The 72,089-nt window shown below is 30.9% G+C and overlaps 6 protein-coding genes across 6 annotated transcripts; 4 read left to right on the top strand and 2 right to left on the bottom strand.

Moving 5' to 3' along the window:
- Positions 1-3,069: 3,069 nt before the first annotated feature.
- Positions 3,070-4,064, top strand: LOC118053735 (uncharacterized). Its single transcript, XM_035065081.2, has 2 exons — positions 3,070-3,570; positions 3,747-4,064. Exons 1-2 carry the CDS (start codon positions 3,400-3,402, stop codon positions 3,816-3,818), a joined length of 243 nt encoding a protein of 80 aa, XP_034920972.1. The 5' UTR covers positions 3,070-3,399; the 3' UTR covers positions 3,819-4,064.
- Positions 4,065-14,136: 10,072 nt separating this feature from the next.
- Positions 14,137-15,859, bottom strand: LOC118053736 (uncharacterized). Its single transcript, XM_035065082.2, has one exon. The coding sequence runs from the start codon at positions 15,273-15,275 to the stop codon at positions 14,337-14,339; it is 939 nt and encodes a 312-aa protein (XP_034920973.1). The 5' UTR covers positions 15,276-15,859; the 3' UTR covers positions 14,137-14,336.
- A 14,428-nt stretch (positions 15,860-30,287) lies between these two features.
- Positions 30,288-31,531, top strand: LOC118053791 (WUSCHEL-related homeobox 2). Its single transcript, XM_035065169.1, has 2 exons — positions 30,288-30,603; positions 31,113-31,531. The coding sequence occupies exons 1-2, from the start codon at positions 30,288-30,290 to the stop codon at positions 31,529-31,531; spliced, it is 735 nt and encodes a 244-aa protein (XP_034921060.1).
- A 7,433-nt stretch (positions 31,532-38,964) lies between these two features.
- On the top strand, positions 38,965-45,094 carry LOC118053737 (inner membrane protein PPF-1, chloroplastic). The gene is made up of 10 exons (XM_035065083.2): positions 38,965-39,444; positions 39,552-39,626; positions 39,732-39,792; positions 40,037-40,110; positions 40,218-40,322; positions 42,443-42,550; positions 42,643-42,746; positions 43,361-43,510; positions 43,591-43,711; positions 44,808-45,094. The coding sequence occupies exons 1-10, from the start codon at positions 39,010-39,012 to the stop codon at positions 44,913-44,915; spliced, it is 1,341 nt and encodes a 446-aa protein (XP_034920974.1). The 5' UTR covers positions 38,965-39,009; the 3' UTR covers positions 44,916-45,094.
- Positions 45,095-52,236: 7,142 nt separating this feature from the next.
- Positions 52,237-55,550, bottom strand: LOC118053740 (uncharacterized). Its single transcript, XM_035065085.1, has 2 exons — positions 52,769-55,550; positions 52,237-52,610 (listed from the first exon to the last, which is right to left on the bottom strand). Exons 1-2 carry the CDS (start codon positions 55,548-55,550, stop codon positions 52,237-52,239), a joined length of 3,156 nt encoding a protein of 1,051 aa, XP_034920976.1.
- A 14,707-nt stretch (positions 55,551-70,257) lies between these two features.
- Positions 70,258-71,236, top strand: LOC118053741 (osmotin-like protein). Its single transcript, XM_073411246.1, is given in 2 exon segments — positions 70,258-70,617; positions 70,620-71,236. Coding segments are annotated over 2 exon segments (741 nt in total). The 5' UTR covers positions 70,258-70,295; the 3' UTR covers positions 71,039-71,236.
- Positions 71,237-72,089: the final 853 nt, after the last annotated feature.

Here is a 72,089-nt window from a genome sequence, read left to right as displayed (position 1 = left end):
TAAATGTTTTCTCGATAGAATCAATGTCTAAATACCAATGGAAAAATCCATCGGTAGTATGCAAAATTCTGATAATGATCATTATCAGTGCAACAAAATAATTGAAATATGTTATTAAGATCATTACAAAGCATCAAATTTTAAGTTAGAATTGATCATATATATAATCAATGCCTTCATAATTTAAATGTTTAGCTAGAAATACACTTTTTTTTTTTTTAAAAAAAAGAAAAATTACCATGCTAAATTACTAATTTATAGCTACATCATCAAAACTTTTGTATGTAAGTTTGTTGAGCCACATAAATTGAATAATACACATCAATCCTAACTTTAAAACTTTGTAATTTTAAATCTTGGAAAATATTTTCAAGGAAGTGTTGGGCTCATACAAGATGTTGGAGCCTATAAAAAATAAAAAATGAGTCCAGGCATATTGCATGCATAGTGAACCCAGCAGCTTATTAATTTTATCTCAAATATGGACGATTGCATTTATTTGTTTAATAGTGAAAGGTCATTAAGAAGGCATCTTAGAGGTCCTGGAATCTAATTCCTTATTTTCACTGGAAAAGAAACCTCCTAATTAATATCTGGAAATTAATTTCTAGCTGTAAAGGAAGCAAACTTGCAGCCTCAACACATTCGCTTGTCTCCTTCCCATCCAGCCCCCTCTCTCCCTCTCCCTCTCCCTCTCATTTACAGGCCATTTGGGCACTATTTACAGCAGATCAATGTGTCCTGAGACCCGTTATTGTCGACAAAAGAAGAGCACAAAAATATTATACACTTTTAGCTGATGATCCTAATGCTGTTGGTCCATAACATTAAAAGAAAGAGAACATTCCCTATTTGTTAGTGTTGTGTACATGAAATAATGGAACTTACCATGATGCAAGCACGAAATAATGGAGTATCCATTGAATATATTTTTTTATATTTGTATTTTATTCATTATTTTGTAGGTAAAAAAATTAGATATTCATGTCTTATCTGTCATTTTGAGTATTCATATAGATACATACTGTATAACTATTATTTATTATTCATAAAAAAATTAAAATAGAAAAATAAAATGATAAATGATGAACTACCTGAATCTGACATAAATTAGATGCTGCAAGGAAAAAAGACAACTACCTCAACCTTTATGCCTTTAAAGGCATGGACGAGACAATATGATTTGCGAACGCCTGTGGCATGCGTCCTCGTATTCTCGTCAACTAGACAAGCTATCACGTCCAGGCGCATCCAAAACAGAAGATAAATTAATTAAGAGAGATAATGTCGAGATTGGAATTGTAATTTTTTTTGGTTTTTAAGATATTATTTATATAGTTATTTAATAAATTGATATGACTCAGTGCTCTATGTTTTCACTTGTCTTTGATCACGTTGAATCTTTCATTATCAGTTTTTAAAAACATAAAAAATATAATATTAGTTTGTGAAGTATATCTGTTTTGTCAAATCATATTTGTTCTTAATATTATAATAATTGACTATTTAAAAAAAAATTTAAAACTCTTTTCAAATCTCATTCTATATTACATAAGGATTTCATAATTAATATTGTTCGAGAATATATGTAAGTTGTTTTTTTTTTTTTAATTTATATAGGATAATAAACTCTTTATTGATCACTCAGATACCTTCATATTATCTAATATATGTCTATATTTGTTACATTTGATCAAGACAACACATAGTTAGAATAAAAGAATAACATTCTTTATGTAAAATAATTTAATGATTTTAAATCTAAGCATCACTTTTATAACTATTACATAAACCTTTCAATCCTTTCAATAAATATAAGTGATATTTTTATATAAAAAATTTATGCGGATTAATTTAGTATACATGTCAATATTAATATAAGTTTTGAGTTGACTTAGGTTGTTTTTTTATTTTTTATTTTTTATTTTTTTTAATTTCATCATTCAATATTGAGTTAATTGAAAAATTATAATTCATAATTTCATTCAATTTGTTTTTTTATGGGATTATCTTGAGCCCATGACCCGGGTCATGGGTTTAGCAGGTTAACTTTGATTGATTCAATTTATTTTTTTGGGTGTTTTTTTAATTCCATCATTTAATATTGAGTTGGTAGAAAATTGAATTTTATAATTTGTTTTAATTACTTTTACAAGTCTATCATAGCCTTATGACCCAAGTTATGGATTTGGTAAGGTAACTCAGGTTGATTGATTATCTTCAAATTTTTTTTTCGAGTCAAAATATATTTTGTCTTCATTCAAGTTACGTTTATATATGCTAAATCGACTGAATCACATCAAGTCAATCCATACATAATTTTTTTTTTCTATCAAAAAATTATTAGTAATATGTGGAATTTTTTTGACATTAAAAAAAACTATTCTAACCTACAACAGCGCAAACCAACTAAAACTCCAATGCTTACTAATAAATTGCTAGTTGATAAATATTCACCGATGGATTATTCATTCAGTAAGAAATACTGATGGAAATTTTATAGGTAAATTGTTTTTTTTTTCAGGATTTTATTTTAGAAAATAACATTAAATTTTTTCAAATTTCATTGGTAATCAAAACCAGAAGAATTAAAATTCCATCAATATTATATCAATAATAAAATGAAACGAGTAAAAGAATAAGAAATTGAAAACAAATTGAATTATAAGAATTGAAATAACATATTTTATTTTTTAGTATTGTTATTAATGAAATTTATTTTTCTTAAATTAAATTAAATGTAAAAAATATTATTTATACAAATCCATTTATCAATACAAGTATGCAAAATTATATACAAATAATAACAAAGAAAAAAACCATATAAGAAAAAGAAAAAAAAAAGAGAAAGGAGAAAAGAGAAAAGAGAAAAGAGAAAAGAGAAAAAAAAAGATAAGAAAAGAAAGGAATCCAAGAAAACAATAATAAAAAAAGAGCAGAAAAGAATAAAAAGTAAGAAAGAAAATTAAAAAAAAAAAATAGGAAATACCTAGAAATTCTTTACTAGAAAGCTCAGGAAGCTCTAGTCACCGTTTGTTTTTGGGTGCAACCGCAAAGCATTTTTGATGCTGCACAATGCTTTGCGGTTGCACCTCATTAACAAACGGTGTTGTAACACTTTGAAAAAACACTCATTTTCGCACAAGCCAAACACACCCTAGGTTTGCACATATAGCAAGTATTTTCTTCTACTCTCACAAGATCTGCCGCACTCAGCCCTCTTCGCCGAACCTCTTTCCCTCTTCATCACAATTCTGACAATCAAACACCACCAGTAGATTCGAAAAAGCGGCCGCAGCGGCCTATATCCGGCAAAACATCACGGCATCGCGCCTCCAGCAGCCAGATTCACTCGCAGTCGCACTCCTCCATTGATTGTTTGAAGCAGAGTACAGAATAATGGGTCGAAAAATTGGTGGATTATTTTTTAACCCAAAGAAACGTAGAATTGCCGCGAAACCTTGCATGCAGGAGATGATATCATTTCTGAGTTGCTTGTCACAAAACCAGATGAATGATGAAAGATGTCTTCACAGCAAGGAACTTTTGAAAACCTGTTTGGATGATGAGGTAAGTGAAGATGCAATATTTGTATATTATTATTGTATAATAGGCTTATAGTTAATTTTTCTGCAGAATGTTTTCTATGCTTTTAATGAGAAATCATTTTCTTCTTTATAGTTTGGTTTTTCTATTTTCAAAAGATTGAATTTAAAATCTTATGGATTTTGACCACCACTGTGCAGACTGCGAAAAGCAAAAAGAAAGGGGGGAGCATGAATTACCACTTACAGAGGCTTAACAAGAAAATGAAGTAAGTTTTTAGATTGACATATCAAACTTGAGATTCTTCCCTTGAGACGATTAGCATTTGAAGAAAATTGTTTCGGTATTGAGCAAGACAATTGTTTTATGTATTATGCTTTGTGGCTGGGGATTTTTCAATAAATTTTCTATCAATAGGGAAGCAGAGAGTCAAGATGACATTTACTGTGCAATGTAAAACTTTTGATGTATTGCTTGCCCACAGAAATCAGAGTTTGAAATGTTTTCTGATACTTCAATTTGAACCCTTGATGATATAGTTATGGTAACGTGAATCTTTGTCAGTCGTTACAGATGATCACCATGCATTAGTAGGATTTACTGTTAATGTAGCAATAACATACAATGGCAATCTAATATCTGTTTTCACACTTGGTATGCTGAGATCTTAAATGATGGATCGCTTTCACACTTGTTAACCTGAATTTACCTTATTTTGTCACTTCCAGATTCTTCCCATAGTTTTCTTAAGGCCATTGCAGCATCATTTCAATTGAATTTTAGATGTTGTAGTTGTTACCTTTTAAGCTTGCACAATGTACTAACTTTCCTTTGTATACTCTTAGACATGAATTTCCATTTCTTATGTTTTCTCTGAGAACCTAAGCTGCTTGCTACATCAACATTCACAGAATTAGAACTCTTGATTTTAGAGAGATTAATTGGTATTATTGATAAATTTGTAGATGCCAAGTTTTGGGTTGGTCTATATCCAAGCTGGGGAGTATATTATTTACTGTATTGTGCTCTGCTTTGGAAGATAAAAAGCTGGAAAGTCGAATCACAATAGTCAGCTGTAATTCTAGGAAAGTTGGTTAAAACACACCATCAGGTTTCAATTGGAGCCTTAAAATATATTTATCGCTGCCCGAAGTTACATAATACACACAGGTTCCTTGCTATTGTAACCAGGATTGTATTCCCATCAGCTGCCAGAGATTAAGCCTTCCTAGAAAATTGTTTTTGGCTGTTTGCTGATATGATTCTCATAGAACTGTTGGATACAGCTCAGCTGTTTATCCAAATTTTTACTCTGAGAATGCTTTTCTTGAGATAGTGGTGCTTTAGTTAGAGGCAGATAATATCAGGATACCAGTTAATATTGATGCTACAGAGACATCATACGTATCCTCATCTTTAGTCTTTTGGCACTAACATCATTCTGCCGATTTAAACCAACATGCTTCCCGTATACCATGTCATTTTCACCCTTTCATTGGAGTTAGGCTCTTGTGCAATTCACATGCTAAAGGTTTTAGTTTGAATGGAAAATTTGGACGGGGCATTTTTGGTTTAGAGATTGGGCGACTTATAGAGACTCCTTCCATTATTAAAGGACATATTGAGCCATTAAATAAAAGATCAATATTTTATGATAGAGAATGAAGCCTCCTCTTTGATTATACTATCAAATCCAACAAATAGGCCTGTAAAAGAGATATGGATTAAGAGCCTGTGTGGATGTCCATTTTTAGTATATACCTCGAGGAAAGAATTTCAAATCCAAAACCATGTGAATCGATCAGCTCTTGGCCACAATATGTTTTATAGAGTTTAGAGTTTAAGTTTTATATAAAAAATAAACACACAATAGTTGAATTGATTGAATAGGAAGAATCTTGATCGACCAGTAGAGTTAAAGGTGTAGTGTAGGCAACCAGGTGATCAGGAGTCATGAGATAATTAGAAGGATTAATTTTATTAAAAGCAGGAGTCCTTGACAAAATAACTTAACAAAATAGCTCATCAGAGCAACAAAGCAACACATTAGCTCAGTATTCAATTGGAAGTTAGCAGAGGTAAAAAGGATTAGCTTAGGATTCGCATTGAAGTTAGTAAAATAGCTTAAGATTAGAGTTATGTTTATAAACAATTTCTTTAATTCCTTTAGTTTATCTTTCTAGGACTAGTATATTGTTGTTTGCATATTTATTTGCTTTATTTACAAGTTTTCTTTAATAATTCCCTGCTATTCCCTTTTATTTCTTTTAGTATTTTAAACTCCTGTTTTTTCTTTCAAGGTTTGCAAAAAAATATTTTTTTCTTAAAATTAATTTGTTTTTATATTTTCACATCATTTTAATATTAAAAATAAATTTTAAAAAACAACTACTATTATATTTTCTAATACCCCTTTACTCCGGCCACAATCACCCAAATATCATTGTCAAAACCACCACCGGCGACGGCCCGGCCACATAATCTCGATTAATCACCATCAAATCCAAAACCCAGCAGCAAATCACAGCCTCTCAAGCTCTCAAGACGCTTCATTTCAAAATTTGCACGCTGCGAATTTATAGTATACAAATATTTTATTCATAAAACGCTAGGCTTGGCCCGCTAGTGTGTCCGGAAGGGTGAAATCACTTCCCTAATCTTTGGATGCTTGAAGTGATGTAGAAACTGGTCAGTGAAATTATTGGACTCGGAATGAGAGAGAGAGAGAGAGAGAGAGAGAGAGAGAGAGAGATAATGGTTAAAGCGAGGTCCACGGAGGGAAAAATCTTTTCTCACTTTTCCGCTTCTTCTCAATCAAGAGTCATTTTACTTTACCTCCGTTTCTCAAGCACATTGGAAAAGACACATCAAACCTACTCATTCTTCACTTTTTCACCATAAATGAAGTCACATTTCACATCATGGCTTGACATTGTAATGGAAAAATAATTTTAAAACTATTTTTTAATATTTAGTTATATTATAAAAAATAAACTAAAAAATAATTTATTTTTATTTTTATTTTTTTTAAGTTTATTAAAAGAATGAATGCTAAATTCAACAGATAAAAAAATTAAAAGAAAATGAAATAAAAAAAATCTAATTTTATAAATTATTTGAAATAAAATAAATTATAATTAAAAAAATAAAAACTAAATCTGACATATAAAAAAGCTTAAAGATGATGAAAAAAAATCAATTTCATAAATTAATCAAATAAAATAAATAATAATAATAAAATAGATATAAAATTTGATACATGAAAAAATTAATAACAAAAAAACAATCATAAAATTGATTATTAAATTTGATATCATCAATAAATAACAAGATGTTTTTGAGCTTTTTGCAACTTTTAAAAGATATTTTCATTTAAAGTAAACAAAATCAAAAAAAATTTAAGTGGAAAAATATTTTTTTATCAATTTTTTTAATAATAACATTGTTATTAGAAGGAATGAATTTTGCCTATTATTTTAGCAAAGATTTGCTTGATTGCTTTTATATATCATTTAAAATCGTTTGTTTGCTAGAAAATATATTTTTTTTTAGAAAGTGAATTACTTTTCAATATTTAGTAATGTAATGGAAAATAAGTTGGGAAATATTTCCAGTGTTTGGTTATGTCATAAAAAATGAGCAGGAAAATAAATTATTAATTTTTTTTTCAAGTTTATTAAAATAATGAGGAACAAATCTTACAAATTAAAAAGTTGAAAGAGAATGAAATTGAAAAAAAAAATATAATTTAATAAATTATCTCAAATAAAATAAATAATAATCAAAATAATAGAGATCAAAATAATAATAACTAATATTTTATAAATTATTTCAAATAAAATAAATAACAATAAAAAAGAATGAGAATCAAATTTGATAGATAAAAAATTTCAATTTAAAAATGATAATGAAAAAACAAATAACAATTATAAAAATAAGGACTAAAGTTAATATAAAAATTAAATTTTAAGGGATGAAATTGAAAAACAAATATTCAAAACAATATATATATATATATATATATATATATATAAAATGATATTTTTAAATTTTTTATAATTTTTTGAAAAATATTTTTCCGCTTAAAATAAAAAGAAAACACTTTTTTGAAAATCAAGTTAAATATTTCTTTGACTATAAAATATTTTCTGTTGATCGAAAAGTTGCGTGACTTCATAATATATCACATAGCTTATACACACAATACAGTAAAAAAAGAAAAAAGAAAATAAACATCAACAACACATCAAAATAGCCACACCATAAACGAAGGGCTCAAGGGGGAAAAAACAAGCTAGATCATTGAAATCGTGGAAGGAACATTCCAGCAAAAAGGTAATGGAACGAAAAACCTAATAACAAATAAAATCAAGCAACAAATAAAAAAAGATGGTTGCCAATAAGTGAAAAGGAAGCATGCGTATTCCATCAAACATAAACTGAAAGCACATAGAGAGGACAAAGGAAAACCAACACAAAATCTACGTAGGAAAAACACTAAGCCTAAAAGGACATTGTCCTTTATTCTAAGAACAATTCAGCTATTTAAAGTTAGGTTTGCTTGCTTACAAAGTCCATAAAAACCAAAAAAAAAGCTAAAAAAGGAGAAGAAAAGGAATAGAAAAGGCAAGAGCGAAGAACACAATCGACAAAAAAGCCACAAACCAATTCCTGAGGATTCGAATTATGTGGCCATTTCTAAGTTTAAAGTCAGTTTATGTAGCTTAAAATTATCTTCTACAGGCACATGTGGTTCTAGATAATTGTTCTACTCATTTAGAGAAAGATTGATCCTCCCATCGACTTCAAAAGTAGGAAAAACTAACTAAAATTAATCGGCATTACAAATCAATGTTAAATACTTCTCCTCCATCATTTATTGAACTGACAAATCATCTTGCCTGCGAGTATCCTAACACTGATCTATAATAACCAAAAGGACAGGGCCAGCCCAACCTCCCGGCGCGCCAATCCCAGCCACGAACACAAATTAGAGAGCCAAACCATGGTAGCTCATGTCCGAGAAGAACAAACAACACAGAGAGCCAAACCATGGTAGCTCATGTCCCAGAAGAACAACACAGAGAGCTAAACGACACCAGCTTGAATAACACAGAGAGCTAAACCACACCAGCTCCTATCCCAGAGAAACCTGAACAACCATTGCTTTGAAAGCAAAAACAAAAATGGAAGAGCAAAAGACAGCTCCACGAATTCACAATGATTACTCTCATAGTGTACGGTAAATTAAAATGCCAGACCTTTTAGTTTTTTTTTTTTTGAATGATCATCCTAATTCCAAGTCACTTTGTTCAAAATTTTAAGAGACATTATCTACGATTGCTCTCGAATTGCAGTATAAAAATCTCAAGTTAGCAAGGTTTTGTGCTGCTCCTTGTGGCATTTATTGCTTTGCAGTAAATTAGCCTAGGTTCTTGGCTAAACTCATACAGTCACCTTTGTGTTTTCCTCAGTCCATTGGTCCAGTCCTTGTATATCTGATTTAATCAAATTGAACGCCATGTTGTTGTATTTTTTCTTTATTGCAGTCAATTGAGTCCACCATTTAATTCCATCCAATTAGTCTGTGGAGGGAGCTAAGGTAACATTTTCGGCACAAATACAGGCTACATAATTAAGAACAAAAGGTTAAAAATAGTTAAAATTAAAAAAAGAAAGAGATAATTTCTTGTTGAGATATTATACATATACTAAAATAAAACGTGTTTTCCTATAGAAATGGAAAAATTATAGATTTTGTCAATTGTTTATTGTAGCAGTGGCAAAATTATAGTTTTTTTTTTAAAAAAACAAGTTTTCCTTATTTTTTTTCTTTTTTATACTTAATATTTTTTTTTTTTTTATACTTCACCTATTTATCACTATTTTTTCTTATCTTTATTTTTTTTGTAATATATTTTTATTTTTTCCTTTTTTTCTTTACACTTTTTTTTGAAAAAAAATATTGTTTTTTTATTTTTTACACTTTGAATATTTATAACTCAACAGTTGGCTTCTTTATACTATATTTTTTTTTCTATTTTTATCTTTATTATTTTGTAATTTATTTTTATTTTTTTCTTTACACTTTTTTTTTTGAAAAATTATTATACAAAGACTAAGAAAATGATATTTCACTCTAGCAATTACAGCATTGTTCCATTCTTCTACTACGTTAAAATTAGTTTAAGATCTTACATATTTTTATTAATGTATATGATTTTTATTATATTTTATTATATATACATATTGACTTTTTGATTAACCGTTACATTTGTTACTCGATGTCAAAAAACATATTAATTTTTTTAAGTTAAAAAATAATCATTCAACTTGCAACGAGACAAGTTGAATAAACATGTTAACACTTTGTTTTTTATATATTTGTTGTCACATATGATTCTCGACCTATTTAATTATAAGCATGCATAGGCCTATTGGTTTATAATTAGATTTTAAAAAAAATACATTTGAAAAACTTGTATATTTATTTTTTTTTTTATCAAAAACGTTATCCATACTATGACTAAGCACCAGTCAAATAATTAGTAAAATTCAAAAGGAAACTGATGGTGATTCTATATGTGGGTCGATATCAAGTTTTTCACCCCAGTCCATTTAAATAGTTATTGGATATAAGTTACTTTTTGGAATAAAAAGAAGTAACATTTTTTCTTGATTCTATTAAAAATAAACTCCCCATTTATTTATTTATTTATTATTATTATTATACTATATTTTAAAAGTGAAGAAAAATATTGTGTATTTATTGTGGATATAAACTCATTTTATTGTGTTTTGTATTATGAATATAATACTATAGCTAGCGCTATGAAGACATTGTCTTTGCTGTTTTTAGTAAAAAAAAATGTTGTTTGAGGATATTGTATTTTTTATTTTCTATGTCAAAAGCTGTTGCATCTCGCTTGATAGCTAAACCCAAAATTGCTTTCAAAAGATGCTGAGACTAGCTTGGTAGCTAGAGAACATGATAGAAAACAAGGATCTGTCACAAATAAATCAATAATTTAGACCAGAATATATTAATACACAGGTTCACAATCAAGCCAAGAAAATAAAAATTAATTCATACTAATATGTTGCATGTACATGTAATAAAATTATACTAGAATGTTATTGGGTCCTATTGCGTAGCAGGACCCAATAGCATTGGGTCTTGCCGGAAGCTATTCATGTGTTTGTTTTTGCATTTAAAAAGTAATTTTTAATTTAATTCAATTTTTTATGTTAATTTTTTTATATATAATTTTGGATTGTTTTGATGTACTGATATAAAAATAAATAAAAAAATTTTAATTTTTTTTATACAATTCCAAACAAAAAAAACATTTTTAAAAACAATCAGCATTAAAATTCTCATAGTTGAGTAACTACGGGTTTGTTAACATAAAGATCTTTACAGCGAGGAGTCATTCTCACAATTGCACAAAAAGACATGATAGAAAAAGAGGATTTGTCATAAATAAATAAATAAATAATTAAGACCAAAATATAAATAATACAATGGTGTTGGTCCTGCCGCCAGAAAACCCAATAACATTAGATCTTGTCTCCACCAAGACCCAATAGTGTTAGGTGTGGCTACTCAATCAGACCTAGCAGCTTTTAAACATCTTGGCAACCAGATTTAGACTGCGTTTACACCTGTGTTTTGGTAAATTTTGAATTTTTTTTTGCTAAAATTGAGTACGGTTTGTACTTTTTAGATCGTTTTAATGTGCTGATATCAAAAATGATTTTTAAAAAATAAAAAAACATCATTTGCATGTATTTCGGCACGAAAAGCTATTTGAAAAACAACCGCTACCACACTGCCAAACACGCTCTTAATATTATTGAGTCTGACTTTTCCACTATATTTAAGGTTATTAGGTCTGGCTTGGCCTCTTGACCTAATATATTTAATATATTAGTCTTTTTTGTGTCATTTAGGATTTTTAATTTTCATTATGTATAAAGACAATCTCAATTGTTTTTCCAAGTATACTATTATTAATAATTTGACTAATTGGAGTTTTGATTGCTTGTGAAAATATGATTAATGTTTAAAAAATAATTAATTGTTTAAAAAATTGTAATTTTTCGTAATGCTTACCGTCTAGTAGACATCTCCAAGATAAGATGCTATTCTGAAGTGACAAAAGGGTTAATATGATGTTTTGAATAGTCTATGCGTACAGCTTTACTTTTTCTTCGATGAATTTTAAGTTATTTAATTCGTTTTTTTTTTTAATTGTCATTACTTTATTTGTTTTGACCTTTTCGAGGATATCTAGGAATAGATTTTACAGGAGAGAAGAGAGTTCTACTGGTTTTGGCTTTTCCACGAATTGTTTTCCTCCTTCGGTGGTCGTTTCGGCCTAGCTATTTACAAGCTTACTTCAAATTTGCCCGGTCCCCACCCCAGGTTTCATTTTTCTTTTTCTTTTTATTTTTTAAATGAACAATTTATTTATTTTGAGAAGCGGCACCGAAAATTACCTGACAACCTCTTCTCCTATGCATACGTGACTGTACTTCTCAGACAACAGCCTTCAGAATATCTGAAAGGCCAACACTGATCAATGGTGTTGAAGTGGGCTGTCTATATGACACACGTCACAAACCTCAGATCCAAATTACTATAAACCCGTTTGAGTATCATTATCATTACTTATTAAAATATTTTTTTATTTAAAAATATATTTAAATAATTTTTTTTAAAAATATTATTTTTAATATTAGTATATCAAAATAATCTAAAAATACTAAAAATATATTAATTAAAAAAAATTAAAAAATTTTAATTTTTTTTAAAATACTTTTAGAACTTAAAAAATAAACAGACGATCAATTAACTTAGAGGGTGCTTGGCTTAGAAGTGGTGTTTTTTTTTAAAAGATATAATATATTTTAAGTACAAAGCACACCTAACAATACTTTTAAAAGCTATAAAAACATATTTTTTACTTAAAAAAAACATAAACTACCTCATATCTAAATACTCTCTTAAAAGATCAAGAGGGTTTGGTCTCACATTTTAAATAATTTTTTTAAAATAATGAATGCATTTATAAAAAAAATATTTTTTAAAAATAATTAATACTATATTTCCATTTCCAAACCGTTCTAATTTTAAAATTTCAAAATCTTTAGTCAGAGTGTTGAAAGGATTTAACGGCTTTTGTCAAGAGTCTTGAAAGTAATTAACACTTTGTGGGGGCAACTTTCGGTCGAATCGCGTGACAACAATGACATTTCTTGTTGTTTAGGTAGAAGCTCAAGAACCCTCCACCACTCCTCTCTACCTTGTCACTTTTTGTTGAAGACTTGGCCACAGGCAAATTCAAACGCCTTCTTTTAAGACGTTATCTTATGTTTCTTTTCCCCCTACCCTCCATGCCCTCATAAAGACTGGTAATTACTCGCCAAACATGTATAATTTTGTTGGCATTGAGTGTACTATCATCATCGTCGTCGTCTTTATGAAAGCATGCTGCTCATGTTTCCTTCATTAAGATTTGTAGTTGATCACCCAGCATTTATAATCATGTTTCTTTGCCACTTTCTTTAAAGCCAAGAACTAGAAGGAGGGAATCCCAGAAGGGAGAGAGACAGACAGAGATGGAAAAAAAGGGGTAAAATTCCGAATGTTTTTCTCAAAATAAATAAATAAATAAAAGGAGTTACAAAAGAGATAAAGGATACAAATCCTAGAAAGAGTGAATGGAAATTCCAGAATGGAGGAGGACTACCTCTTATTATATGACTCAAAGCTTTGTAGACATTCCTGAGAAAAACAAAAGGCGTTTTTATCCAACTTTCAACTATAGTACTTTTAAAACCTCAACTTCTAGCACAATGTCTAGCAGCAATTAGCTGGACATCATTGTGTGTGTGTGTTTTTTAATTATTATTATTATTATGGATTAACTTGTGTGTATTTCCATTAACGTGTAAAATTTGAATGAGTAAACGCATCATTATATGTTTTGTTTTCATGTGTAAGTGTGCATATTTTTACATTCCTGCTTTCATACTTGACACAGGGCAGCATTTTGTTTGAGTTTCATACATCAAAGACGCCTGAGAACTTTCATCATATTCACATTGATCTTCAGTGCACATTAATCTTTTTGTCTCACCAAATCCAAGTCATTATTGAAATATTAGTATCCATTTTTCTTTTCAGTGGACAGCTCAGTGGAGAACAAGCCCTTATCTCAGCTCTGATTTCTGGCCTAAGTGAGATTTGCCAGAAATTCAACTTATTTTAACAATTTTACCAACTAACCGAAGCCATGTGCAGAGATTGAAAGCGAGCATGAAAAGAAGCGAGAGTAGTGATTAGAGCACCATCTTGATCGAAGAATTACGGTGCCCGTTCGATGATGAGAATTGGTGGCCCAATCTACCATATGAATGATTTAGTTGACTGGAGACATGTATCATGACAGAAAACAGATTACCCCACCAGACACCCCACTTGACCTAACCAACAGATGAACAGAACAGAAGTAAGCAGAAGCTGTCCGTTGGCCTTGGAATACTCAAGGTTCCATGCCTAACCAATATATTGCAGACTGGCAGTGGCTATTTATGGACGATCCAAATGAAATATGAACACAAAATTTTGAAATATCAGTACACAAACATTCATTTTGAAAAGTAAATTGGTACCAGGTATAGAGTAGAGAACGTAGAATGCCTAAGGTAAGACTGTTGATTGACTTGTTGGCAAGTAAAAGAATAACGAAGCCTCATTTCATGTCAATTTAAAGAAAAGTAAATTAATGCATAGCGGGCATCTTGTCCAGGGGTCTGAATGTTGTAGGGGAAGAAGCCAATGGGAGTACCTGAGAAGAACTTGAATGATATTGTGGTAGATGATGTAGAATTTCACTTTCTTTGTTCTTGCCAACAATAAAGCCTAAAAAGGACCCTTCTGTCTCTTCTGTAATCATCGTTGAATTAGATACTTTAGTCTCTGATGAATCTTGAACAGAAACACAATTTTTAGATGCCCTTTTCTCGGCTTCTTCCATTAACCTTCTAAACAGTTTCGCCTCTGCATCCCTTAAGAACTTGAATCTTGGAGGTGGGGAAGATCTCAGCCGGCTAAGCTCTGCTTCCACTGATGATTCAAAGAGTGGATTGAATCCATGGTGATGATAAGAATCCAAAACATTGACAGGAGGGGATTTTAAACGTGGAGAAGCCAATGGAGAAAGGAATGGGGTGTCAATAGTCACCATAAGATCACTCAAGCTTCTTGTCCTTGACCCCTTTCTGCTCCTACCGCCTCTGGACTTCCCATCATCAGACTCCAAATCCTCCTTTGTTTCCTCTTTTATAGTGAAGAGAAATCTAGGTGGACCACAAAGGTTGTGCAGCCTCATGATCTCAGACTCCGCACTTTCTTCACCAAATGCTTTTATAGGCAAATCTTTGCTTGTGCCTAATTCTTGGTCTGGTTCTTGGAAAGGGGCTTCTGGATCTCTCACACCATCTTGAGTAATGTTACTTCTGAAAAAGGAGGGTTTTTTCCAGCAAATAAGATGAAAGAATCCCTTAGCATAGTTGCTGCTATAACCATCATCTTCTTCAACTTCTCTGTTGCTGATTCTCTTCTTCCACCATATCAAGTAGTAAAGCTCTGCAACAATTGCTAAAAGAAGGCAACTGAAGACTAGGCCTAAACCAATACCTAACTTACTGAAAGATGTCATGCTGGAATGCAAATTCACATCTCAATAACAACTAATCTTTGTTTGAATTTTGCTCAAGTTTTTCTCATCTGATAGTCAACGTAAAATATCAGAATATTTAACAAATATAAATCCTTCTGTGTTCTATCAGAAGAACTTCCATGAGGAATTCACAAAGAACCAAAAACCCATCATAGCCAAAATAAGATAAAGGAAAAATGCAAGACTACTTATGCTGGAAAACACCAAAAAAAAAAATATTTAAAAGAAAAGGGAAACTCTTGGAGACTACCCAATTAATGAAATAAAAACCCTCTCTGGTGAAATGTTACTCTCAAATCAGAAGCTAAGGTCTAAGAGCTCTCAACATGAACTAAAACAAGAATTATAGGTATCTGCTATAAAATACACGCTACAAAGGATTGCGCAGAGAGCATTTTTTTGCGAGTACAATAACTAATAGGAAACCCAAAACCAAAGATATGAGAAAGTATTACATGATTTATGGGATGGGAAAATCTTGTAAAATGCGTGTGGAATTTAGCTGGAGAGGCGATTCACATGGGTTTGCCATAAGATATGCATTAAATATCAAGCATAGACGGCAGTCAGGAAAGGAAAATAGAAAGAGGAAAGTGACTAAAAAGGTTAGAGTAAATTATTCTTTAGTACCCATCTCTTGAAACTTATTGCAAATTTGTCCTTTTTTGTCAAGAAAACCTACAATGTGCTCTTTTAAATCCTATATAACATTTAAGTTATTAGATGAAAACCAACATAGTGGGGGTTTAGAGAAAATGAAAACATTTCAGCAAGACAACGATCGATGATAATCAAGGGATTAAGTTATATATCTTCAAACATGAAGGAGTAGGTTATAATACTTTAGAAAATTAAAGACGAAAGGATAATTGACTCAAAAGGCTAAGATTCTTGGTCCACTTAAAAAATGAAGGGCGGTGATTGCAGCACCCATGGGGAGTCCACGCCTTCTAACTGGAATGGAAGACACTGCCAAAGAAAACACTCAGCACCCATGTCCTTCCTAGCTGGGTGTCACTTCATTAAGGTTTTAATCAAAGCTTGATCCAGCTTTTACACAAATCTAACTGGGCACATGCAAAGGGGAGTAACACCTCCACAGGATCTCAACTTTATCCATCGTCATATTTGAGTTTTCTGTGATTATAATGTTTGGAAACACAATTGTACCAGTGTTTTTTAAAAAATTATTTTTTTATTATTAAAAATTATTTTTTATATATGTTTTGGATTATTTTAATATTCTGATCTCAAAAATAATTTTTTTTAATGTATTTCGGCATAAAAAACGCTTTAAAAAGCAATCGTAACCACACTCCCAAACATATATAATTTCTAAAAGCCATGCATGACATGAATTGACGGAGCTTCTCCTAGAAATGAAAGGTGTTTTGAGTTTAATCATAAAGTTATGATTTGAGGGAGTCACCATCAAGTATCAAAGTCACTAGAAAACCTATAGTCCATGAGAGCTTAGGTAAGGAGATTAGTTGTGTTAGGGGAAGACGCATTACTCTCAGTGCATTCTACCTAAGATAAATTGTATTATTGATTAATTGTTTTTCTAGGTTATGTTTCAATCTGTTGGTTTTGCCCAATGTTTAAAACAGATCTTTATTTATGAGAAATTCTTTACCTTATTGAGTTAATTCCTAACCGTTTTAAAACTTAAATTTTAACATCGCTATTATTAGCTAGATACTTCTCATTCCTAACATTTATTGTTATTAATTCATTTAATTTAATATCACGAGTATACATCACGTGGCAAAATTTTTGCCTCGAATATTAATTAAACAAATTAATTTTGGTGGTATTTTTGAAATCCTGGCTAAATCTTAATGGATGATTATAAACTAGTTACGATATCTATTTTGTATTTTTAAAATATGATAAAATGCATTTTGTTTTTTTAGAAAGTATGCATGAATTTTTTTTTAGAATTTGGTAGTATACAATTAAAACATTTGGGTTAATTATTTTTTTTATATCTTTTATATGTTCTATCTTTTTCTTTTTTCTATCATTTATTTAACATAAAATGAAAAAAAAGTAATAAAAAGAAAATGCAACACACACACACACACACTTATTCTTCTTTTTTATTATATTTTACTCATACACCCTACAATTACATGTTTACAAACAATACAAACTCAAAATTTTAAAATGAAACACATAAAACATATACAAAATGGATATTTTGGAATTCATAAAATAATCTAGGGAAGTTGCTAGAATTCAGAGCAATGCTGGAAGCCTTTAAAATTGTAGGAACAGTGATAGAGCATGGGTCTCATACGCCATCATTAGTGCAAACAAAAATGGGTGGATCACGTAGGTCTCCTCTTCCTCCTTATGTTTGTACTGGTGATTTCATACACCATCATCTACATATCAAAGAAAAACACACAAGCAATAGCTTTTACTTTTGTTTCTTTTTTTAGATATGATTCTTTTTTCCTCTTGGTTTTATTCTTCTTCAGGTAGATGTGATCAAGATGAGTAATTAGTGAGGAGGAGGTTAACATAGGGAGGCTATTGTCCTGATGTTATTGTTGCTCGCCGAGAGGGAAAAAAGGGTTGTATGGTTGTTACTATAGCTTCTTATGGCAGTTGGAAATAAGAAAGGCTTGTTATGGTTTAGCTTTGTGGTGGTTATGGAGGAAAAGGTAGTAGGCTAGTTATTGAAAATGGTAGATGGTGGCTGGATTGTGTTGACGTAGGTAAGATTCAAGTGAAAGAAGATGGTAGGGATATGATTTTTAGTAGAGAAGCTCATGACAAACGTAAAACAAGTAAAGGAAGGCAAAGGGTTATTCTTGGTATTTTTGTGGAAGAGGAAGATAAGTTGATATTTTTAGTTGGTGAAGGCTATTTATGGTGGTTCAAGGCTGGGAAAATGGTGGTGAGATGGAGTTATAGTGTACCAGAGACTTTGTGAGGAGAGAGAATGTGAGCTGCCAATGGTGAGGATGGGGGCTAAAAAGTAGTATGTGTTGGTTAATGTTAGGTGGCGGCTAGGTTTAGGTATAATGGAGGCTAGGTTTTTTTTATGCGTGGGAGAATAGAGGGATGCTAGGGTATTTTTAGGTTTTATTGTTTTTTTTTTCTTTCTGATCTTGAGAGGCACGTCTCCCTTTTCTTTATTTGTGTCCAATAACCACCTATTTATAGGGAAAATAATTTATCTTTTTCTTCCTCATTGCTTGGTTCCAAAAACTCTTTGGTCCCTCATTTTCTTCCTTTGCATTTTGGTTCTTTTATCCAAATATGATTTTTTTTTTTGTATTTTAATTTTTTGAAAAAAGCAATGTCAATGCCGACTCGTTGAGAAAAAATCAACGATTTTGAAAATGGCGCATTAAAAGCTGAACGCATTGAGAACAAATTTTAATTTTTAATTCTTTTGAGAAGACATCAAAAATGCTGAAAATGACGCAAATATGCAAGGAACCTTTTTTTTTTTTTTTACTTTTTTTGTATTTTGAAAATATTAAGAAAAAACAAGGGGTTAAAATTCAGGTTATGAAAAATATAATCACTGATGGATTTCAGACAGAAAAAGCGCACCCTATAAAAAAAAGCTATCGACATCATTTTTTCAATAATACCTTCGGTGAGTATGGTATATCATCGATAAAGAATACCATTTGTAATTCCATTGGTGATTTATTTTCATATTACTGATGGAATTAACCTGTCAGTGAGTACATGCTGTTAATGACATTTGCTGTAAATTTCTTTAAACTTTTTGTGATTCTAAAAGGGATTTATTTAATTGGTGATTCCATCTTCAATAATAAGTGGCATTTCAGGTAATTTTTTGTTTACTCATTGAAACTTTCCAACAGAATTAGTCTGTTGGTAAATCTGTTAGTAATTTATTTTATTTTTTTGAGAAAACTAATAAACTATATGGAAAAAATTAAAAGGAATTAAATTAAAATAAAAAAACCAAATGTTTATTATAGATTTTAAAATTCATCATTTTAAATATAATTCATCGAAAAAAAAAGGGTTGAAGGAGAAGAAGGAGACATATCTTTGCTAGGATCAGAAGGCAATAAGGTGGACCACATGTACCACCCATTTATGATTCCAACTCCATGTACAATCACTAGAGTTCGACCATCTCAACACTAAATCGTTTTGTCTCAGTAACAAGATAAGTCATTCAAGCTTAAACTTTTTAGTTTAAAAATGCCTAGAACTCTAGAGATTGAGTGCTTAGAGCTGATTGCAAGCATCCAATAATTGAAATACAATGAATCATCCACAAATCCTTGACCATAGTGTTTCAGATACCATAAACCCAATTTTTATTGGGTCTACTGCACGATTAATCCTTTAACCACAAATCTAGATTGAGTTTCATATGGGTCAAAGGATTGTACCCGTATCTCTCATGCAACCGGTTATTATATGTTTCATGAAAAAACTAAAACAAAACAAGTCAACAAATTTAAAAAAATAATGACTTAAGAAAAGATTATTGAAATCCAACTTACCATGAACTTCTGAGCTAACTATGTACGAGTTGTTACACCCCATTCTGATGGTTAACGTTTTGCATGTGAGTTTCAATAAGAAAACTTCATCATAGCCTACAAAAGAAAACTGTTGTTAGTTAAACATTTTCATATAAAACAAAAACAATTAAAAAATAGATGTAATAAAAAAGAATCTTACCATCCATTTTGCATACGAAACAAACGGGATGGATCCGCCAGTGTGCGCAATAATTTAATCATGAAACTCCATGTTGTGGTTCTCTGCACCAAACTACAACCGCTGTAAAAAATGCTCAAACATCATGTGTTGGATGTAATTTTCCTATATCGCCTTTGAGACGTGTAGTTGTTTGAAATCACTCCAAACCATCACATCTCTCAAACTTGGAAGACCTCTTTCTTTAGCAATTTTTTTTTAACTTTTTTGCTCCTTATACCAAGAATTAAGCAACCTATATGATCAAAATGAATTATTGGTTAAGATAATGAAAAATAAAATTTTAACATTTAAATAAAAATTTTAACATTTTGAATTCAATCTTACCTAGTTGCATTGTGACTCGCCTAAACCCTTCTAGCAACAATGTTGGCAGCCTTATCCCAATACAACTTTTCCTTGCACATTAAATTTGTAAAAGAATTAGTTTATTAAAATTTAAAAAACTATCTGAATTAACATAATAAAAAAAATATGTTTAAATTTATACTAACCTTAAACTTTTCGAACCATGCATCAATCATAGGTTTTCATTTAGGATTTTTAGAAATTTGACTTCATTGAAACAATAACATTTACATCGATGATTATATCGTCGATGTAATCATACGAGCAACCTCTACATTTGTAAACTTAAAATTTCATTCGTTAATTAAAATTAATTTTTAAAAAATTATTAATTGTTTGTTTTTTAATAGTGTAGGAAAAGAAAACAAATTTATATTGAGTAGTTAAGCTTCTACTAAGCAATGTACTTCTTAGTATATACATTCTGCTCAAAATGACCCCTTCTTTATGAGGTGGCATCGCACTTGATGAATGCTCATTTATGGTTGAAACCTAGCGATTTATGATCATTAAAAGAACTGCTAGAAAAAATAACATCGCTCCTATCCGTACGATGCACTACTAACTTATCCCATGACATTTACACAAATTAAAGAATTTAAAAGGGTAGAAAAAAAATTTGGCAGCACCTTCCTTATATGAGAGACTGCCCATAATTTTATGACCTGCAAATACACATAAATAATATGTAGCCACAAACCAGTTGATTTTATTAACGACAATTCCTTGTTTCAATCGATTTACAACAATTCTTCTCAAATCTTTTTTGAATATTAAATTTGTAGTTTCCTACCATATATATAAATAAAATACTTCCTCATATATAAAATTCACATTCAAACATACACAACTCCTCACATTTTCTATATAAACCTATTTTGTACAGCACCTATAAATCTTCAGCATAATGACAATTTAAAAATAGAAATACAAAAAGCAAGTTAAGGTATATATAGATAATGAGATTTTCATTTCTCAGTACATACTTCCCATAAATCTCAAAGAAACACAAAAATCCACTAGAAATTATCTGAATTTATGACAGTTTATGTGTTATATTTTCTTAGTAACAACAAAACAACATTAATATTTTAAACAAAAACACAATTACAATTTTTTTTTATTTAAAAAGGGCTCATATTTTTTTATAACTTCCTCAATTCATTTATCAACCACGATAATTTTAATATAAAATCAACATCAACATTTTAAACAAAATCATAATGACATGTTTTTTTTAAGGCTCATATTTGTTATAACTTAATACATTTATTAAGCATCATAATTTCAATACAAAATAGTATCAACATTTTAAACAAAGTCATAATGAAATTTTTTTAAAAAGCTCATATTTGTTAAAACATCCTCAATGCATTTATCAAGCATCATAATTTCAATACAAAAATAGCATCAACATTTTAAACAAAATCATAATGACAAATAAAAAAAAGGAAAAAAAAAAAGAGAGATTTACCTGTAACTTTTCTCCTTGTTGGTGTTAAGGGTTTAGACAAACCTTGATGGAGGGTGAGGGGAAGAGAGTGAGAGTGAAAAAAAAAAAAATTAATTAACTTATATACCTAGTAATAAAAAAAAATTAGAAAAGTTAGAGATTTACTTGGTGTGGAGGATTTTTACGTGAGGTTGGAGTGAGAGAGGAATAAGAAGAAATGGGAGGGAACAAGAAGAGGTGAAAGTGACGAAGAGAGAAGAGAGGAAGAAGTAAGTGGGAGAGTAAGAACAAAGAAAATGAAACGGGTTATTTTTCTAAAGTTCGGGATTATGGTCTTTTAGTTATGGATTTTTTAAAACATGAAATTATCAACGATCAATTAAAAAATTGTTATTTTTAAAACTTTAGTTGTTCATTCTATCTATAAAAATAAATTTAAATTTAACTTGAGATTTTCCAAACCCTCCCAAAATCAACAAAAGAATTTTCAATTTGTTGATGATGTTGTCTATAAAGGTCCATGACATGAAAATGTAATTTTTATCCAAATCTCTAAAACTTTCTGATGGATTAAGATTGTTAGTAAATCTATTTGTAATGGTTAGTGGCATGCAGGTGTAATGTTTATCCAACTCTTTAGAACTTTTTGATGGATTAAATCCGTTGGTGATTATATTAGTAATTTACAACCATTGGTGATTCCATCTATATAAATAATTTTTTTTCCTTGCATTGTTGTATTTCATATCTATCCATGCTACAAATATAGTAAAATCACTACACGGTAACATATAATAATAAATTCACATCATTATAAAGGAAGAACCAGAAATATTACATTAAAGTCAACGTAGAAGACATTGATATTTTATAAATTAATTGGAATTGTATTCTTCTTCTTTTTCTTTTTCATCTTTAATTTTATCATCCTCATGTCCACCATAATCTTCTACATTGAATTGCTACTCATCAATATCATCATCTTTATCAACTTTTGCTTTTCCACTGGCTTTCAATATATCATTTAACTCCTTAACATCAACATTAACAAAAGTATTCTCAGCGACATGAAAATCTAAAATTTCTTCTAAGTCAGTGGACAGAGCAACTTGATATGGATCAATTAACTTATCAAGTTTAAAGACATCATCTTCCACAGTTACTTTATCTTTTACATCTTAAACAACTTGGATATGACTTTTGGGTCTAGTTTTCACAATAGACAACCAATCGACCCTAGAACAATTATTTCTAAAGGAAATAATGTATATGATATAAACTTGTTGGTATTGCTTAACCAAAACAAAGACATCGTCAGCGTCATAAAGATCTTTGTATTAATTTCGACCAAACCATGATAAATATCTACTCTAATTCCTTTATCGATGGTATATAGCCAATAAATTTTGAATAAAAAGATTTTATTTTGCTCACTATGAACTGCAATTCAACCACCTATTCTAAATTCTCATAATATTCAACTTTAAACTCATTATAAGTCGGTCCCTTAACACAAACTCCATTTTTATATGTATTTGTACTGACAAAATACTCGTTATAGCACTTTACTTTACTTTTAGGATCCAGACATTGTAAATTCAAACTTTCACTAGCATTCTCTTCCAATTAACAAACTTGATACATGATTACAATGATTAATACTTAAAGAGAGGTTTAACAAAATTAAGAATTATAAGACATAAGAATTTTTTGGTATATAGCATATAATTATGTGCATGCCTAAAAGAATTTTCTATCAAATATCTCCCCCTTGTTATATTTTTTGATACATGTCATCCAAGATGAGAAAATATTGACAAATTATCACTCAAAGGCATTCCTCACCATCATTATGTCTTGGAACGCAATTGATTCTTATTCTCAAATGAGGCTCAAAATAATAAAAGATAAATGTTGAGATCTCTTCAATAATATAAGCCTCACATATCAAGGCCTCAATATACATCTTGTTTTTAATTTTTTTCTTAAGGTTGAATAAGTATTTGCATGGAATTACGTAAATGTTTTAAATTTAAGCAAAAAGACAATAGAAATTCAGTTAGGATGCATATGTAATCCCTAACCTATTGAATGGATACATGCATCTATACTGGATAAGGCCTCTAATTTTTGCCTTAAACGGTAAATGTATAGGTAGATGGTCCATTGAGTCAAAGAAACATATCATCTAAAGTTTGTAGATTGTCTGGACAATATTCATTTAAAGCCTCTATATATTTTGGGTATGTAACCTGTTAAAGCATATATGTCTAAAAAAATAATTGATCTCCATAAGTGCATCTCATATCCCATTTGGTAATAAATCCTAGCAAGTAAATGGAATGAGTGTTTATATAAACAAGTGGCAGTTATAACTCTTCATTTCATATAATATGAAATCCTTTTAAATTACCAATCTAGATATATTCAAAACATGTCCATTAAAAAAATATAAACTCTTGAGCTATCGATAGACAAGTAATATGCATTCTTGTCCAATGTAAAGTTGGCTTTGGACTTTGTGATCCATGACCCATAATAAATCAACTCTATATTTTTATGGTGATAAAAAAAAAAGGTATATTAATTCTAACCTTCATGCCATCCTTTGTTTTTCCTTTCACGTCCATCACCATGTTAAAAATATTTTCAAACATGTTCTTTTCAATATAAATAAAATCTATATTATGGCATAAAAGATTAGTCTTCCAATAAGAAATCTTATGGAAAATACTTCGCTTTATCCAATTATGGGTCACATCAAAACCATGAAATTTCTGTTTACCAGAATGAAAACAAAAAACAATGTCATCATACTGTGATATCATGTCATATAATTCTTCACCCAATGATTCTGGTGGTGCTATATCCCTTTCAACTTTATTAACAAAGAAGTTGTAAACCCCCACATAAATATAAGGCCAAAGGTAATAAATTACTTTACGAGCAATGAAAACTTGGGATAAAAAGAAAATAGATAAATGAACACACACACACACACATTTAATTATGAGGAGCGTAATGGAAAGGACGACCTTCATAAATGAATTTAAAAGGTATTGTTGAAGTTAAAATGAGGATTATGAGTTTAGTTTGAAATTTATAATGACGGTGAAATTGGTAACAAGTCTCGACAAATAAAAGAATATGGAAGAAAAATTTAAAATAAATGTCTCAAGAATGAAAAAATAATTCCTGGGAATTATAGTGAAAAGAAAGAATAAAACTTAAGAAAGAATTGTACAAAAACTATTGGTGTAAATACCATAGTTTTTAAACCTGGCCCGGTGGCCGACCAAGTTCAAGGCCCGGGTTTCGGGTTTTGACTGGGTCGCCTAGGTCAATTTGTTTTTAAAAGAATCAAAATGATATTGTTTTATTAAAAAAACAAAATTCAATGGGTTGCAATCGAGGTTTTGACCGGGTCTTGCCGGGTCCACCCGCCAGTTCACCCAGAGTTTTTTTTTCCCTACTTTTTCTTAAACCCAACCTGGTTTCAGTCCCGGGTCGGGCCAAGTTTCAAAACTATGGTAAGTACTGGTTAAAAAACAGTAACGTTACCAAGAAACAATAATAAGTGTGTATAGGAAATAAATGGTAAAAATACAAAATAAATATATTTGAGATAAGAAAATGGTCTCAATAATCGAGTAAAATAATTGGTATGATTTATGCAATAAGGAAATAAGTAAATTCAGATTTTTGATGAAAAATCACAAATTAACTAGTTTTACGCTAAAATGCGTCACTTTTAGCCTAATCGTCTAATATGTTTTCTTAATTTGTCTTAAATTTTCAAAAAATTTAGAGTTTGAAAAGGACTCACAATAAGCAGAAAACAAGGTAGAAACGCAGAAAAAAAAATCATACTAGGAGCGTTAAATAAAGGGAAAATTTGTAAATAACAAAATTTCAGTTTATAAGAGGTTGTTTCCAGTAGCCATGAATGAAATAAGAGAGGAAAAAAAGATAAAGAGAAGGAGGGGAGGGTTTTCTTCCATCTTTTGCTTGAAAAACCTTACTAAAACATATGACGGAGAATATATTAAGGTGTTAGGAGTGGTTCTTGAAGGATTAAACACAACTTTGGGGTGAATTAGTGAAGCTTAAAGTTTGGGGAAAAAAGGGTTCTTAAAGGTTAAGAAGGAGGTAAGAAAATCCTAATATTTCCTTGTTTAATCCATCAATGTTCTTGTGATTAAGTTGTAAGAGTTATGTTTATCAAGACAGAATGTGATTTTATCATGAATTGACCATGTATTTATGTAGAATTATATTATAGAACTTAGGGTTTTATACCTTAAATGGATTAGAATGGTGTTCCTAAGGTTTAGAGATGTTTAAATGTATGAAAAAATAGTGAGTAGCCATTCAATTTGTTGTGTTTGAATGTATTGTGATGTTTTGAGACTTTTAATAAAGATGAAAGTGTAATTTTTCATGATAGGATATTTAGATTGTTGAAATTGAGATTGAATGTTGTTATGGTAGATGAAGAAACAATAAGTCAAGTCTTAATTTGATAAATTATATGATAATTTCTTTTAAAGCCATATTAAGGTTTTATTTAGCATTATGGAAGTTAAGGTTTTTGAGAATTGATACTTGATTTTGAAATTGTGTCATTTAATGATGTTTAAGGTCATGTGAACGAATTGAGTAATAAGTGAATTGAGTAAACTGAAAAGGAGAAATTTATTCTTTTATTTCTTTATAATTTCGGCGATGTAGGGAAAAATAAAGGAAGGAATTGCTGTTATGGAATCTTGGTTATAATGTATTAGTGTGAGCAATTGAGAATTGTTTAGATACATGTTAGATACGTTTCTCTTATTGTCCAATCATATAATTATTTTGGATGTGAATTAGCTAGTTTGCCCTGTTTGATGGGACTGATTTGAGTTGGCCAGTTTGCCTTGTGTTGATGGGACTAGTGTGAGTTAACTAGTTTTCCCTGTGTTGATGGAACATGTGTGATTTGGCTAGTTTACCTTATATGATGAGACTGATGCCTTATTCTAAGTTGAGTTGATCAATTTACCCAATGTGATGGGACTGGTACGAGATGGCCAGTTTGCCTTGTGTGATGGGACTAGTGCCCTGTTTTGGGCTGATTTGACCAGTTTGCCTTGTGTGATGGGACTGGTACAAGATGGCTAATTTGCCTTGTGTAATGGGATTAGTGCCCTATTTTAGAAGGTTGGATAAATGAATTCCTTAGTTTTTAGAAATGTGCTTAGGTTTGGGCGACGAGTGTTGAAACCCGAATTAGGGGTTTCCAACTAAGGCTGGGTCGTAAGAATTCTCCTTGTTTGTGAAGGAAGTTCATTAAGTTATTTGATAACTTAATTAAAAATGGGAATAGTAGTTTGATTAAATTGTTATTTGTTATGTTGTCACTTTATTTTCCATGCAAATTAATATTAAATTAATTTTCAAGTTTGACACCACCTGACAGGACTTAGTAGATTTGAGACATTATTTTTTGTATAAGATTAATACATGTACTCATGATAACATTAACATGTAATTTTGGAAAGGAATATAATTGTAAATTATATTCCATTCTTTTGTTATGCCTTAAGGTATTTTATTTGAATTGTTAAAGTCATGTAATGAAGGAATTTAAATATTATGATTGATTTAATTATTTGTTTTTGTAAATGAAGAAATTTATTACCATGTTGTTTTAATTTAGTTACATATATTTTATGTGAGATAGCATTACATTTCTTTTATGTCATTTTAATTATTTGGACGAGGAATGAGTTCCATATGCGGTTGTGTTTCAAAAAACAAATTACTCAAATTTTCACATGTGTTATTGTGAAAAATTCTAGGATGTTACAAAAGTCTTTATTATTCTTTCTATACTTGTGATCGACTGGCAAGAACCACCAATGATAATAAAAAAAAGAAGAGATATTTTACTACTATCTATGAGGGTGAAGGCCTTGTTATTTTCCATATAATATACACATGTTGATTTTCAATTTGTGTTCTAGCCGGAAACCATCTCATATGCAAGAAAATCATTGATAGTCCACATCAAAGTTGTCTTCATCTAAAAACTCTCTTTCCTTAAGACATCATAAATCAGAGTCCTAAATAACCACAACTGTTTTAACTAATTAATCAACGATTGAAGACAAACATTTATATTCCTACCTGGACTATTAGGAGCTAGTATGATCATAGATAAAAACATGAACTTTTGCCTTATGTACAACCTCGATGGCAAGTTGTAAACTATGAGTATTATCGGCGAACATGAATAAAGAGTAACATCGAATATGTTGAATTTGTCTATACATAACCCAAGACATATGTTATTTGATTCCATTGAAAATTGAGGATGCACCCTATTAAAATGTTTCAAAGCCTCGACATTGAAAGGGTGCATTATGACTTCATCCATCGTATCATACGAATGATGATATGTCATGTGCTTACTAGTTTATGAAAACATGAATAACCTTTGCAGTTTAGGAGTGATTAAGAAATATCTAAGTTTTCTATGTGTGACAAAAATCATTCCCCTTCCAGTTCTGAGTTTATACATAGCATGTCCATAGGTTATGCACTCGGTCAAATCTATATTTTCAAGGTAGTACAAAATGTAAAAGTTTGGACAAATGTCAAATTTTTTGTATCCTTGGCTAAGGGGTTTCATCGTGTATTTAGCATCATAAAAGTTCTTTTTCAGCCTATTCCCTTTAGGTAAAATGCTTATTGCTCATTCGATGATTTTGTCGATATCGACCTCTATCAGCCCATGATGTGACTTGATGGTGAAAACCTGTGCAATGATTGATAATTTACTATGATTTGTGCATCAATTCTACAATGATTCATTGGAGTATTTTGAAAGATCAAAATTCCAGGTTGCGTCTGCATTTGGTTCTTCATCTACGATTGAACATTCAGTTGTATCTAATTCATTCTCATCACATCCATAACCATACTCTTATAAGGATTCCTATTATCATCTACACCTTCATGCACGTTACTAGAACTAGAGGTTAACTCATCCGTTCTTTCTATCATGGTCTCATAAGAAGCATATGGTTCTCCGTGTGCAAACCAACATAAGTATTTCTCTATGAACTTTTTTTATATAAGATGCATCATAATAACATCTAGATCGAGAAACTTTTTAATTCTACACCTTTAACATGAAAATTTAATATCACCTCCACTAATATTTCATGAATTAGATAATGCTTAGTTAATACCCTCAACTCTACTACAATAATCCATCATGCGCAACCTTTTAGGTGAAAATTAATACACCAAAAAACGATCATCCATTACTTATATAGAATATTGATGACAACATGTATTAATTAATTATGTGAACTAAATAAATTAGCTAGCATTGGTTTAACTCAAACTTATTTAATTTATTTTAATAGTACCCTTAAATCATCATCATTTTTCTACAAAAAATCAAATTCCTCCGCATTTACTGAAATTGTCAACTTAATAATAAATTAACAAAATATAAAATTTACCTATTAAATAATCCATTATTTAGTTCATTACAAAACATCTAAGTCACAAAATTAAAATCAATTTCATGAAATTACAAACAAAACCTAACATGTACAAATCATATATTCATACAACAAATTTCTATAGGAAAAGTAAAAGCTATAAAACAAGTAAACACATAAACAAACTACATTTACTACATCAAAATGCTATAAAAAATAACATTTTAAAAATGAGTTAAAACAAAAAATGGATAGTTTTGCCTACTTGATATGGACAATCCTAAAAACATTAAACCAAACAGAAATGCTAACAAAGTGGCCTCCACTTCACATATATAGAGATGGACGTTTCAACTTCGACATACACTATTCCAGCAAATCCACCAGGCTCCTACTTCAATTCCCAAAGCCTAGGCCTTACCTAGCTACAACCTTACAACCCTACCGGCTGTCTTTTTGTTCTCAATGACATTAATATCCGTCCTTTCCTTCAATGGCGTCCACCTATATATAGCTATCGCTCCCAGTCAGTATCTGTCATTCCCGAGATGTGTAACCACTAGGCAACAAATCCACGACCATTAACGAAGGGAAAAGGGATTGCCTATGGGCATTATTGTCTTTCCATGGTATCCTGATTTTTGAACGAAGAAGACCAAAGCCTCTCCCAGCCGCTACTCGCCATGTTTTCAGAGTTTTTTTAGCACCAAAAACGATACGCATGTCAAACACCTCTTCTTCTTTTTTCTCGTCTTTTTGTTTGACTTGTGCCTCTATCCTTTGATAATCTCTATATAAATAGAGTACAAAACCCATGCAAATCTTAACCCAAATTGCCTCTCTCTACCTCTCCCTCGTTGACTCTCTATTTGTCTTTTAAGGCTCTTTCAGAAACCCTATATTTTCTCCTTCTTTGGATCAAGAAACTATACAAACTCTAAGTAAATTTTTAGAAAGAAAGATATGGATAGCGATGATATGGACGTGGCTGGTTCTGGTGGAGCTCCAGGGAATTCAAGATGGAACCCAACAAAGGAGCAGATTAGCATGCTTGAGAGCTTCTACAGCCAAGGTATACGGACCCCAAGTACTGAAATGATAGAGCAAATAACGAGCAGGCTCAAAGCTTATGGTCACATAGAAGGAAAGAATGTATTTTACTGGTTTCAAAATCACAAGGCAAGACAAAGACAGAAGCAGAAACAAGAGAGCATGACTTATATCAATAACTATCTTCACAAGGTTCATCAACCTGTGTTTGCACCTCCTTGCGCAAATGGTTTGTTACTTAATCTTATCCATCTCAATATCATGTCTGCCCTATAGTTTTTTATTGATCCTTAGAATTTAGGGATAGGTTCTACTGAATATTTTACGAATTAAATATGGATTTTGTTTTTTTCTAATTTGAGTTGTTTGTTTTCGTTGTTCGTGTTCTCTTGCTCGCATTAATTAATTTATCCTATTTTTAGTTTCATTCCTAGCTGTCTCTCTTCATGCAGATAAACTCGATATCAGTGTAAACAAAAGCAAACATAAAGAAAGTATTCTCCTGAGACTGTTTGTTATCCAGGAGGAGATTCAGAAATAAAATACAGATTTCCTCTTGTAACTTTTCAGATAGATTTGTTCTCTTGCTTACTGCACCTTTTATGATTGCATAAAGCTTTATTAATATCTTATATGTTTCCATGACCTTTCCCTTCCCCTATCTCTTTCATGGATGCAGAATGCATGCGCTATAAATTTCGTTGTCATTTTATTTGTAATGAAGCTTTCCTTTTCCAGTTGTCTGCAGTCCATACTTCCCACAACAGAGCGAAGTAATGGGGTTTTGTCATCAACATCCGAAAATGCTACTCCCTAGTAATTTCAAGATGAGGCCGAGGTCTGAAGCAAGAACCTGTGCTTTTAATGGATATGAACCAGCGGCACCCTATGGGTACCACAATCGTGTCACGATGAACAAGGGTAAGAGGACCCTGGTAACCATCAACCACAAGAGCAGCAGTGATCAAGCAACGTTGCCTCTCTTTCCTTTGCACCCAACAGGAACTTTAGAAGGAGCAACGACTATCTGTCCTGCTGGTTCAACTCCTGCTGAGAATTCCATCAACACTCCTAGCTCCTCTGAGATTACTACTGGCATTGAAGAACATTCTGGTGATTGCAAACCTTTCTTTGATTTCTTCTATGGAAAAGTTTGAGGGTTATCATTGAATGTGAACTAAAATTGAAGTTTATGATAGTGTTTTTGAAATGAGATTTCTTATTGGGTAAGCCGGGTTAACGATCACTCCAAACTCCATGCATGTGGGAGTAATACTAATGAGTGCTCAAGCGCACATTCAATAATATTTGTTCTTGGTATTTAATATTCTATGGGGACTTACAAATTATAATTCTTGTTTTTTTTTAATATAATAATTACTTATCCATTCTTAAGTTAAAATCTTTATACAAAGTCTGACACTAATTAAGGAAAATATTTATTGAATATACACTTGTATTTTTTCAACACACGTGATTGATTTACAAAAACATAATTAGAGCTCTTCAATATATCAATGAATTTAGCTCAATTAATATTGGTATTTTTTTTTCTTTTATTAACACCTGTATACTTGTTTTTTTTTTTTTTTCTTGGGTTCATCAAGAGACTACACAGAGGAGGGTAACTCTTTCTCATTACATAATAACCGAATAAATTGAAGTCATTCAACTTCGATTTTTTTTTATTATTAAGAAAAGATATCACATACACAATTGTCAGGCCATATGCTTGTTAAAGCTTATCGGCAATCTTGTACAAGTAAGATTTTTGTGCAGTTTTGAATTCTATATTTTTAGATCATTTTGGGGGTTTTATGGGTTGAAATTTTAGTTTTTTAAGGTTGCAAGGGTGTTTATTAAATGTTTGATTCTTTTTATTAACACAATATATTGTATAATTTCTTCAAAAAAAAAGAAGGATAAACAACACATCCGTTCATCTAATTTAAAAAAAAAATAAAAAAAATCAAGTGCAAAGGCCTGAACTTGTAGACCAACTTATCTAGGCTTATTTTTTAAGGCTTACCTAGGCTTGCGTTCATAGCCTATTTGTTTTCTCTTTCCCCGAGAATTTAGATGTAATTTTTTAGAAATTGATTAATTAAAAATATATTAGGTATATTATTTTACTAGACTCTTAAAATATTAAAGAATATATTTAGATACTATTTTATCTAATACCATTTAATTTTTACTGTGTTTTGAAAAAAATTATTACATAAATCTTTTTTTCTTCATGTTAGAGAAAATAGACAAAGAATTTTGATTTTTTATGAATATACCTGAAAATATAAATTTGGAGTTGAAATGAATTTATAAGAATTCCAAAAACTTTTAATCATAGACTTAAATTCGTCGTTAAACAAGTTGATAATTTGCACGTTGTCACAGTTTTGTTTTGTTAATAAATGTTTTTGTTAATATTTTTTTTTTCAGAACAAATTAAATAGATAAAAATGTTAATAATTATATAAATTTTTTTTTAAAATAATATTCAGGTGCATCAAAAACACATTTTAAATAGGAAAAAAATTTCCATGACTTGGTCAAAGTCACAATTGAGTTAAATAAATTGATTTTATTTTAATTAGACTATATTAAAATATGCTATGACATTAGATTTACCAATTTTTTCGTAAAAAAATAATCACAATAACCTGAAGAAAAAATATATATTTTAAATGAAATAAATAATGTAGTTCAATTTCCAGCCCATAAAATATAAAGAGATGAAAAAAATATGCTATTACATTAGATTGACCAAATTTTTTTGTAAGAACTAATCACGATAACCTAAAGAATTTTTTTTTTTTCAAAATGAGATAAATAATGTAACTCAATTTCCAACCCATTAAATATATAAGGATGAAATGAGATTAAAAAAAAAAAAAACTTAGAAAAATATATTTTGGTCAATCTGAGTTAACATGACAAATTTATAACCCTAGTAATTAGAGTTGAGACAACTAGGTTATCTTGTTAAACTCATGGCTCAAATTATGAGATTGGAATAACTCAATATTAAAAAATATCAACCTATATTAACTATTTAAGCTCGTGACCTAGATCATTAGACCCGAAACACTTTATCTAAAAAAATCATGAAGTCTAATTCTTAATCAATCAAATAATGAAAGATGAAATTAAAATAAAAAAAGCTTTAATTATGTAAAAGCATTTGAAATAAAAAAAAATAGCAATTAAAAAAATGAGGATTAAAATTATAATAGAAAATAAATTTTATATGTTATTGAATGATGAGATTGAAAAGAAAAATCTATATAGTAAAAGGATAAAACAAATATTTAAAAGAATAACGATCAAATTTGATTTACAAAATAAATTTTATATTTGATTCAAGGGTGAAATCAAAAAGAAAAATAAATTTATTTAAAGGACCAAAAAATATTAAAAGAATGAGGATCAATTTGCTAAAATAATGTACCATAAAATTAGATAGAATGATGAAATAAAAAATAAATAAAACTTTTACAAAATGACAAAGAAAAAAATTGGATGTAAAATATGAATTAGGATCAAATTGGAAAACATAATATATGAAAAATTAAGATTAAGGGATAAAATTGAAAACAAATAAAACATTTACAAACTGACCATGAAGAAAAAATCAAAATCAAAAGAAAAATGACTAAATTTAAAATACTAAGAATAAAGAGGATCAAGCTCTCATTTTAGAGTGAGAAAAGATAAAATAATGAAGGAAAAAAAGGCTCACTAACAATAAGCATACCATCCTACACTAATATGCACCACATAATAGGAAAAAGGACGTCACAATGCTTTCAAAGACATTACAAATGATATTTTTTTATGACAAGAGATGCTATCTGTTTTTTTTTATTATTAAAAAAAGACTCAATTACCTCTAAAATGACCTCATAATAACAAGAATTTTTTTTTTTTTTGAAAAGACAAAAAAAAACCCTCTAAAGCCAATTTTAATTTTTTAACTTCCAAAAGTATTTAATCATTTCACTATACCCTTTATTATTATTATTATTATTATTATTATTATTATTATTATTATTATTATTATTATTATTTTCTATGTCTAGTTAGATACCAAAGTGTTATTCATCTAACATTATAATTATTAAAAAAAATCATTATGAAAGTACAAAATTACCCTATAAAACTAGTTTTAAAATTTTTATTTTTAAGGACATTTTGGTTGTTTCACTATGTTTTGAAATGATAAAAAACTTACTTGTTCCTAATCAATTTGGTAATAACTAATACGTCCTGTGAAAATATTTTTATACCCATAATAACTAGATTTAAGTTTTTTAATGTAAAGAATAAAATCATCATTATACTATTTCAATGAATAATATAAACATAGAATTACAATGTTTCCCAATGCTTTTTAGCTTTTGTTAATAAAGTTACAATGACTACCTAAAAGTTTAAGAGTTTTACAAAACCACCCCTTAAGTTTAAGTGAATATTACAAAAATGACATTTTGTATCCAAAATACCTTTAATACTTTTGAATCATACCCCTTAATATTAAGGACATTTTGGGTATAAAATGGATTTTTTTTTATAACATTTCTAAATATTTGTTGGTCATTGTAATTTCATATTAATTTATTCAAAAAAATATTTCTTAATAATAATATTTAAAATAACCAAATTTGGTAATTGTATCATTGAAATATTTCAAATATTAAAAATAAATACTTGACTTAGCTATTTGAATAAATTACTTTATTATAAAACAATTATTTTTTGCATTAAAAACTTTGTTTAATAACAACAACAACAACAACATTTGTGTAAATAATTTAATTTCAATTAAATATTAACTCTAGTTTGCCTAACTTTAATATTATCCATTTTAAAAAAACAAAAAACTCAACTACTTCGTGATAACACTGAAATTGTGAAAACTGTTTAGATACTTTAAAAAAGAAGAACAAAAATAGATTTTTAAAACTACGTATATATGTCTATAGATATAGATGATTCATTTATGTTATAAGTTTTTTAGAAACAAAATTTTTTTACAAAAAGAATTTGATAATTATAATTTCTTTTAAATACCACAGATGGCATAGGAATAGAAAACTAATCATTTTCCAATAAAATAAATATAATGTATGTGATTAAAATAACTATTGTACTAAAAATTACGTTTGTTAAATGAAAAAAATGGTAATGTAGATTTAGTAATTTAGAATTTTATTGTGTGTTTGACAATGTTATATAAAGTTTCTTTTATAAAAAGAGTTTTTCAATTGAATATTCATTAAAATAATATTTTTATAACTTTTTTATTATTTTTTTCAACATCAATTGATGACAATTATCAAGCAATATCACATGATCCATTACATATGTCGATCGAGCCTATTGCAATGTCAAGAGTTAAGAAAATTAAAAAGGTATTTAATGAGCTAATTAAAGATATTTGAGTTTTATTTCCCATAAGACTTGTAAATTTAACTTTTTTTCCTACTTGCATGTGGATTGAGCTTGTTTTTCTAATGTGCAATTTTGTGTTAATGGATGTAACTTACATTGTTAATATTTTGTAACAATCAGACATCAACAAGTCCTTATGATAAAGTCTAGAAGTTATTGCTTATGATTTGCAATATTTTCCTAATATATTTAGGATTGTTTTTTCTATTTTATTTATAAATATTTTGTCATTTTTTCAACCTAGTTTTGGAACATTATACTTGATATAAATAATGTTATTTTTTCAACCTAGTATTAGAAGAGATAAATTGATTATTCATAAATAAAACCTGTGTAATAGAGTTTGCTCTTACTTTTGATTCTTCATAGAACTTTCAGAACTTATTAAAAATTACTTCTTTGTGGTGTTTATCCATATACCTTTAAATTTTTGTTTTTTATAATCAACGAGTTAGGGTTCCATCCAATAACTATTGTTTTTTAGTTTAAGTAATCATTGAGACAAGTTCTTTTCAACTTGATTTTAACTTTTTTAGATTATGTTCAATCTTAATTATGAGTTCTATGGTTCTAGCTTTTCAACTTCACATCAACAACATATCAAAATAATTAGAAACACCTAAAAAATCGATTTGGTGTTTTTCAGGTAAAACACAATTTAAAAGGCACTTTAATAGACAAATTGAACTACGTTACCAAACAGAGGGAATGTGCATCTATTTATCTTTTTTATCACACTTAACTTTTGTCACGTTTAATTTAACACTTTAGCTATGACTAATTTAAAAATTATAACAAAATTTTTCTAACACAACACTTCATGGCTACAATGATGAACAACTAAATGTTGCTACTAGATCAATGACCCATGCTATGCCATGAGCCAATAAAAAAGTTTTGAGTGTACAAAAAGGACTCTTAAAGTATGAAAACTAATTTTAAAGAAGCAAAAAAACCCTCATACTCGAGTCATTAACTCGACTAGATCCAATAAGATTTGGTAGTTTGTATTCTGATTTAAACTATAGGCAACAATTAACTAAAACTAATGAGTCACCAATATCATATTTGGAAGGAAAGGAAAAAAAAATCTTTGAAAACTCATCATCACTCTAATATGGATATAGCCCATCACAAAAAAAAGTTTGTTGAGACAATTTAAACCCGATTGCGAAAGTCTGGATGATAACATCATAATAAGCTGCATGGGTTGCTAGAGCAACGCCTTAGAAAAGCAAACCAAACTAAATAGAATGACATGAGCATTCATCTATATTTAATCAATCAATTATATTTAATTTAAGAACAAAATTTATTTTAAAAAATAAATTTAAAAAAGAACAAAAAATAAAAAGACCTAAGATAACCCCATAAAATAAAATAAAATAAAATAAAAGGTCATAAAAAGCAAAAAAAAAAAAAAAACCCAATCTCTAATTAAGTAAATATTGAAGGAAGAAATCGAAAAAACATTAGCTTATAAAGAAAAAAAAAACCAAAGCAATACTTGGCAAACCTTCTGAAGCTGGGTTAATTTTCAAAGGTTGCAATATGTGAAATCTTAGATACAGGCATAACCAAGGAACTAAACTCAAACCAATTAAATGATAAAGAATGAAATCGGGTTAAAAAAAAAAACCAATCTAGAAAATTTTGCAAAGCAAAAAAGAAAAATAAAACAATAAAAATAATGAGGATGGAATCTAATAGGAAAAAAAATTGACAGATGCCAAAATCGAAAAAAAAATACAATTCTAAAAATTATCTCAAATTACAAAAATAACAATTAAAAAAATAAGGACCAAATTTGTTAAAGAAAAAAAATTGATTGAGGATGGAATAAAACAAATAATTTAATGAATTATTTCAAATAAAAATAATAACAAAAAGAATATGGACTAAATAAAAAAGAAAGAGAAGTTTAAGGATTGATTTAAAAAATCAGAGAGCATGGTGCGAAACCCAAGGAAGGAAAGAAAAATGTTTGTTGATACCAAACTGGAATTCTTCTTAGTACACACACCATAGGTTCATGGAGGAGACATCGAGAAAAAGCAGACACTACCTCGAAACAACCTTTTTAGTCACTAGAATCAACGACACATCATAAGAAGATAACAAAATAGCTTATACATATGTAACACATGCCAATAATTTTTTTTTTTTTTTGAAAAACCAAACTGCTCATAGCCCAACACAATAACAACAAAAAAAGTTATTTGTACCCAGACTAAAATAACTTTTGACCCTAAGCTTAAAAATATAAATTCTAAAGGCCAATATATCTTTTTATTATTGTAGCATATTATTATTTTAGCATGCACAATCAAACGAAAAATATAAAAATACCCCAGTAGACTAATAATTTCTTTCTTTTAAGGGCATCAATATAATTTTATTATGTACAATAAAAATAAAATATTTAACTTATCCCTAAATAATTTTAAAATATCAAAATAATTTCATTACAAAAACAATCCTACTCTCCACCATAACCCACACTCTTTTTTTTAGAAGACAAATAATAATTTCATTGTCCCATCCACAACACAATGGGTCGAAGGGAATATTGAATTCACCACCTTTAGGGTTGGTTTTTATTATTATTATTTTTTAATATATATAAAAAGAGAGATTTCATTCGAATTGACCGTTAACTCCCGTAATTAACTGGAACTTTTTCATTCCCTAATAATCAACCGCCACTTTGCCTATGTATAAAAATAAAGAATGCTGCACTTCAGGTCTTCACCGAGTAGTTAAAGGGATTTGTTCCTTTTTTTTATATTCTGGGTTCAAACCTTATTGTATATGTTTGTCATCCTCGCAGTGCTTTACATGCTCACTGAATTTAAATAATGTTCAGTGAGCCGTGAGATTAGTTGTGGTGCGCGCAAGCTGACCGGAACACCCACATAAATAAAAATAAAAATAAAGGATATTTTTTGTGGTTTAGTTTGAGTAGAGATATATAATTATTAATTTTAAAGTTTATTGAATTAATTAAGATGTATGTAAATTGATTGGTTATTTATATTAATAAAAAATTAATATAAATAAAGGATAATTGAAAAAATATAAATAAAAAGAATATCAATCTCACCTCTAACTCCACCACTCCAACTCTCATGAGAACCTGACCCCCCCCCCCCCTCCCCCCGCAACCACAATTCCCTCCCCTTCCATGGCGAGAACTCTCCTTTCATCTCCACCGTTCATCGCCACATCTCTCCCCTCTCTCTCTCGCCCCACTCTCACTACCAACCGTCGATTCATTTCCACAAGAATCAAGTTAAGCTTACACGACAACATTCCACCGATTCATCATCACTTAGACTCTTCAATTGATTTCAATTCAATTATTAGCAGAGCTGAAGGATTTCTCTACACGCTCGCTGATGCCGCCGTTGCAGTAGATTCCGCTGCTTCTACTACCTCAACTGATACTGCTCAAAAGAGTGGCGGTTGGTTCGGTTTCATCTCTGATGGTATGGAATTCGTTCTCAAGGTGCTGAAGGATGGACTATCGGCTGTACATGTGCCGTATGCATACGGTTTTGCCATTATTTTGCTTACTGTTATTGTTAAAGTTGCTACTTTGCCTTTGACCAAGAAACAGGTGATTATCTTTTCTTAATCTTCTATTTTAGTAGAAAAAATATAATAATTAATTCCGTTATTGTTAAAATTAAATGAATTTTTATTTTATTGTAATCAATTGTTTAGGTAGAATCTACACTGGCTATGCAAAACCTGCAACCTAAGATAAAAGCTATTCAACAAAGGTATGCAGGAAATCAGGTGAGGCAGTGTTAAGTATGATTTATTGAAATCTCCTGGTTTATTTTAAGCACATGAGTTTCGTGTTCTAAGGAAAGTTGATTTTTTATTTAATTTAATTTGTAGGAAAAAATACAGCTTGAGACATCACGTCTATACAGGCAGGCTGGAGTTAATCCATTAGCAGGTACTGCTTTAAGACATTGCATCTGTTTTGCTATTCAATCAATTGAAAATGGTTTCCTAAATATATATTTGTATCTTAGAGTTGCCTATGTTCTTTCGGGTTTTATTTAATTCACTCATAAAAGTCGGTTGCTGACTAAAAATGTTGGCCTTAACTAATACTTGCATCGGTTCTGTTAGTTTACTTGGTCTCTATGTGTAGTATATGGCTTGTGGTGCTGATCCTGAAGAACTTCTCATTTTAGGTTGTTTTCCAACTTTGGCTACAATACCAGTATGGATAGGCCTATATCAGGCTCTTTCAAACGTTGCAAATGAGGTATTTAATAGGTTGACATCATCTTGTTATCTTTTGTACAACGATGATGTATGTGCACGCGTAGAACAATTGACCAACGCTGATAACTGTAAAATTTTTCCTTAAAGGGAGTGTTGACAGAAGGTTTCTTTTGGATTCCCTCTTTGGGTGGGCCAACTACAATCGCAGCTCGACAAAGCGGATCAGGCATTTCTTGGCTTTTTCCATTTGTGGTAATAGAAATGTATCTTTCATCATAATCTTGAAGCTAACAATTATTCTTTTCTAGTCCTGTTATTGACATTAAACGTTTTCTTTTTCTCCGTACTTATGAAAAACTTGTGACATTGGTCATGTATTTGATGTAACTTTACCCCTTTCAAAATAAGCTCATGTTTGCAAAAGTGGAGAGTGAGATTGATGTATTGCATTTCATTTGTGGTTTGATATGCACACAGTTTGTTTTCCAATTCTACTTGATTAGCTCAGTGGATTTTAGGTCTTGCGAGTTTCTTTACCTAATTTTAGAATAGCTGTCTACGGCATAGGTGAGATATTGGAGATCAATTGTACGACACCATAAACCAACATACAGTTTATTTCAGATGATTTTGGTTAGGACATGAGGTTGTGATGACATGAATGCTGGAGTGATAGTTTATATCTCTTTCCTAGGGTTATGTTGCGCAGTATTGCTCCATTAGCTCTTAGATTGCCGCTTTGTTGAGGTGATTTCACTGTTAGCCGCAGAAAGAGGAAGATGTGAGGAAGCCTTAGGTCCCTATCTGAGGATTTGATTCTTTCTATGGTGGGGCAGTATGTCAGACATCTTTTATACACTTCTTATTTTCCTTTCAAGAGATATATTTTTTTCTTATATTCATCAAGGTACATGTTCAGCAATGCATAGCTCTGTTTTCTGTCCCAAAAATTCTCAATCTTGGTGCACCTAGTGGTAATTGTAGAGCTGTAAATGGTTAAATCCAGTGCAGGTTTAGTAAGACGCTAACTTTTTATCTGTTATTCAAACCTGCAACTGAAAAGGACCTGAAAGGAATTGTAAAACACAATTTGAATAAATGAATATTCTGTTTAATTTTTTTCTCTTTAATGATGTTGCAACAGAATACATGTGTGCATATATATATATATATATGTACACTTGCACAAATATATTTATATAATTGAATTCTCATTAGTTGGATGGAATCAAATCAACTTGAATTTGTCCATTTGTAATTGATTAATAATTATTGGATCTATAATCCTGTTTTAGATTTAAAATAATGGGATGGAATTCAAGGCTGACCCAACCAACTTGCTTCCCTACGTGATCCTCATTTAATTTTGTCATTCAAGCCTTTATTAGAGTTGCTTGGAACAACAACAAAGCCCTAGTCCCAAACTAGTTGAGATCTTTATTCCTCTATTACCACTTACATCCATGTTAACATAGGCCTCCCTCTTCCCCATTTTTCCACTTTCTTTTAACAACTTGTTACTTCTCCGAACCAGGTCTCTTGTGGCCTATGTTTGACATGGCCAAATCAACTTATCATTTCCCCTTTGTCATTGATTGGCATTTTCAAGTGCAAATCTTAGCATGAAATCCAGGTCATGCAGGTACTGTGGGTGCCTTTTGCTGTGCTTGATTGAATCTTAAGAAATGATGTTGATTGGCTAATACCTTTTTGTGCCTCTATTAGTGGTTGATGTCATGTTGTACATCAGGAAAAAAAAATGTCGGGTTCTCCATATCTTTGCAAAAGCTTTGACTTGCCACAGAGCTTCTTTAATATATGTTGAAAAAAGGTTCATTATTGATCCTTGCTTGTGCTTGAATTGGATCTTTCTGTTGCCTTGTCTTGGTAGAAGATGCAGCATACTTTTTTTATCTATTAACTATTTTAATGTCTTATTTCCTCGGAGCTATTATAGGGATCCACCTCCGTTATACTAGAAGACTTATTTCTATGTTTTATGCACTGATAAATTTATTTTTTACTATTTTCATCAAAAGCATCCTTTCTCAAATGCTCTAGCCTTGGATTTTGAAAGAAGTGATTTAGTGGTTTGAGAGAGAGGTGAGGAAATTTATTTTTAACTTTACAGTTTTGCCTGTTTGCTTATTTCATGTCCTCTGGAGTCATCCAGTTGGTATGCTATGGATAAATTAATGCAGGTCATGGGTAGTCTTGATGTGAAGAGATGGCTAATTTACACTCCAACATGCAAATTAGATGTAACTGCATTAGCTGTTGTTTACTATTTTACCATTAGCGAGGTGCTGTGCAGTCATATTTCTTCCCCGAGACTGTGTAGCAGATTTGGATAATCTAATTCTGTCATGCAGGATGGTCATCCGCCATTAGGCTGGAATGACACTGCAGCATACCTGGTTTTGCCTGTCCTCCTTGTTGTCTCACAGTACGTATCAATGGAGATCATGAAGCCTCCTCAGGTAGATAAATCAATCTCTTCATTGGCCTTTTCTGTTTGTCACCAGTATTCATCCAAATGATTCTTTAACCCCGAATTATTCTGGTTTGACAGACAGACGATCCAACTCAAAAGAACACACTTCTTGTTTTCAAGTTTCTACCTCTTATGATTGGTTACTTCTCTTTGTCTGTTCCATCGGGATTATCTATATACTGGTTTGTTTCTCATCAACAATGTCACTCAACTGAACTTATCCATGTTTTGTTTCCATGTGTTTAGTTTCATTAATTGACTTTGAGGAAGCAAGAAGTTTGTCAATTTTGTGCCATCAATAAAAAACTGACATCATATTGTCATTGTGGAATATCATCAGCATGAATTGCACATCTGTTGTTTTTATGTTATGTATTTTTGCTCGTGCTGTCATATTTGCACCTTCCCTCACATGGAAAAAATTATGAGCACTATTCATTGTTGGTCATAGAGGCATTCCAACTGGTGCTTTGAAATTAGTTTCTTTTTAGGGTAAATAAGCTAGCATTTATCATAACTTAGTCATTTCCCATAGTTCAAATTCATTCCCATGTAAACTAGTCTGCACATTTGTGTGTGGTTTCAGATGTTTCCCTCATTAGTAATTCCTCTGACTTGTGGAATGCCTCTGCATTTTCTTAAAGCGAAATTTGCAGTGGTCCTTTAGATTTAAACACAGGCATCAGAATTGTCTTTTTTTTTTAATATATATTTCATTCTTGTTAAGCTGAGTAGTTTCTTAGTGTGCACGCGCGTGCGGACCATTGTTATCAAAATGTATATTTGTGATTTATAGGTTCACAAACAACGTCCTCAGCACAGCCCAGCAGGTATGGTTGCGCAAATTAGGCGGTGCAAAGCCTGTAGTTAATGAGAATGCAAGTGGAATCATCACTGCAGGACGTGCAAAAAGATCAGCTGCACAACCAGGGCAGCCTGGTGATAGGTCAGTGTTCTTCTTTGCATTACTGTTTCTTAATTCAGCATCTCCAAGAGGGTCTAACAAACAAAGATGGAAATTGACAGGTTCAGGCAGTTAAAGGACAAAGAGAAGGGCAAAAAATTGAGCAAGGCATTGCAATCAGAAGATGTTCAAGCTCTGGATTCTGCATCTGACGAGGATTCAGATGAAGAGACTAAGGATAAGGTAAATCCTAAATTTTAGTCCTTAATTGTTTAAGTGATGCAAAGAAAAATTATCTTGGCTGTCTGGATTTTAAAACTTTTTAAATCACGGTGATCGTTAGGGGGGCAGGAAAGGGAACATATCTGTTTTTCTATGGTGGTGGTACTCATGCATTGCGAGGGTACAACCTCATGTTGGAATTATTAAGCCTCATATCATGATTATCATCATAGAAGGGGTACAATTTTCTTAAACTCAACATTTATCTTAGTCTTGTGAAAATTGGGAACTAGTTACGTGTTCAAGGCTTGTCATTGTAATCCATTTTGGTTAAGAAGAGCTTGTTGTGGGACCATGGATTGGAGGGTTAAAACCTTCCTTGTTACACTGGCTTCTTCAATGCCAGAAAGGCATATTAACTCTTCGTATATTTGCATCCATCTTCTGAGATTCTTAATACAATGAACAAGAAGAAAGTAGTGAGGCATGAAAACTGGTGGTCTTCGACACAGTTGGAATCTGCGCAAATTGATAATCAGCTTGCTGTCTTGATTTTTGGTAGCAATTGGTGGTTCACTGCTCCAAAGTGGGTGATTGACCCTTGAAATGAAATCAAGTAGCCCAGGGGGAAGGAAGGGAGGAGTATTGTATGGGCATGCATGCGTAAATGCTTTTCGAGCATATGCAGTGGTGGACTTTGAACATTGTTATGTAACTCTTTACTGCCATAAAGGGAAACCCATAGATTTCTTATCAGCAGTGAAGTTTCCTAGGATTCAAAAACAGAATGTTCTATTGTCAGATTGCATTACAACAGTAGGAAGACAAATGGTATGTGCAGGGAGGGACTTATAAAAATCGTTAAATTTCTCTTGCCATCGTCATTCTAAATAAGTTATCAAGCAATGTGGGCTGGTCAAACAATACAGTTGAAAATCTGAAGAGCCAATGCAATTCTAAACGAATTTCATTGCTTCAAGTGTACAGTAGATGATAATTACATGACTTGAGGGATCTGGTCTGTTTTCTATTAAGAATACTAACACTGTCAATAACTACTGTTCTTTTTCTTTTTGTCTTTTTCTGGCAATGATAAATGAGACAACTTGTATCACAGGGCGAGGAGGTTCTGGAAGAAGCATATGCTTCTAGTGCAAGCAAGAAGGTCCCGGATATTTCTCGGCCAAAGAGAAGCAAGCGGTCAAAGAGAAAGCGGGCTGTATAAAAACCTTGATGAATTTAGTTTTTGGCGAGTCCTGTATATCTCAAGAAGGTGTATTTGTAGTTTGATATTTAGTGCCATTTTCATGTAGGCTCATTCCAAGATGAGTTGCTAATGATGTAAATTCTGCCAATTTTGAACTCTTATTCCTCTTGATTTATTAAAAAGCATTTTCATGCTCTCATGCCACTGGTATGACACCCTAACGGAATCATGAATCGACATGGCAAGCAAGCTGGCTTGAAGTCTCGAGTGCAATGTTTTATAATAGGGGTAAAAGACCTAATCTCAAGACATCCCAGCAAGATTTGCTTCATTGTAATTTTTTTAGAGCTGGAAATTATTGACTAGGTCTTCACCTGTTCCTATAATCACATATGCATGTTTTTTCTCTCTTTTAATAATGCTTCGCTTGATTCTCAGAAATCAGGGGGTGAAGGCAAACAACACCACCCTGAGAAAGCTAAGGTTTTACTCGAGATGAGAAACGTGCAATTTCTTCATCGAAAATTGCTCTAAGATAACGAATCTAAATTAATTTCATCTTTTATACAAGCATGAAAACCAAGGAATCAGGTTTTTTCAACCGAAATGAATACCAGCTGATATTCTCATGGTGGAACTCAGTCTACTGGCTGTGCTAACAAGTGCATCTGTTGATTCATTGCTTAGATGGTGGGTTGCGATTGCCTACTGGGTTGGGTCCTGATGAACTCTTATGAATCCTCTTCTCTGCAACCTGTTCGGGTCAAAGCATGGATGCAAATACCACAAAAAAGAAAAAAAAAAGGTGAAGGCATAAATCATTTGCATTAAGATTGGTACCAAATACATGTAACCTAAACACTGAATTCCTTACCCAATTTGGTAAGTCGTCTCCCACGTGTAATTTTGAGGTGAGCTGTCGAGGCTTCAGTTTGAAATGAACTGTGGCAGCAGAGGCATGATAATGCCAACCATTAGAAATTGTGACAGAAAAAGGCTTTTGTTAATTTGCTGCAGTTAATTGGTTACGTGGAGAATAATCCCTCACCCACTGCTGAATCGCTATAGGATTCTGACAATGTATAATTAATGAATATAATAATAAGAGGAGAGGAGGGATGTTGCTTGCCTGCTTCCATAGCCTGAACCTTGATAATGGATGGGAAATGTTGTTGAGAAGCTACAAGCAGTAGCAATGCCAAGAGAAGATGGATGGTGAAAGTCAACCTACTCATCTGGGGCTTGAAAGGGAGCATGTTGCAAATGAATGGAGAAGCTTTATGTGATAGTGGTTTAGACAAGTATGGAGTATTTTTATCTACTGAATTCTCAGTAATCATAAACAAACTTGAATAAAATGCAGAGAATGTTTGGGAATCCTATGCCATTACATGCTGAATTGATAAGATTAAGAAAATGGGTTCTCCTCATTATGGGTTGACTTCTTCTCCGTTATCATTACTCAGGAATCATTGCATCCATGGTAAATATACAAGTACTTTGCTACATAATTTTGTTTTTGAGTGCTTAAGCCATGGATTTTTTTAAAACAAAAAAAAACACACATTTAGAAGAAAGTTAATAGGGTATGATACAATTTTAAAAAGTTTTTAGAGAAATAGCATAGTTTTTAAAGTATCAATGTTTTGAATTGCGGTTATTAAAGAACTGCTATTCAGAATAATGGTTTAAATAAAAATCACGATTCTGAATCACGGTTTTAGTGAAACCGTTATTCATAATAATAATTCTTTAACAACTGTAATTCAAAATCATAGTTATATTATCAAGCTGTGATTCAGAATCGCAGTTACGATGCATATATAATCCTCCCCTTTTTTCTTCATAGTCGCCACTCCTGCAAAATAAAAAACTCTAGAAAAAAGAAAAACCACCCTCCAATCGCTCAAAACGCCATTCAATCCTCCACTAAAACACCAGAATCATCTTTTACTTGTCTCCACAAGTCTTTCTACTATTTTTTATTGTAAACTGCCAACCCAAACTTCCATTGATAGCCTTCTTGCAACCACAACTGATGAAACTGCCACCTAGATATAAAAAAATCAAGGTAAAACATTTGCATTGTCTCTTAGTTTGATGGGTTTTATTATTGAATTGATAAGTTTTGTGTTTTGATTTAATTAGGTATTTGTGTCATGTTTGATACTTGGATGATTTTAGGTTTTGAATGTTTCAATTATGTGTTTTTAATAAATTTTTTGTTATTTATTGAATCAATGAGGTTTGAATTAGAGAAATTAAGGTTTAAATTGATTATTTGGTTACTTGTCATATTTAATTATATTGTTTGAACTAATATCAATTTTGTTTTAATTAATGCAATTAGTTAGGATTTGAATCAATTAATGTTATTAATAAAGTTATGATCGAAATCATAACAACTAGAGTTTGCGTTGATTTTTTGTAAAAAATAATCATGTTGAAGATTTTGTTCAATTAAGATCATTTACTTTTTAATTGGCATTCAATTGTTGTAATTCATATTTTTTGTTGTAAAAAATATTCAATTGACATTTTGTAAAAATTGTTGTAATTTAAATTTTGCAATTAATTATTTTTTATTGCTATTATTATGATCAAAGTAATAGCAATTATTGTTTGTGTTGAAGTGTAAGATAATTTGTTTTTAATAAAATGAGTATTTTTATTTTACAAAATATGTCTTCAAACTTGTTTATGTTGTGTCATTATAGTAGTATTATTGTTCATGATACAAATAATAGTATCACTTGTATTTGCATAAGTATTGTGTTCTTGAATGATATTAAAGGCATGTCATTTGATGATACTAAAAAAGTTATATGTGAAAGACTTGAGTTGAATTATAATGATACTGAAATAAATATCACTTGGAGGTGTCTTGTTGGGGAACATCAATAGTTTTCAATATCGATTACATGTGATGTTGATTTTAAAAATATGATGGAAATGTTCGTCCAAGGTAGCACTAACATGATTGAGTTGTATATGAGTAGCCAACCTAAACTTAGTAGGACTGGTACATTTAATGCTAGTACATTTAGGACATTGGAAGATAAGGTTATAAGAATTTGTGATAAAAATAAGAGTAAAACTGCATATTATAATCAAAGTTGGTATGACTCCTTTGATCCTAGTGATAATAAATATGAGAGTGTCATTGGGTTTAGTTAAAACATCAGATGATGATGATGATGATGAGGCATCTTGTTTGGAAATCTGGTCATGATACTAGAGTTGATCACATGGTTTGTAATGTTTGGTTTGTTTATCATAAAAAAATCAGTTGATAGTGGTGATTTGGTTGTTGGATAAAATTTCAGAACTAAAGATGATTTGGTGAATGTTATTAAGCAATGAAACATTGCAGATTCACTTAAATATCACATTCAATGTTCAAACCATACATTTGTTATATTAAAATGTGTTCACGCACTTGAATGGTAATGGTATTTATATGAGGGATACTGTAAAATGTCATATTTATTTGAGATAGTAAAGTTGAAAGGTTAAACACACATATATCAATACATACATTAAAAAAACAAAAACAAAAACAAAAACCATCACCAAATTGATACTAAATTTATTACATCAGTGATTGCAACCTTTTCTTTTATTTATAGGATTTGGATAAGATGTATTGCAGATTCTATAGGTTGATACTGCTTCCAAATCATGTGATCCCATATGTCATGCAATCGGGTTTTTATTACATTCAACACATAAAGATGGATCATGACTTGTTTATGGCACTAATTGAGAGATGGAGACTGGAGACTCACACTTTCCATCTTTGTGTCGGTGAGATGACACCTACATTGCAAGAAACTACTATTATGCTGAGCTTACCTATAAATGAGAGAGAAATTACTCTCATGGGTATCTAGAATAAGGTTACTCTATGCAAACATGCATTCGGACGAGTACCCTCTCATGAAATATTTAAGGGGAATGTTTTATACATGAGATGGTTTTGGGAAAACTTTTTTGAATTACCCGATGACTATGATGATGAGATCCTCCAATGATATGTTAATGCATAATAATAGTTCAATAAACATATTGATTTATCTATATTTGATTACAATTTGATGTTTATATTATGCAGGTATACTAGATCGTACATACTTTATATGTTTGGCAATATACTTTTCACATATATCAGTGGGACACATGTTCCCTTGTTCTACCTACCACTGTTAGAGGATTTTTAATCCATTCCACTATATAGTTGGGGTTCAAGCATCTTTGCATATTTGTATAGGTATTTGTGTCAAGCTAACTAGGAAAAATCAAAGCAAGTTGGAGAATGTTTATTGCTTTTACAGGTAAAATAAATGTAATAAATTTATTATTTTTTAATTATATTTTTTATACTTGAGTTAGTTACTAATTGTTGTATGTCTTTTTTGTACATAAAGATATAGTCGTGGAAGCATTTACACTTGGGGCAACCAAGAAATAAGTCTAGACTTGTTATGTCTATATAAGTTTTGGAGGTTGATCTACAACTTCCATTAGGATAAAAGTAATATGTTATTGAACATACAAATTATGTTTTTTAGATTAATAATATTTTTAATGGAAACCTTATTTAATAAGTTTCATTGCTTATTTATTAACAGATGGTGTGGTAGTATATATTTTGAAATTAATTTAACCCATGTTTTGTCATTTTATCATAGTGAGTTAGATAGAAAGTAGTCAAATAAGGTAAGTTGGTAAATTACAAGAAAGAAATAATTGATAGCGTTGATGTTGATAAATGGTGCGAAAATATTGTTTGTCTTGATGTTGGTAAATGATGAGAATTAATTACTTGTGTTGATGTTTAATTTTTTGGATATTGATAAATATTGGAAAATAATTAATTGCATTGATGTTGGTAAATTATGATAAATAATTGCTTGCGTTGATGAGAAAATATTGCTTGCGTTGATGTTGGTAAATGATGAGAATTAATTGATTACATTGATGTTTAATTTTTTGGCTATTGATAAATATTGGTAAATGATGAGAAAATATTGCTTGCGTTGATGTTGGTAAATAATGAGAATTTATTGCTTGTGTTAATGTTCACTTATTTTGGATATTGATAAATGTTATGAAATAATTTTTCATGGATTGATGTTGGTAAATGATGAGAAATAATTGCATTGTTGATGTAGTTTATGTTGTTGGTAAATAATGACAAATAATTGCATATGTTGATGTTAGTAAATGATGAAAAGTAATTGCTTTGTTAATGTTTCAATAGGTTGTGTGCAATCCTTATTCAAAAGATGATATGACAATTGTTTCTGTTATATGCACATTGGTTATGGACTTATGGACATCGATAGTCACCCTCATATTTTTTGAGCTTGTTGAGATGTATTGCCCAAACCGTGCATGTTATAATTTGGCTTTAAGCGACACATCCTATCTGACATAGATACGAGTGATCAATTGCATTTCATTAGTTGTTCAGGTAGGCATAGTTATTATAATTAAATGATCCACTATCTCCAGTGTATATTGATGTGCGATGCACAAAGAAATTTTATTTTTAAAGAGGTGCATCCTGTATGTTTTAAGGAGGAATACATGGATTAACACCTGGATATAACACGTTAAATCATTACATAAACCCCAACACAAGTTCCTCCACACAATGAGATAGAGTATGAGCCACATGCATATCAGATTTAAAATGTTGTAAGTATTTGTTACTTTTTATAGGTTTTGACAAAATCGTTTCATTTTATTTATGGATTAATAATTTTAATTTGATTTATATTAGGTTTGACATTTGTTACAGGATGGTTGGTGTGTTGCGGCTGATCTCCGTGATCTCGATGATGATAGATTTGCTTGTTATTATGCATTTTCTTGGTTTGAAACATGTTGTACTACACTTAACTTATTAGAAGAGACATTGAGAGTAAATGATGAAACCACACAAACAGGTGGAAGTCGTGCTATTGATGAAGCTAGTCCATCCACTCGTCGTTGCAAAAGACATAGATAAACTCAAATGTATTATTATGTTATGTTATATTTTTAGTTCATAGTTATTTTTTTATTATTACTTTTATAATATTGTTTTAGCTAATTATCATGTTCATTTTAAAATTGTCATATGTATTGTGCATTTCATACTTAATTTTATATAAGCGTGATTCAAAGAAAATAATTACAAAAGAATAAAGATAAAAATAAAAAATAGTATAAATTAAAATTAATAATATTACAATACTTGTGGATTCTGATAATTTTAGAGTCAGTTTGTTGTTTATTTTTTACGTTTCAAAAATATTTTTTTTTATTTTTTGTTTTAAATTAATTTATTTTTTTTTAATAATTTGAGATCTTTTTAATATACTGATATTAAAAATAAATTTTAAAAAAATAAAATAATATTATTTTAATATATTTTTAAATAAAAAAAATCATTACATACAAAACAGAAAATGGATTGTTAGTGATCTCACCGACCATTTCTGTACGATTCTTGCAAGAATTTGAAATCCTGCGCTGGTATAAAAAGGCTTAAGCCAATAGCTGCTTGGGCTTTGTTTTGTAGACATGTTAGAATAGTTTGTTTTTGTTTTGGTTCAATAGAAAGCCCAACAAGCCTCGAACAAGAAAGAAACTGATGCGGAGCTGTAATCATTAAAGGAAATTATTAAATATACACAGCCATGAGATAATTAATAAAATCATAAATAAATATATTAATCATTTGTTAATATATGTAGAATTTAATTTAATTGCAGAATTGTATCAGCGACTTGTCAATTTTCACCAAGATAATGGGTATATAAAGTTTTCATGCATGAGAATATGAACAGTCATATATAATCATTTGTTATAATTAGACTATGTAAAACATTTAGCATATACGATCTATGAACGAACGTATGTCCAAGGAAAAATATGATGCTCCAAAAAAACAGCAAAACATGTTGCTCAAATAGTGATAGGAGTCAGAACAGACTGTAGGCATCTATTATACAAGAGCTAGCAGGGACAAATTAATGTAGTTAACAAATATTTTCTGCATATTTCAAGTGGGGATTTCCCTAATTATAAGATGAGTGATGATTTCAATTTAACCTAGATAGAGAGGTAGACTTAATATGATGCTCATATATATTGATACTAGCTATCATGCACAAGAAAAGTGTGCATTATTAAAATTACATACAATGTCACACTAAAATATTACAAAGACATGTAGTGTGCTAAAACAAAACAAAAGAAAAAAAATCCATCCAAAATTAAGAATTCTATAAATGCATGCTCTTGGAGGCTCTCGTTGAAGTTCCATGTGAGATCGAAGTTGACTTTTTTAGCGAGGAACTATGATCTCACCTACATTTGTGTGCAAGTCAAGATTTCGCAACTCTAACAAAGAAATATGGAGACCTCCCAATAATCTCTTGGGAGATAGAAATTCTTGAGACACGAATTTCATTGAAGGTCGATTTTTTGGATTTGAATGTAAGCAAGAAAATATGAGACTTGCAATGGTACATATATTCTGTATGACAATCTCATTTGTTGGAGGTGGCAAACGAGGATCTAACATTTCTTTCAGTGTAATAGCGTGAGCAGATGATGATAGGATATCTCCCGGATGCCTTCCCATCAAAGTTTCAAGCGCCACAACTCCGAAGCTGTACACATCACATTTCTCTGTCACAGCCATAGTATAAGCCAACTCTGTCCATATACAAAACGAAATATATATATATATATATATATATATATATATATATATATATATATATATATATATATATATATATATAAAGAGAGGTTTGCTTTAGTTTTGCAGTGCATGAGTGGTAAATATAGATGTTAAGAAGAAATATTTTTACCTGGGGCAATGTATCCATAGGTACCAGCAAGTACAGTATGGTTGGACGAATCAGGATCGAGAAGTCTAGCCACGCCAAAATCAGCAACAAAAGACTTGGATTCTGAATTCAACAGAACATTGTTGCTTGATATGTCTCGATGAACAATTGGTGGGTTGCAATCATGATGCAAGTAAGATAATGCGTGAGCAATGTCTTTGATGATGCGTGCTCTTTTCATCCACTTCAATTCCACAGCTCCGACATCATTTCTCAAGGCACAAAACAAGCTTCCCTTTTCCATGTACTCGTAAACAAGAAACATGCAGCGCTGGTGCAAACAGAATCCATAAAGCTTTACAATGCTCCTGTGACGTATTTGTGTGAGCAATTCCACCTCATTTTTGAAACTCTTGTCAAAAGCCGGCTCCTCTGCCTCTCGACGATGAAGTTTCTTCAAGGCAACTAATTTCCCACTTGGAAGTTGTGCTCGGTAGACGCTCCCATAACCACCGGTTCCGATACAATATCTGAGGTCAAAGTTCTCGGTCGCTGTAATGATGTCTTCGTATGCAATCGTCCCATCATAATTCCATACGGAAAACAAGTCTCCATTCTTTGATGATGCTGGCTCAGGTTGGGTAGCCTTGTGTCGAGACAGATAACAACATCCGAGGCACAAGAGACAAAGTGAAATGGTGGTGATAGGAAGAAATATCTTGATGGAATGAATCCTTCTGTTGTCTTTTGAAGGTAACAAGTAGGTTTGTAAAGGTGGGGAGTAAATAGATGGACAATGTGAGAAATTAGGGTGTAAATATTTGTTGCCCTCAAATGCAGTAGCTTTAAAAGTTGCAGAATCGTTGGTAATTTCCCCATGAAGAAGTAAATCACATGTGAAATAAAAATCAAAGGGTGGTGGCAAATTCAAGGGAACACGGCCTGAGAGATTATTGTACCTAAAATTCACATAATTTAAAGAGCCCAAATCATATAGTTCGGAGGGTATCTCTCCACTTAAATTATTGAAGCTAAAATCTAGGTGGTTCAAATTATTACAAAACTTCAAAGATAAAGGAATCGAACCACAGATATTGTTTGAACTCAAATGTAATTGTTCCAACTTTGTCAAGTATTGTATTTCTAAAGGGATGGATCCATTGATTTGGTTGTGAGAGAGGTATAGCGTTATCAAGCTTGTTAAATTGCCTAACGAAAAAGGAATCAAACCGGTGATTTGGTTGTAGGAAAGATCTAAAAAACTCAAATAGGATAAAAGGCCCAAAGTTAAAGGAATCGAACCACTGATATTGTTTGAATTCAAATATAATTCTACCAAATATGTCAAGTTATGTATTTTTGAAGGGATGGATCCGTTGATTTGGTTGTGAGAAAGGTTTATCATTGCCAAACTTGTTAAATTGCATAACAAAAAAGGAATCAAACCAGTGATTTGGTTATAGGAGAGATCTAGATGAATCAAATTGGATAAAAGACCCAAAGTTGAAGGAATTGAACCACTGATATTGTTTGAACTCAAATATAATTCATTTAAATTTGTCAATTTTTGTATTTCTAAAGGGATGGATCCGTTGATTTGGTTGTCATGGAGGTCTAGGCTTGTCAAGTTTGTTAAATTGCCTAACGAAAAAGGAATCAAACCGGTGATTTGGTTATAGGAAAGATCTAAAAAAATCAAATTGGATAAAAAGCCCAAAGTTGAAGGAATCGAACCACATATATTGTTTGAACCCAAATATAATTCCTTCAAATTTGTCAAGTTCTGTATTTCTAAAGGGATGGATCCGTTGATTTGGTTGTGAGAGAGGTCTAGTGTTGTCAAGTTTGTTAAATTGCTTAACGAAAAAGGAATCAAGCTAGTGATTTGGTTATAGGAAAGATTTAAAAAAATTAAATTGGATAAAAAGCTCAAACTTAAAGGAATCAAACCACCTAGGATGATATTAAAGGAAAGATCTAAATCTTCAAGGTTGGTCAAATTTCCTATTTCCAAAGGAATGGTTCCACTGATTCTAACATCACGAATGATCAAAGACCTCAACTTGGCTAACCTACCCAATGTTCGAGGGATTGGACCATAAAGTGCATTGTAACTCACGTCCACAATCTCTAGATTTTTCATGTTCCCTATTTCTCTGGGGAGGGCACCTTCGAGTCTATTATAATCCATATGTAAATGCGTTAGATTGTCCAAGTGACAAAGTGCCGAAGGGATTGGGCCGCTGAAGGCGTTATGAGACAAGCTCAAAGTAACAAGATTTTTAAGATTGCCTAGTTCTGGAGGGATGGAATTAATGAAATTATTGGAAGAAAAATCAAGCTCAACCAATCGGCTGAGATTTCCCAGTGAAGACGGTAACTCACCTTCTAGATAATTTGAGGACAGGTTGAGGTATCTGAGTTGTGGGAGGATAGAAATTTGAGGCGGGATGCTCCCACTGAGCTCATGGTTGGGCAGGTGGAGACGGGCAAGGTTTGAGAAGCAAGAAAAGTTCATCTTTGCAAACTTATCTCCCACCTGGAGGAACTCTGGAGGTGGGGAAATCTCAGTGATGCTTCCAGCCCGATCACAGACTATGCCAGTCCAGTTGCAACGATGTGAGGTGAGGTTGCTGTAGTCACTCCACCATCCACTCTCAAGCAAAGCCTTGCCTTCTGATGCTAGCAAGGCTGAGTCATCAAGTGCAGCCACAAGACCAGTACTAGATACAAAAATACAAGACAAGAAAAATGAGATGCTTAAAATTGCAAGAAGTCTTGGCTCATCATCAATGGACGCCATGTTTGTGGCTAATGCTTCCCTTCAATGATAATGCTAAATTTATTAATGAAGCGCATGGCATCAATTCCCATGGACTCGTTCCAAGTCAAGATCGTCTGGTCTTTCACGTGTACCTTTCTCGCGTTGTGATTAAGAAAAAGGCTTACAAATGGTGGATTTTGGAAATTAAGAAGGCCAATCAGTTAATTCTATTCTCTCTGATTTTTATGGAAATAGACCGAGTAGAAAAATAATGCTAATACATAGTAGTTTTTTTATCATCGTACGTGCCATTAATTTTTGGATTTGATCCTTAGTCAATCCGTATTGCCCATGTCTTGTAGATTTAAGTTGAAATAGTGAAAACATTATCAAACATGCATAGATCAAGCTGATTATTAGTCTATATTGATAATCCGGATTGCTTTTTTTTTTTTTTTTTTTTTTTACAATAACAGTAGATTGGTTAGGTTGGACTCAACTTGTAGGCTAGGACAAGCTGATTATTAGTCTATATTGACGTGCAAGATCAGTCGGGTGCGCGTGCGCGCGGGGGCGAATAGTGACGATCTTGACTCAAGGAAAGTTTGCCCATTGCATGCTCTTGGAAGCAGCCGGATCATGTACTCTATTTATGAAACAAAGGGCCTACAAGACGTGGAATCAGTCCATGAAAAAGCCATGCACTTAATTCATAAATTTCGCAGGCAAGCACTAGACGCAAACATGGCCTCCAAGACGCGAGCAATTATTTTCCACACGGTCTCTTTCCATGGAAGGATGGATTGACTGCCTGGCCTTCTTAGTTTTCAAATGCCACTGTTCGTGATCAAAAATAGAATGCCTGTAACAAGTAAACCTGTGAACAAGTTGTTTAAAATTTCAAATCATCCATTAACAACATAAAAAATACACATAAACAAATAAAATTAATGTTAAAATATTGCACTTTCAATTATAGGTTTTAGGTTTGGTAATTTAAGGTTTTATTTGAGCTTAGGTTGTGGTGATGTAGACTTTGTTTTATATAAAATTTAAGATTGGGTTCAGATAAAAGTTATACTGCTTGACATGATTGTTATTGTTATTATTAGCGGTTGACTAATACAACCACTAATGACAATAGTGGTTGTTTACAAATGTTATTACTATTAATGGTTGTTAAATAAAATCATGTTTTTAAATAATGGTTAAATCAATGTGTATTATTTTTCAAATACTTTTCCCTTATGTTTTATATCTTAAAATCTTTTATCAAATTGTAATACTCTAATCCATGCTGTCAACATTGGTGTAGGGACCTTTCAATGCGTATTGGATAACTAAACCGAGCATTGTCTTTGTTATATATACAGTTTGGTTATGGAAATATACTTGTTTGTTCTTTAATTTAACCAATGAAAAAAAAAAAAAACTTAGGAAGTTGACTAAAGCAAAAGCACTTACTAACAAATCTTTTCCAATTTGGTAGCACTAGTATTCAATGCAATGCTTATAGATGAAATTGTTAGTGGATCGATGGATCATAGATGTATTATTTGGGATCCTTCCATGGTTCTTTCCAAAAAAAATCAAAAGCATCACTTCTTATATAATTACATGCAATTCAATTAATATAATCGTAGTTTAGCAAATATTAGTTGACCCATACTAAGTTACAATTCAATAAAAAAAAACTTTTTGAAAGTGAAAGAAATATATTTAGGTTATTAAAAATAATTTTCTAGACTTAACATGTCAACTTTAAAATCTATTAACTCGATTTCTTATCTAACCTAAGTTTAAAATTAATGCAGATGAGATTTGCCTAGACGTATCCAAAAAAAATCATGTGATTATTAAAAAGTATGGTTTGGCTTTAACAAATTCAAGATGATGTCTATTTTATTTTAATATTAAGACGACAATATATTAGATCAACTTAGGATTTACAGCTTAACTTGTTAAACCTTTGACATGATCATAGTCTTCACTGGGATTACCAGCCTTTTTTAAAAAAAAAAACATATTTTTATTTAATGATATGATAGCAAAAATAAACACATAAAATTGAATATGAATCAAATACCAAGATATTTGTTTTTGAGACTACAATAATCTTAAAAAAACAAACTAAAATCAATTATAAAAATCAATTCAAAATGAATCAAATATTAAAGGATGAAATTGAAACAAAAAAAGTAAAAAAAGATTCGATCAAAAGAAAAGAATTGAAAATGGAACTTAAAAAAGAATGAAGAAAAAGGTTCAACCTAATGGGTCAACCTTAAAATCTCTCAGTTTATCTCCTTGTCGAACCTAAGTTTAAAACTAACCCTCTTAAGAGTTGCCTTGACATGAACTAGTTGACTTAGTGGATCCAAAGACAACTCAAATAACCATTAAAAAAATATGGTTTGACTTTGAAAAAATTAAATTGAAAGGATTATGGAGGGATAATTTAATGACATGCTGGTGAAGAGCATGGCCTTTAAACAACATCTCTTAGACTTAGAAGAAGTATTCATTATTCTTAAACACCATAAGATGAAATTTAATTTTTCCAAATGTATTTTTGCTATCAAAGGAGGAAAGTTCTTAGGTTTCCTAATAAGCAACAAGGGAATTAAGCCTAACCTAGAAAAGATTCAAGCTATTCTTAACATGGCTCCTCTTTAATCAAGGAAGGAAGTTTAGGGCCTTACAACAAGATTAGCCACCAACAATAGATTCATAGCTCATCTAGGGAAGTGTGCTCTATATTTCTTCAAAACTTTGAGAAACATATCCAATTTGGAGTGGAATTCGTATTGTTATAAGGCTTTTAAAGAGCTCAGAGTTTAATTTTCATCCTTTAAGATATTGTTTTAGCATAGAGAGAGTAAAAATCTTTTTCTTTATTTAAGGGTGTCAAACTCAAGAGTGAGTGTTGTTTTGGTTAAAGAGGATGATAGAATACAATGTCTAATTTATTACTCTAGTCAAACCCTCGATGATGTTGGAACCAAATATTTAAAAGTGAAGAAGGCGACTTTCACTTTAGTAAGCACCCCTCAAAAGCTTAAGCCATATTCCTAAGCTCACTAAGTCATAGTGCTCTAAGATCAGCCTCTACAACAGATCCTCCATAAGCCAAAGATGTTTAGGTGCCTGGTGAAATGGGCCATGAATAACTAAGCGCTCTTCAGTACAAACATTGGTCGACTATAAAAGGTAAAACCTTGATAGATTTCATTATTAAGTGCATTTTAAAGGTTTTATGGATACATTTGAATCCCTATCCTTAATCATAACTTCCTTTACTACACTAGAAGTGATAGTAGAACAACCTTTAATGATCCTTACTTGAAAATTATATATTGATGGCTCTTCCAATGTCGATGAAAATTGAGCTGGGATAGTACTTGTTAATCTTGAAGAACAAATCTTTAAATATAAAGTTCATTGAGTTCCCAACAATGCAGATCAAATCTTTGTATTTCCATATTTCATAATGCCATGAATTTTGTAAAGAAATGTGATCAATATCAAAGATTTGCCTCAATCTCTCGTCAACCATTGCATAAATTATCACCTTAACCGTTCCATGGCTTTTTGCTTAATAGGGGATGGGCATCATAGTTTTCTTTTGTAAGGCCACAAACAAAAGATAATTCATTTTGGTGGCTGCCAATTATTTCACCACAATATAGTTAGGCTCAATCATGTGTTGAGACCATAGTAACGTGGATCTAGCAAAATTACCAAACCCAATATACTTGGGCTTAACTATGAATTGAGCGCAACACTAAATGGGTCTAGCAAATTTCCAAACATAGTACACCAGGGTTCAACCATGTATTTAACCTAAGGCAATATGAGTCGGACACGTTGTCAAACCTAACACTCTCAGGTTCATCCAAGTGCCAAACCCAATACGTTCGAGTTCAACCATGTGTTGAACCCGAGGCAACATGGGTATCGAAAGATATCAAACCCAATACACTTGTGCTCAACCATGAAATAATTTTATGGACTACAGTTTTGTAGTCGAGTCCATTTAAGTGTTTATAAAAAGCAAATAATGGAAGCAAATAGTTTATTTATCCTAATTTCATAAAAGATACAATAGTTTTTAAATGAGAAATCTTTAGAGTTATCTTTTATGGGCAAAGAGTTAGATATAAGAAAAAAAAATAACCTTAAATGATAGAAGTTTTATAACTACTTTCTTAATTTTAAGATGAGTATTACATAAATCATTTAATATACAGAGCATGTTATATAGTGATGAGAGATTTCTTCATGAAAATTGTATTAAGTTAAGAGGTTTAAATGACTATTAATATATGTATAATCGAATCTAAGGATTATAATGGATGATAAATCACTAAATTGTGGATTTATAATGTTTGATAGTTGTTTTAGGATATGAAATAAGAAAATTTGTAAATAAGCAAAGCTAAGATTGGTGGGTTTAAGTGTTTGATATAGGGTCTATGTCTAACCTTAATATTACATTGATTAAGTATAATTTTAGTGCAAGTTTTATATGGGTAAAAGTGTAAGTTTTATATGGGTAAAAAGATTATGATGTCTAGTTTTTTTTATTTGTAAATAGGGAATTGATCCAATACTTGTAGAATGATTTAGGATTACAAGAGTAAAGGATACATAAGCTACTTCACAACTACTTTCAAGAGTAATTATGACATTGACTATAATTTATGTAACGGGACCTTTGTACAAGTTATATATGGTTGGAAAGATAATTGAATCTAGATCATAAACCAAAAAGTGAAATGATATTTCAAGTATTCTAGATAGAGTTATAATTAATTAACTAGATTATGCATAATGGATTAATTATTCTTGTCATAACCTAATTTTTGCATAAATATTAAAAAAAAATATTTAGTTGAAAATTGGGTTAAGACAACACAAATTCGAAGTTCAACGTTGAAATTTTTAAAATTTAAGAGTTAATTGGTCAGAAATTGAAGAATTAATAAGTTTGAGAATTTAATTAAAATTTAGATTATTTTAATTAATGAAATCAAGAGTTTAATTGAAGAATTAATGAGTTTGGGGACTTAATTAAACTTTGATTTAATTAATTAAAGAAATCAGGGGTGTAATTGAAGAAATACTAAAGTTTGGAGCTGATTCAAGAAAAAATTGCTAGAAAATTAAAGTCCAAGGACCAAATTGAATAGTCCAAAAACCCAGGACTGTTGTGTAAATGGCGCTATAACTCAAGGATTCAATTGAATTTAATCCAAGAGCACAATTAGAAATCAATTATTTCTGATTAGAATCCCAATTGTTAAGTTTAAATTGTTTAGGGACCAAATTGAAAAACAGTCATGCCCAAGGTCACAACGGCGCCGTTTTGAAAGCATTGTTCATCGTCACCTACGTTTGCTCGGATGAAGCTGGTTCAACAGGGAAATTTACAGCAATTCAATCCGATCAAGGGCCACGTCTCCTGCCCATTATCCCCAGGCTGCTATTTCCAAGGCCAGGAGTTTAATTGCAGAGGGGTGGCACTCTGTTTTTTCGAAAAGAAAAAGAAATGAACATGCCTCATGATCGTGAGGCACGAAGCCATTCTCTAGCTTTTTATAAAAGCCAGAGAAGGCCATAAGAAAGGAAGAAGAACACCGGAAACAGAGAACGAGTGGAAGACGAAAAACCGAGGGGGAAGACTGGAGACAGAGGAAGAAGAGCAAGGGAAACAGGCCAAGAACCAGAGGAAAACGGGGGGACCAGAGGACAGAAACGAAAAGGAAGACCAGGGGAAGCGAGCACAAAAAAAAGAGAGGCAAGAACACCGAGAACAGAAGACACACAGAATGGAGAAAACGAGAAAAACACAAGGGAGAATGAACGAATAGGCAGAAGCAGAGAGGAGATGAACGAACAGGAGGAGGAAGGAGAAAATAGACAAAGATTATACAGGGCGTGAACGAACAGAAACAAACCAAAAAATAAAAAAGAGAAGAGAACATCCAGCCACCACGCCTTCATCATCGTCTTCGTTCCTGCGCGTCCAGGTAAGCTTCTCGCTCCCTTTCATTTTTAGTTATATAAGTACGCTGTGAAGGTAATTTTAATTACTTTCCCACTGTGCACAGCATGCGTTAATAATTCATGCATATGTGCCTCAACCAGCCGGGTCACTGGCTTAGGCTAATGACTGCGTCAGGCTGGCTGGGTTATTTGATTAAGCTGGGCTCAGTTCCTAAAAAAATAAAAAAAATAGAAAAGGTAAAAAAATAAAAAAAAATAAATTTTTTAGTTTATTCATTGACGTTAAAATCAGGAATAAAAATACCAGTTTTAATTTATATTATTTTTATTCATTTGTATTTTATTTTATTTAGCTAGAAAAATAAAAATATATATATGTATGAGTAAAAATATTTTTTTTTTATTTCACTGATGTCAGAGTCAGGAATAAAAAATATTAATTTAAATTTATTTTATTTTTATAGCTACGTAATATTTACCAACACCAGAGTTGAAAGTATTCGTAGTTCAATATTCATTGGCGCCAGAGTCAGGAATATTACATGCAAATCATCATAGTGTAAACCAACAAAATGTTAGCAATTTATGACAAGACCAGAAATGCAGCCTGCCTCAGGCAAGACGTTTAAGGGGTGATAATATCTTTCCTTTTACGTAACCAGTCCCGAACCACAGAATCTTTGTTTACTAGTTAGAGTTCCTAGTGACCATAATACTAGGTAGCGACTCCTTAAATAAAATTGTTCCCCATCAAAGAATAGGATGCTAGAAATCCATTTCTTTCCATGCTAATTTTTTAAGGCCGCTACGATGTCGGGTGCGACAATTCTAGTCAAGTGTAGTGTTTAGGGTTTGAAAAGATTAAGAACAAAAAAAAAAAGTACATGTATTGATTTTGAATTAAATGAACCTATAATTTAGTTATTATTTGTTAGGGTGTTAAGAGTGTTTTGATTTTATCTAAGTACTTTTTGGATTTGCATATCAAGTAAGTAATCTTTCATCTCTTTGTTTAGTTAAATTTAATAAATAAACAAATGTGTTTTCTTTCTAAAATCTTTGTTTTCTATAAATTAGATGAATCAATCATAACAAATGAATTATAAGGAGTTCTATGAAAGTGAAATTATGATTGCAAAATGGAATTAAGTATGATTTTGATTTTTTTTTAATCCTCTCGTGGATTGATATGAAGAATATAAATATAATTTACTCTATTTTGGACTTAACCTTGAAAGTTATGCATTTAACACTTATAAACATGTCTATTTAGAATTTATGCTTAATCTTAAGTAAAATGCAATTCATTATTATCGTGGTTAAAGTAACCTTAGTCCTTTAACTTGAATTTGACTTTCAATATGAATGTGCAAACTATATTTATATTCAAAAAGTTACAATTGAATTGTTGAAAGTTTAAGAATGGAACTTGTGATAATTGTTTTGATACTTTAAATCTTAAATTGATTTGTTGAAAATTTATTAATGATTTGTGCAAGTTAGTTTTGGGAATTGAAACTTTGAAAGAGATATTACTTAATGAATTGATTTTTGAGATATAAGTATATGTTTTAATATCTTAGTCATAACTAAATTTTGATCCTCAAACTTTTATCAATATTTTTATAAAAATTCAAAAATATTTTTTTCATTAGATTTTCAATTTGTTTACTTTAAATCCTGCCATTAGATTTTTTTTCATAAAAATTCAATTTGTTTCCAAATTTTATCCATTTTTAATATTTTTCTTGATTTTTTATTATTCTTACACACTTTGCATATTTTTAGAGATTATTATAAAAGAGAATAGAGAAAAACAAAAGGAAGGAAAGTTAAGGCAGCAAAAATTAAAATAAAAGCTTTTTTAAGAAAAAATTTAGTCAGTTAAAATAAATAGAAAAATGTATTTCTCCAACCTAAATCTTATTCTATTATAAATACATCTTTCAATTATTTTAATGAAAAACATGTTTTTTTTAATTGTAATTATTTTTTTCTAAACAAAAATCTATGGAATCTTAAAATCCATATAAAAGATCTATTAAAAAAAATTAAAATGTAAAATTTATTTTAATTGAATAATAATGAGCTTTGTTTTTCATATTATGTATATAATAATTGAAAAAAATTGTTAACATGATTATAATATAACAATTAAATATCATATTAATACTTTTTTATGGTGCATTTATATCTAAACCTAGAGAGAGAAAAAAAAGATTGAAAAGGATTAGGTCCAAACGCCTAGCATAATATAAGAAGCTCAAATAATAGTAGGTTGCAAAATTAGGCCCACACAATTGACCTTGTTTTAGTTTTTTTTTTAAGGGGTGGATGAATTTTTTTTTTGAAAAAAATTTGATAATTCAGTGTCTGCTTGCCTAAATTTTGATCACTAGAGAGGTGACTGAAAAATCAAGTTGGCTTTTCTTCACTAAAAAATCCTCTAATTTTTATATATTTTCATTTAAAAGAACCTAATAAGCGCCCTCAATACCCTAGTAAACTTGTTTATCAATTAAAAACATCTTTATACTAGTTTAAAAAAATATAAAATTAAACCTGGAAAAAATATTTTTTAACATTTTTTCCAACAAGATAAGAGCTTTAAAACAACTTAATGAAATTTATCTCACCGAATATAATTCATTTGACACCTATATCATCTCTTTTTGTTGCTGAAAATTAGTTAACCAACAACCTTCTTTATCTTTCACTATTTTTTTTTTATATGATTCTCTTTTGTCTCTCAAGATCAAGCATTGAAAAATAAATAAAATGAAATTCTGGATCAAAATGTGAAAGTTTCAAAATAAATATACCAAAAAACTAAAAAAAAACATTAGAGGGAAAAAACTTTGAAAAGGCACTAAATGTAGCATGGCAAAAAATAATAGAGACAAAATGTCACTCTTTTTATTAATGTTGGTCTCAAAATTAAAAACATTTAACAAACAACACAATAAGGTTTTTTTTTTGTAAATTAAGCATTAATTCAATGTTAAGTTGCTATTTTGAGATTGAAATAACCTAATTAAAAATAAATGAAAAAATACAAATCATGAATGCCAATTTAAAGACAAAGCCATATGAAATGATGAATTTTTTAAAAAAGGTTTTGTGATCATAATAGACAAATAGTAAAAGGAAGAAAAAGGAGAAACAAAATGCTAATCCACAGTGAACATGGAGGCTTTTAAGATTTCTTTTTAGTTTTAATACATATTTGAGAAAGTTGTATTATATTGATTACGCGTGAATGAAAAAAATTCACCATATGTACTTTGCTTAATATTTTTGAAATTGTTTTTTTTTTTTCCAAAAACAAAACACATATAATCAAACACATTTCTAATCCAATATTTTCTCTTCAATGCTTTTCTGCGTGCCTCATTGTTTTATCGAAACTTGAACAAATCCTTCATATTTAAATTAGTATAGTTTTGAAACTTGATCGGTTTGATAGGTTAATTTGAGATTGATCAATTCAGGACTTGAAACCAGGTTAGATTAAAGAAAAAATAGAAAAGGAAAAATCTGATATGACTCTGTAATCTGGTTGACCAAGCAAGACCCGGTCAAAAACCTTATTACAATCCAATAATTTTTTTTTAAAACTGAAATAACATTGTTTTTTTTATTAAAATAATATTATTTTGATATTATTTTTTTAAAAAAATCAATTAATCTAAATAACTCAATCCAAATTTAAAATTCAGGTTTTAGATTTGACCAGTAACTAAGGCCATGTTTGTTTCCTGGAAAGTAGTTTCCGGGAAATTATTTTCTAAACTTTCCTGTGTTTATTTGTCATTAGGAAAGTTGGTCAATGAAAAACACTTTCTGGTCAACGAAAAACACTTTCCAGTCAACTTCAGTCAAAGAAAAATTTGACTTGATTTTCAGGAAAGTGTTTTCCCTTTAGGCCCCGTTTGTTTGTTGGAAAGTAGTTTCCTTTTAGAAAATGAATTCCGGGGAAAAGTAAATTCCGAGAAAATGAATTTCGATAAAATATTTTCCGATATTTGGTAGTGTAATGGAAAATAAGCTGGAAAACACTTTTCAGTGTTTGATTATGTTATGGAAAATGAGCTGGAAAATAACTTATTAACATTTTATTTTTCTCAAGTTTATTAAAATAATAAGAAACAAATCTTACAAATTAAAAAGTTGAATGAGAATGAAATTGAAAAAAAAAAATATAATTTCATAAATTATCTCAAATAAAATAAATAATAATCAAAATAATAGAGATCAAATCTAAAAAATTAAAAAAATAAAAGATGAAGAAATTAAAATAATAATAATCAACATTTCATAAATTATTTCAAATAAAATAAGTAACAGTCAAAAGAATGAGGACCAAATCTGATAGATAAAAGTTTTCAATAAAAAAATGATAAGAAAAAAGCAAATAACAATTATAAAAATAAGGACCAAAATTAATATAAAAATAAAATTTTAAGAGATGAAATTGAAAATAAATATTAAAAACAAAATATATATAGCGATCAAAAGTTTGAGGATCAAATTTGATATAATCAGCAAATAATAACATTTCTAAATTTTTCACAACTTTCAGAAAGTGTTTTCCCCCAAATTTTTTAGGAAAACAATTTCCTGAAAACCAAGCCAAATTTTCCTTTTATTGGAAAGTGTTTTCCATTAACCAACTTTCCTAATGGCAAACAAACACAAGAAAGTTTGGAAAGTGATTTCCCGGAAACCACTTTCCGGAAAACAAACACAGCTAAAGGGAAAATATTTTCTTGAAAACCAAACCAAATTTTTTATTGACTAAAATTGACTGGAAAGTATTTTCCGTTGACCGGAAAGTGTTTTCCGTTGACTAGAAAGTATTTTCCGTTGACCAACTTTCCTAATGACAAATAAACACAGGAAAGTGTTTTCCCTTTAGCATATGTTTGTTTTCTAGTTAACGGAAAACACTTTCCTAATGACAAATAAACACATGAAAGTATTTTCCGTTGACCAACTTTTCTATTGACAAATAAACACAGGAAAGTGTTTTCCCTTTAGCATAATGGAAAACACTTTCTAGTCAACGAGAAACACTTTCCGGTCAACGAAAAACACTTTCCAGTCAATTTCAGTTAAAGAAAAATTTGACTTGGTTTTCAGGAAAGTGTTTTCCCTCTAGCATATGTTTGTTTTCCGGAAAGTGGTTTCCGGGAAACCACTTTCCAAACTTTTTTGTGTTTGTTTGCCAGTAGAAAAGTTGGTAAATGGAAAACACTTTCCAGTAAAGGGAAAATTTGGCTTGATTTTTAGAAAACTGTTTTCCTGAAAAATTTGGGGGAAAATACTTTCCAGAAGTTGTAAAAAATTTAGAAATATCATTATTTGCTGATTATATTAAATTTGATCCTCAAACTTTTGATTGCTATATATATTTTGTTTTGAATATTTATTTTTCAATTTCATCTCTTAAAATTTTATTTTTATATTAACTCTGGTCCTTATTTTTATAATTGTTATTTGCTTTTTCCTTATCATTTTTTTATTGAAATTTTTTATCTATCACATTTGGTCCTGGTTTTTTTTATTGTTACTTATTTTATTTTAAATAATTTATGAAATGTTGATTATTATTATTTTAATTTCTTCATCTTTTATTTTTTTTTAATTTTTTAGATTTGATCTCTATTATTTTAATTATTATTTATTTTATTTGAGATAATTTATGAAATTATATTTTTTTTTCAATTTCATTCTCATTCAACTTTTTAATTTGTAAGATTTGTTCTTCATTATTTTAATAAACTTCAGAAAAAATAAAATATTAATAAGTTATCTTCCAGCTCATTTTTCATGATATAACTAAACACTGGAAAGTGTTTTCCAACTTATTTTTCATTACACTACTAAACATTGAAAAATACTTTCTTGGAATTCACTTTTTCCAGAATTTATTTTTTTTTAAAAAAATTATTTTTCAGCAAATAAACAGGACTAAGTGTAAATAAAAAATATTATTGTACAGCAATATTTTAAAATATAGATAAGGTAAAATGATTTCAAAAGATGACAGGCTTAAAGAAAAAGCACAGCTAAAAAAGAAGCAGCCAAAAGGAGGTTAAAGAGAAAGAGAAAGGATTGCCATTTTGAATTGAAAGTGGCCAAAACAGCTTCGATTTTTGTTTTCTTTGACAAGACAGTAGGCCGGCAGGGACTTGGGAAACAGTGCTATCCTCTTTCGCCACCGTGTTTGTCGCCAGGCACTGTTACCTCGATCTAAAACACTCCTCTCTTTCTCTCAAGAAGAACCCCGGGGGCTTTTACACTTGAACCGGAAAAGTTGTTTGGTAATATGGGAGTGTTTTTAATTGTTTTTTTAAAATATTTTTTTATGTTAAAATATATTAAAATAATATTTTTGAAAAAATATATATATTTAAAATCAATGCATTAAAACTATGTAAAATATATAAAAAAAATTAATTTTTAATAAAAAAATTAAATTTTTTTAAAAACACGAATTGACTTATATTTTTAAAGAGGACATGAACTTTGCTTCCCAATTAAACGAAGTGCGTGAAAATATTGACCAGAATTAATTTTGTGGATCGACGGCCAGCTAAATGACAATATCGTTGAAAGAATCCATTTTGTTTGATACAAGTATGGTTCATACCGTTTCCTTACTTAGTTTTCGTGTGTGTATGATTAGTGTTCTTTAAAATACTTTTTAAAAATATCGCACTACATTATAAACCTTATTTTTTTAAAGAAATAACACAGTTTGGTAAATAAATTGAAAGAATAATATATGCTGAAAAAGTATTTAGAAAATATCATAATTTAAAAATAACCATGTTTTTTAATATCATTTCTGTACACTATCACCACTGTTCAGTTATATTTCAAGATGTATATTTTTTGCAAATTAATTAACATACACTAAAGTCATATCAAGATTTTATTAAGATTTAATGGCAAAAAATAAAATTCAAGATCCAATGATAAAAAAAAAAAGAGATAAAATGATGTGGCATAAAAAAAAAAAGAAGAGAAAGAGAGAAAGAATTGGTCACTAAAGATACACTGAAACTCTATTCTTGACATGTTGTGTAACATTAAAGAAATCTCAATAAGATAATTTTAATATTAAATTGAAAAACCACAAAACAAGATCATAATTATCTCTAAATTAACCCTCAACAAAGTATCTAACTAATTATGATATTATTTAATGGTTTTTAAAGATGTGATTATAATAATCTTGTTTATTTTTTTAATGATATTGAAAGTGTAAAAAATAAATATTCGGTATGTTTTTAATAACCAATTTTTTATATTTTTTTATTGTGCAAGGTTATTTTATCTTTTCTTTTTTTATTGGAAAGAAATCCTTATAAAATTATATATTAATTTATGTATATATTAATTAATTTAAATTAGATATAAATTTTGAAATAATCATTATTTTCTAGCGTAAAAAGTGTTATTTTCTTGAAACTTCTATCACTGTGTTAGAAGTTAGAACTGTAAAATACTCTTACAATCGCAACACTCGCTAATTACATTTGTCCAGTACCACAATTGCGTACATGGAACACAAAACAACTGACAGCGCGGTGTCTGTTTTCACAAAATGACAAGTTAGGATGGAAAGAAGGCACTGGCGATGGGTCACATCCCACGCTGCATGTTCAAGAAATATACACGTATCGCTTTTTCTCCTCTCACCTTGGCCTTTTGCTTTTCCTTTTTGTTTTAAATTTTAACTGTGTTTGTGTTTATCGAATCAGACCTTCACTGCTAAGATTGTGTTCGGGAAGATGGTAGATGTCGAGGGTTGTGCATGGATCCACGGAAAAAGGCACGAAAAAACAAGAAAATCTTATTTTTTTATAGATAAGATTATTATACATAGCTGAGTTGAGTTGTACCTAACATCATCAATCTCGAACAGCTGATGCTAGAACACTGATATGAGAAAGCGAGGCCAATCCGAATCTACTTTTTTTTATGAAAAAAAATTGCAAGCAAAAGTTAAAGTTTCACCACATTCCATGCTCTTGATAATGCTTCTTTATTAATTATTTAGTTGTTTTGTTTTATTATACTCTCAAGTCTTAACTTGTCCATCTGCTAAATAAAATATTGCAAATTAAGGCACAGGAAGCAAAATTTCTCAATGCTAAAATCAACATACGGCCATTAACCAATATCAAATCTTTTCTTTCGCATTCAGACTTGACATTAGTTCTTGTAGGAAAAAATAAACATATGATTAGTTCTACGATTTTTCACATTTTTTCCTAAATGATTAAAATGCCACCATCTTCACGATGACGGAATAGGTAGATGCACAAACTACAGAGTAATGGCTTCTTCTAATGACCCCAAAGCCAGAAGAATCCCCCTCCAATTTGCCCTTGGCATATTTCGGCTCCTGCATAATTCTATGACGATTCAATCCTTCCAACCAACTTTCAAACCAGAAGTATTCTAATTAATTGTAGTCGGCAGGGAAAGATTTCTGAATTCCTGAGGGCTCAAGCCCTCAGAATTCAAAAGGGCTGAAAGACGTGCAACCTCATCTGAAAATACACAAAAGCACTCCAAAAGGCACATTTTCACCTTCCTCCCTCCCCACTCAACATATAAGGCGAGGGGTATGTATGGTATTACGACATCACCCACAGAGGAAAAGAGAAAAGCTCGAAATCATGCATTCTTATCTCAAACCCTCGATGATTATAAGTAGTACACTTCCGTCACACTTGTCTCTTGAACCAAAAGGAAAAAATGGCTACTGCCAAGCCAATCTTCGCGTGTGCTTTCGTTATACTGTGCACCCTTTTCCATGCAGCCCGCCCAGAGCTCATCTTGACCCTAGTCAACAACTGTCCCTTCACTATCTACCCAGCAATCCAGCCCAACGCGGGGCACCCCGTCCTCGAAAAGGGAGGCTTCCCTCTCCAAACTCTCACCCACCGCTCCTTCCGTGCACCAGACCAGCTCTGGTCAGGCCGGATCTGGGGCCGCACTGGATGCACGCACTACGACGGCAAATTTCAGTGCGCCACAGGTGATTGCAACAACAAAATCGAATGCAACGGCCTCGGTGGAGCCCCCCTGCCACTTTGGCACAGATTACCCTCCACCACGGCCACAACGACTTCTCCTCTTATGGAGTGTCCCTTGTCGACGGTTTTAACCTCCCTATGACTGTGACCCCACACGAAGGCAAAGGGGTGTGCCCTGTGGTAGGTTGCAGGGCCAATCTGCTGTCCACGTGCCCAGATGAGCTAAAGTTCAGGTCACCGGCCGGTCATGTTGTGGGGTGTAAGAGTGGGTGTGAGGCGTTTAGAACGGATGAGCTGTGCTGCAGGAACCATTACAATAGTCCACAGACGTGCAGGGCTTCTAGCTTCTCTGAGTTCTTTAAGCATGCGTGCCCTGCCACGTTTACTTATGCTCATGATAGTCCATCGCTCATGCATGAGTGTTCTTCACCACGTGAACTTAAAGTAATCTTTTGTCACTAAAAGAGTCTGTACGTAGCGAAGTCGAAGAATGAATATCGTATCTATGTTTTCGTCTTTTGTATGATCTATCCTAATTCTCTCTCTGGCCGAGCTTGGAATATGAGGAAAGATTGATAATGTCATAATCTTCTGGTCTTTATGTTGTGTGTATGGGAATGTAATGTTTAGGGTTCTGTTTAATCAAATCTTAATTTAAGATGCTTTCGTCTTGCTAGCTAGTTTCCAAATTAATCTTAATTATTCTGAAAGAAAAATTAGGTTTCAGACCATTACAGATTTCGCGAACTGATTCCTAGAATTGCAGGCTCTGTAGTTTTGATTGGATAGCCAGACCCATCTAGGTTATTTTTGTGTCCAGTGGACTGGGTAGCTACCTTCATGAGGACTGCTAAACCTGAAAACAGATAGCTAGGACTCCCCTGGATATTATATTTTGTGAGATTAGGATCACATGCATTCATCATTGATCATTGGATCATCGGGCTTATATTAGTTGGATTAGTATAAAAATATTATAATCCTTGTTCTGTCATAACCCAAATTTATCAAGAGCAAAATAAAATAATTTACTAATCCAATTCAGTACGCCCTAAACAATTATATAAAAGAACTACTTGTTTTATCCTATTTTGTTCAATCCAATCTCACCTCTCCTGCTCGAAAGTTACCTTCCTGTCACCGGAATTGCTTAGCGTGTACGTGAAAGCTTACTTTAAATCTTATTTGTACTGCAAGGGACTGGTGCAGCTCTATTTTTGAGGTCTGAAAGAATCCGATACGTCGAGCAAAAAGACAAGGAAATCAGACAAGACAGTACAGAAAGGTTCAAAATGTAAGGACCAAATGTTTTCGCCTTTTTATATATCAGATACCTATCCAACCATCCATCCTTGTTTCTCTAATACAGAGCCAATCACGTGAAAGCTTACTTTATTAAACGCCCACCCAGTTGCTATTTTCTCTTGTTTATATATCAGACTGCCCAGAGGCTGTACGTGCACCTGCAATTGCACGTTCCATGCATCAAAGGCCGTACTTGCACTTGCTATTT

The sequence above is a fragment of the Populus alba genome, chromosome 9 (assembly GCF_005239225.2).
Source record: "Populus alba chromosome 9, ASM523922v2, whole genome shotgun sequence".
Classification (NCBI taxonomy): domain Eukaryota; kingdom Viridiplantae; phylum Streptophyta; class Magnoliopsida; order Malpighiales; family Salicaceae; genus Populus; species Populus alba.
This window is presented reverse-complemented; position numbering and strand designations above follow the sequence as displayed.

Bases quoted from the DNA above. Each gene is read 5' to 3' on its own strand.
- LOC118053736 (XM_035065082.2), bottom strand. From the start codon at position 15,275: ATGACATCTTTCAGTAAGTTAGGTATTGGTTTAGGCCTAGTCTTCAGT.
- LOC118053791 (XM_035065169.1), top strand. From the start codon at position 30,288: ATGGATAGCGATGATATGGACGTGGCTGGTTCTGGTGGAGCTCCAGGG. The intron at 30,604-31,112 runs GTTTGTTACTTA...TTCCTTTTCCAG, and splicing joins TGCACCTCCTTGCGCAAATG to TTGTCTGCAGTCCATACTTC.
- LOC118053737 (XM_035065083.2), top strand. From the start codon at position 39,010: ATGGCGAGAACTCTCCTTTCATCTCCACCGTTCATCGCCACATCTCTC. The intron at 42,551-42,642 runs GTAGATAAATCA...CTGGTTTGACAG, and splicing joins AGATCATGAAGCCTCCTCAG to ACAGACGATCCAACTCAAAA. The intron at 42,747-43,360 runs GTTTGTTTCTCA...TGTGATTTATAG, and splicing joins TCGGGATTATCTATATACTG to GTTCACAAACAACGTCCTCA.
- LOC118053735 (XM_035065081.2), top strand. From the start codon at position 3,400: ATGGGTCGAAAAATTGGTGGATTATTTTTTAACCCAAAGAAACGTAGA. The intron at 3,571-3,746 runs GTAAGTGAAGAT...ACCACTGTGCAG, and splicing joins AAACCTGTTTGGATGATGAG to ACTGCGAAAAGCAAAAAGAA.
- LOC118053740 (XM_035065085.1), bottom strand. From the start codon at position 55,550: ATGGCGTCCATTGATGATGAGCCAAGACTTCTTGCAATTTTAAGCATC. The intron at 52,611-52,768 runs GTAAAAATATTT...GTATATGGACAG, and splicing joins CTATGGATACATTGCCCCAG to AGTTGGCTTATACTATGGCT.